Source organism: Papaver somniferum, chromosome 4 (assembly GCF_003573695.1).
Source record: "Papaver somniferum cultivar HN1 chromosome 4, ASM357369v1, whole genome shotgun sequence".
Classification (NCBI taxonomy): domain Eukaryota; kingdom Viridiplantae; phylum Streptophyta; class Magnoliopsida; order Ranunculales; family Papaveraceae; genus Papaver; species Papaver somniferum.
The window spans coordinates 46,778,779-46,850,867 of NC_039361.1; the positions used below are offsets into that span (position 1 = coordinate 46,778,779).

General features: G+C 36.5%; 4 protein-coding genes and 1 long non-coding RNA gene across 5 annotated transcripts; 2 read left to right on the top strand and 3 right to left on the bottom strand.

Annotated features, from left to right (window-relative positions):
- Positions 1 to 5,652: 5,652 nt before the first annotated feature.
- LOC113273831 lies at positions 5,653 to 6,693 on the bottom strand. The gene is made up of 3 exons (XR_003322630.1): positions 6,548 to 6,693; positions 6,147 to 6,197; positions 5,653 to 5,880 (listed from the first exon to the last, which is right to left on the bottom strand). It is a non-coding gene; the product is annotated as an uncharacterized LOC113273831 (long non-coding RNA).
- A 20,402-nt stretch (positions 6,694 to 27,095) lies between these two features.
- On the top strand, positions 27,096 to 27,767 carry LOC113272452 (germin-like protein subfamily T member 2). The gene has a single exon (XM_026522283.1). It carries the CDS (start codon positions 27,096 to 27,098, stop codon positions 27,765 to 27,767), a length of 672 nt encoding a protein of 223 aa, XP_026378068.1.
- A 424-nt stretch (positions 27,768 to 28,191) lies between these two features.
- LOC113273832 (berberine bridge enzyme-like 8) lies at positions 28,192 to 29,982 on the bottom strand. The gene has a single exon (XM_026523427.1). The coding sequence runs from the start codon at positions 29,980 to 29,982 to the stop codon at positions 28,360 to 28,362; it is 1,623 nt and encodes a 540-aa protein (XP_026379212.1). The 3' UTR covers positions 28,192 to 28,359.
- Positions 29,983 to 30,317: 335 nt separating this feature from the next.
- On the bottom strand, positions 30,318 to 37,092 carry LOC113275372. The gene is made up of 11 exons (XM_026524857.1): positions 36,713 to 37,092; positions 36,437 to 36,631; positions 36,069 to 36,117; positions 33,830 to 34,188; positions 33,672 to 33,720; positions 33,473 to 33,598; positions 33,132 to 33,239; positions 32,912 to 33,003; positions 32,494 to 32,647; positions 31,893 to 32,168; positions 30,318 to 30,797 (listed from the first exon to the last, which is right to left on the bottom strand). The coding sequence occupies exons 1-9, from the start codon at positions 36,871 to 36,873 to the stop codon at positions 32,497 to 32,499; spliced, it is 1,290 nt and encodes a 429-aa protein (XP_026380642.1). The 5' UTR covers positions 36,874 to 37,092; the 3' UTR covers positions 30,318 to 30,797; positions 31,893 to 32,168; positions 32,494 to 32,496.
- A 1,069-nt stretch (positions 37,093 to 38,161) lies between these two features.
- LOC113272453 (putative serine/threonine-protein kinase receptor) lies at positions 38,162 to 54,176 on the top strand. The gene is made up of 5 exons (XM_026522284.1): positions 38,162 to 38,345; positions 51,307 to 51,821; positions 52,540 to 52,600; positions 53,293 to 53,510; positions 53,889 to 54,176. The coding sequence occupies exons 1-5, from the start codon at positions 38,162 to 38,164 to the stop codon at positions 54,174 to 54,176; spliced, it is 1,266 nt and encodes a 421-aa protein (XP_026378069.1).
- The last annotated feature ends 17,913 nt before the right edge of the window (positions 54,177 to 72,089 follow it).

The following is a 72,089-nucleotide window of genomic DNA, read 5'->3' on the forward strand; positions in this document are numbered from 1 at the left end:
CTTTAAAACATACTTTGGTGGTCAGTTACAGGTTTGTTTGATTTCCTTAAAGATCAAAATGGTAATCTTTATTGTGAACGCTTATATATTATCCTAAATGCTAGTTTTGATATGGTGGAAGAAATGGTGAATATCGGAAGAAAAAAAATTATTTGACCCCATGTCATAAAAGCTCTGGCTCCGTTACTGACGACACCCATTACAGTTGTACCATGGATCCTAGATAGACTAACACAAAAAGTTAATCACACTACTATCTCAGAGTACAACTACATGATAATTTTCTTTTTTAGAAGACTCACAAGTTACATACGACCCTAAAAAGGGCTTATTAAAACCATTAATTTAAATATATCTAAGAAAGTATCATTTCTACCTGGTCAGCATACACAAATAACCTATCAGAAATAAGATCATCCAATAAATGGTACATACCTCGTGCTACTTTCACCAGAAAAATACATCTTCACCCAAAAAGACAAACTTAGAGAATTAGAAGCCTGAATTTCATCAGTGAAAGAGCGCACATAAAAATTGAAACACTTCATGAAACCTCTGGAACATCTTCTGAATACTCCATTTCATCGGGTATCTCATCATCATTATCATCATTGCCCTTATTTCCATCCTTGGCATCAGCAGCTTTAGCCTTCTGAGCATGTGACAGAGCTTCTCTCACATGCAACCTCCACCTATTAATTTGGAAACAACCACACAAAAAAAAAAAGAGATAATAAAGCTATATCAACAACACCTATATATTTGTTGGAGATATGCTTATGCACGAAAGAGAGTTCAGTTTTATACTTCATCAGATGCACAAAACGACGCTTGTTCAAAACCCGAAGATCTTTGCATATCCTCTTGATCTGGAAAGAAAAATGAAACAGAATGAGATGAAATGGCACCAAAAACACCGCATCACTACGGTGAAAATTGACATAACATTATGGACCAGATAATTAGCATTCACAGCATCCTTTACAGGAAATGAAATATCACATCAGACACCAATGCAGCTTTCAAATTCGGAATATCCAGCTCAAGACTGAGGTGATTTAATAAATCAAAAAAACAGTACCCTTTTGGTAGTTGAACTATGATCCTTTAAAGATAAGCAAGCGTCATCATGTGCAACAAATGGGATCGAGTGGTAGAGTTGTGCCAAAAAAGACTTGCTCTTTGAAAGAGTAAACTTCTTAGTAAAGCAGGTAAACTCACTTTGATTAAGAGTGTGCTAATGAGCATTCCCGTTTACTACTTCTCCTTATTCATGTGCCCCCATTCCATTATTCTTCAAATTGAGAAAGCCATTAGGAACTTTCTTTGGCATGACTCTAATAATAACAAAAAGCACCATTGGGTGGGATGGAAAAGAATTAGTAAGCCGCTTCAGTTTGGTGGTTTAGCTATTCGCAACTTAAAGAAGATGAATAAATGTCTCCTTATGAAGTGGTGGTGGAGATTGGGCAGAGAAAGAAATGCTATTTGGGCAAATATTGTTGAGGAGAAGTATGGGTTTGCTGATGGTGGCTGGAGAACAAAACAGTGTAATGCTGCCCATGGTGTTAGCATCTGGAAACAAATTGGAGCAGTTCAAGATGATTTCTTTGATAAAGTTCAGTTCAAAATTGGCAAAGGGAACAAGATTCGAGTTTGGGAGGATAAATGGTTTAATCAAGGATCTATGGCTGATCTTTGTCCTAATCTTTACAGAACTTCAATTGCGAAATTCAAGACTATTAGCGAGGCTTATTGTGCTAACTCTGACGGCTTTTATTGGGAGCTTGGTCTAACTCATCGCAGATTCAACGCGGTGGAAATTGGGGAACTGTCTCTAGCCTTCTCTATGTTCGACTCCATTGTTTTCTACCCCGATGAAGAAGACTCTTTGGTTTGGCTGGGAGACAACTCGGGTAATTTCTCTGTCAAATCAGCCTATTATCTATCTTCTTCAGATTCTACTTCTGCTTCTTTCCCTCATAAGCAGGTCTGGTCTAAGGCTTGGCCTCACAAGGTTAGTTTTTTCCTTTGGAAATGCGTGTTGGATAGACTACCAACCTTAGATAATCTTCCAAAAAGAGGTTCTGTTCTTGTTACTCCTAGTGGGAACCCTCGTATTAATGTTTGTTGTTTGTGCAAACAAGGTGCCGAGTCTAATGCTCACTTATTTTTAACTTGCTCTTTCACAACTCAAATGTGGAGATATTTCTACCTCGAGTCTGGTAGATCTGTCAATCTAACCGGCACCACCTTGGACATTACTAAGAATTGGTCAACAACTTGTTTATCTCTTCGTGGTAAGGAGGCGTGGATTCGCTTATATGCTGCTATCTTTTGGGTCACTTGGCTGGAAAGTAACAACCGTACTTTCAACTCTAAGGAAACAAAGGTTGAGGACGTCATTAATGACATTAAGTTAAAAGTCTTTCAATGGGCAAGTTATACCCCTTGTATGTCAGGTATTTCAACTACTGACGTGATTGTAAATTGGAGGGAGTTGTTCTTTAGACCTCCCTGATCCTTGTTTTTCTTTGTTTTTGGGTTTGTCCTTCCTGCTAGTCTTCTAGCTTTGTACCCTTGTTTTTTTATTTGGTGGTTAGCTGCTGTTTTTGGCTGCTAATCTTCTCAATATATCTTTTCTTTATCGAGCAAAAAAAAAAAAAAGCAAGCGTCATCAGCGAAGGAGAGTGAGCATGCTTTTTCAAGGACTTCAAGTGGAGTCTCGGACCACACAAAATCTGAAGCCAAAACAACCACTTTTTCTTCTTCTTCTTTAATAGAGAACAAATTTCTGGTAACGAGTAGACGGGGACTAATCTTTTCTGGGGCTTTATAATTTAAAGCCAGAATGTAGGTTTCTGCAGATGTGGAAGTCGGTTTCGTCACGACGACTCTGCAAAATAACTGTCAGCAGACAAGTGTAAGAATCAGATATGTCTATCACGTAAAGAAGGCAAAACTACAATCAATTAACTATGATACAGTTGTCTTTTTGGGGGAGACAAAGAGTGGTCGGGATGGGTTGTGGAAACACAACTAGGGGTCTGGATGAATTGTGAGTTCATCCACCGTTCCTTTTGCCTTTTAAAAGAAATCTTGATCGCTCTTTGAGTGGAATCCGTATTCAATTTAAGTTCAAACTGCCGGCGATTCAAATTTCTCTCATGTGTCGCAGCCTCCACCCTTTCCTCCCTTTTTCCCTACGTGTCTTTCATACAAATAGTTTTTAAAACTACCCAAACTGACCTGTTCCTTCGACAAGTAGATAACTCTTTCATTGATCATCGAAACTGTTTCACAAATCTACCTCTCGCTCTGTGTGGTAGTTCTTCATTACGGCTCCTGATTTTTTCAGGTATTATCTTCGTCTCTCCCTAGCATTGTATTTTGTTATATTATCTTCGTCTCTCCCTATCATTATATTTTGTTATTATAGATTCAGAAAATGATATAATAAAGTTGACGATGTTATGCAGAGTCAAGTTTCGACCAAATATCGTGTCAGTTCCTCTTAGAGTCTTGGTTGTTCACTGTAAATTTGAACGGTACATCTTTTTATTCTGTAGAGTTGGTGACGTCGCTGGAGTTGGGTATAACCTACCGGCAATCATTTACCGTTCTTTGGATCTTTTAGGAAAATCTTGATCGCTCCTTTCCGTCTCCCAAATTCAACAAACGTTGAAAACTACCGGCAATCATACGTGGTAGAACCTACACTTTTTTCTCCTTATTCTCCCTACATGTCTTTCATGCAAGTCGTTCTCATATCTACCCAAACTGACCTATTTTTTCCCAAGTAGTAGATTAGTATCACTTTTTCACAAATTGATGGTCTTGGGTTATCGGAACTGTTTCACAAATATCCCTCTCTCTCTCTCTCTCTCTCTCTCTCTCTTTCTCTCTCTAATTGTTCTTGCACTCCGCGACGACTTATCTTCGTCTCTGCATATCATTATATTATGTTCCTGTGGATTCAGAAAAATGAAAGAAAACAAAGTTGAGGATTTTCAAAATTGTTCTTGCAAGCAAAATTTTTGGGGTTTTGTTATGATGTTTTGTACAGCCAAAAACGTAAGGTGTCTTTTATACAAATTTGTTCCGCTAAGTTTCCCTATTTAATTTTTATTGTTGTTCTTTCCTTTTCAATCACTATTAGTTTGATCTACTTTGTGCATTTTATCGACTGGAATTGGTGCCCGAGTACTTCTTTTTAGTTTGATTATTTTCAAGACGCGAGAATGGACGAAAGCTTAATAGCATCAAATAAGCATGAAAGAGAGAGTGTATAACTATCATCCTTTGCAAAAGGTAAATCTCTATCTGTTTCGGTGTTGAGTATATTGTTATTCGCAATTTGAATTTTTAAGTTACATGTTTAGTTTTTTTTGTTCTGTGTTTGTATACTGTCAACTGCCTTACAAGTTTATATATTACCACTGTTTTCTTTGCATACCATATCTGTGCATACCGCTGTTGAAGATCCTTGGTTTCATGGATGGTTATAAAAGGCAAATAATATTGTGACGATTTTCTAAAAAAAAAAATTTGTTGCTTTCTTCCGTTGGTGTTTCATCACAATGAAGTAACTAATTAATATTTTTTGTTGTTGCAAATTTTGCATTTGAAGCCTTATATGGGGGCTTCCATGAATGGCAGATGGTTTATTTATTTTCACTTCAATCATCTTTTCTGCGTGTAACGAGTATTTTTCCGTTCTTCTTTCAAATTATGGTTCATTTGATAGTCACATTTAACATCCAAATTCTAGCAGAAAAGGATATGGAGTCAGAAAGAAAATGTTGTGTGCTGTAACTGGTGATGCTTGATAGATAATCACGCGGTAGCGAATTATTTTTCCAAGGATTGATTCATCTTAAAATTAGATTGTTGAAATTTTCTTTTTTTAGTTGTTCATAAGATTTAAAGAAATAAGCTATTGCATTGTTAACCAGGTGACAAAGATTGAAGAAGGGTCTTCAAAAACGCACAAGACAGTTCAAAGCTCAGCAATTTATTGTTCGAGTGTTGAGTCTTTTAGTTTCGACTCTTGAGCGTACTAGATCACAACATCGATTTAATTCTTTTGTTGTTGTATAATTTTTTTGGAGACAGAGAGCAAAATTTAGACAATTTTTAGAATGAGCAAATTTATTTAGCAATTTATTTACATAATTCAAAAATCTTATTAGGAACAATTGAAATGCTTAATTACGTGAGTGACCAAGCCTTCTCTATTTTGCTTTGAAGGTTGTTAATTAAATGTTTTTGCATTACATATTCTTTTGTGTTTGCAACCACATATTACTACGTACTTGGCAATTGGATTGTGTACGCACATTTAAAAATGCTAGAGTATTTGAATCCGCTGGCGATCGGTTGGGAGTCCCGGTTTGTGTATTCTTTTGCTTCTTACCCACTTCCTATCTTTAGAAAAGTTGTTTATGTATTCAACGAATGTGTATGGAAAACTTTAATGACTCTTTTGCTAAAACAAATGTGTAGGCAAAATTTCAAAGTTAGGAACTACCGTGAGTGAAATTGGTATTGTCTCTGCGAGGATCACCAAGTCGAACAAAAGAACAAAAGCAACACTGTGTTCCCTTTGATGGTTTACTAAAGAATATAAAGCATCAACAAGTTTTTGGGTACTTAAATTATGACTATCGAGATGGGAGAAAGACTGTTAACCTGGCATCCCATTTACCAACGCTAAGGAACTTCCTCGGACCAACCATTTGGCCGAACTGAGAATAATCGACCTTAGTTATTACCAAACGAATACAGTCTTTGGTTAATAAGTGTTCCCTTTGGCCACTATCACTTGCCACTTTAGCGCAGTTAATTCAGCCGCATTATAGTCCATTTGTAAGTGCTTTTCTGTTGAAATATGTAATGAAATTTAGCATACTAGGAATTCATTTAAACTCTACATTATAGTATACATCGCATAGAACCTATCTGCCAAAAGATCAATGTTATCTAGAATAATTCCAACCAAAAGGGTTCAGATATGTTGAAAACACAGCTAGATATTAAAGACCACCGCGCCGAAGACGCACGAGAGGTTGAGCCCAGGCCGAAGGCCTGGGTGATACCCTAGTACTAATAATAATAAGGTAAGGAGAAGGAAACAGAAGCCTAACCTGCTCAAGACAGTAGAGCATGGGATTGTAGTCTTCTGCTCCGTCGAACATCTATCATTCAGGACATCAAAACAAAGTAATCAATACTCATCATACATACATAGAAAATAGCAATCCAACAAAAAACCCATACATACACAGTTACGTGGGACTCTCAATACTTTTAGTATTATCAAAACAGCTTAATTACAAAGCTCTATAAGTAACCAGCATCATCAACACCCTAATTAATACATACACTCCGAGTCCGACGGATTGTTTGTATGACACTACTGATGATACAGAACAGAAAAACTTCTTGTTGGATACCACACAATCTTCCTTGGGACATTCATAAATTGATCACTCTTAACATAACAAAAATTCAGGCGTTGTATTGGAAAAAAGAAACTCATATTTACCTTGGTGACAAAAGTTCCATCGGATGATAAAAATTTAGTAGCGTGTTTAATTGATGTAGTAAGCAAAGATGCCTGATCCCAAGTAGTAGCGCGAGAATCAGAAGACAATCCACCACGCATTACAACATCAAAACCAGTAAAACCATTTTCAGTCATACGTTTCCTAATAGTATCTCTGCACACACGAGTAGTGATATCTTCTTGTATTGAAATTGCGCCTAGAATAGGTGTAATCGGATGGAGATCAACACCAAGAACAAAACCTCCTTTCGAAATTCTAGCAACAGCAAGTTGCATCCAACCACAGCCAGCACATAGGTCTAATACAGATTTAGTATCTTTACCTAGAAAACGGAATTCAGAATTTAAACTATTCAACGTCACTGCTGCTCTAGCTTTTTCCTCAATCGATTCATCTCGTCCTCGTTTACCCATTTCTCTCTTCTCTGTGCCGTCTAGGGTTTCTTTGAGAGATTTTCCGTTCTGAAAACCGATTGAAATTGATTTGTTCCGACTTATATTATATCCATATGAGGAAGTTACCCTCGTTACAATCAGCATGTCTTCCTTAGAGCAAGGGTTATGGAGTAAGTGTTCTCATTCAATATGAATGATTATCACTGAATTTGCTCAAATTAGGTGCTACTATGGAGTGAAAACACCCACTCATTCATGAATAATCACTGATACACTTATTGGGGCGAATGAGTGGGCAAAAGGGGAGACTAAGCGGCTAAAAATCAGCCGTTTGGAGAAAAAAAAAACATTGAGCGGCTGAAAATATGCCTCTCAAACCTATTTTTAGAGTTTTTATTAATTTAAAACTCTTAGATGTAGGACCCACAATTAGGATTTTATTATTAAAAAAAGAAAAAGTACGAGAGAAGGCAAATGTTAATTTTCTCTCCAAACGGATAAAGATCAGCCGTTTAGTGTCCTTTTTTAGGCTCCCACGGTCAAAAAAACACTCTTTCACTCAGTCTCTCACTCACTTTGGCAGTAAATGAGTGTTAAAAACACTCATTCCATAGCCTTTGCTCTTATAGTCCCGTGGTATATCATGTAATTCCTATAACAAAAAAGGGTATTTTTAGTCTTTCAGGTTTTTATTTCTCTTATAATCGCGACGCTAAATGTGACCAGTTCATATGGAGTTCATTTCTGGAATGAACTCTGTTTTTTAGGTTTTTATTTATAGGAATAAACTCTGTTTTTTTTAAGTTTTAAGGTTTTTACAATCACTACGCTACCAAAAGATATTTTTAAGGTTTTTATTTCTGGAATAAACACTGTTTTTTTTTTAGGTTTTTATATGGAGTTCATTTCTGGAATGAAATCCGGTTTTTTAGGTTTTTATATAGAGTTCATTTCTGGAATGAGCTTTGTTTTTTTTAGGTTTTTATATGGAGTTCATATCATAAACGAACTCTGTTTTTTTAGGTTTTTGTATGGAGTTCATTTCTGGAATGAACTCTGGTTTATATAGGTGATTTCTGAAAAAATAAGTAGAAATTAACAGGAGTTCATTTTGAAGAATGAATTGCTACAAAAAAAAAGTAGAAATTAACACGGAATGGTGTCCATTTAATATTTTTAAATAATTATGGACCAAACGGTAAAGGCGTTTTCCCAAATGACCAAACTGACTTGGGACCACCTAAATAAGACCAAACGATATTTTTCCCTTTTTCCTGTAGGAAATACCATATAGTCCTAGGAATAATATATTAGAGAGTCTAGTCCAGTTGACTCAGTCATATGTCTGTTTGGTCTTATTTGAGAAAATATATTATAGTTTGGTCTTAGAAATTATGGTTTGGTCCTAGGGTGATGTCATGGATGATGTAATTGTCATCTTGTAGTGGCAGAAATACTTTTATATTAGGACCATATATATAATCAAAAAGTAAGAGAGAAGATATCGTTCTCAGATTTACTTTCTCTCTCCTATATTTTCAGATCTAGAATTTCTCTCTCTTTTTTTCTTTTTATATTTCTTCCTGCTACTGCTTGAAGATGTAGACAATTTTTTTGAATATTTGATCTGCTGCTGCATCTTTTAAAGATGTTGAAGATGAACTCGTCGTTGTTGAAGATGAAGACGACGAAGACGATGTTTGTTTGAAGATTTTTTAGATCTGAACTCATGTTTGTTTGTTGTTGAAGATGAAGACGGCGTTCGAAGATGACGAATTCAAATCTGCTGATGAAGACGACGATGAACTTGTGTGCTGTTGAAGATGAACTCGTCAAATATGATTCTTTGCTGGTGTTTGTTGTTCAAGATGAACCCTAGAAATATGTTGATATTGAAGATGAACTCGTCAAACCCTAGAAATATGCTCCTGCTGTTTGAAGATGAAGATTTATGTATTTTGTTGTTGCTTCTTAAGATGAAATCGATGAAGATGATGAAGAAGATGAAGATTTATATGGAGTTCATTTCTGGAATGAACTCTGTTTTTTTAGGTTTTTATATGGAGTTCATTCCTGGAATGAACTCTGTTTTTTAGGTTTTTATATGGAGTTCATTCCTGGAATGAACTCAGTTTTTTTAGGTTTTTATATGGAGTTCATTCCTGGAATGAACTCTGCTTTTTTTAGGTTTTTATATGGAGTTCATTTCAGGAATGAACTCTGTTTAGGTTTTTATATGGAGTTCATTTCTGGAATGAACTCTGTTTTTTTAGATTTTTATATGGAGTTCATTTCTGGAATGAACTATGGTTTTCTTAGGTTTTTATATGGAGTTTATTTCTGGAATGAACTGTGGTTTATATGTTTTCTGAAAAAATAAGTAGAAATTAACAGGAGTTCATTTTGACGAATGAACTGCTACAAGAAAATAAGTAAAAATTAACATGGAAGAGTACTTTTGTCTGTTTTATATTTTTAAATAATTATGGACCAAACAGTAAAGGCGTTTTCCCAAAGGACTAAACAGACATGGGCCCACCTAAAAAATGACCAAACGATATTTTTCCCTTTTTTTTATGAAGCATATTTTGGAAAAATCATCATTTGGTCCCTTTTTTACCTTGCATATTTAGGGGCCACTTGAAAGGAATTAGGCCTATTCCTACTATGTACATGCCAAAAAAAATTGGTTTGGCATACCAGGCGGCATGGCAAACCAATTGTGCCACTATGGGAAAACCATTGAGCGATAGACTTTCTAGCGAGAAATATTTATAAAAACACCAGCGATAACGACTTTATTACCTGCGCTGCCAAGAATATCGCGTGTTATATATCACTCAAAAGTCTATCTCGCTTATCTATTTCTCGAAATATATGTTGGTAAGCTTTCGCTTTAACCAAGTTCATCTTTTATTCTTGATGAAAGTCAAAAGATGATCATGTGAAACAGTCATTTGATGTAAACTCGGAATGTTTCGTACTGATCATTCGATCAATTGAAAATTGCTTTGAAGCTAATAGTTTGTGTGAGACAGCTATTGTCGTCTTCCAAGAATGTTTCAATGGTTGAAATGAGGGTTTAGAACATGTAACCATTATTGGATATAAACATAGTGTGTATTCACATTTGTGTAAAGTCCAAAATCGGGAACCATGGTATGCATGCCGTACACGTACTGGTTGGTTGTTGGAAGTCCGGGAACTATGTATGCATACCCATACGCATACTGGCGGAAGTTCAAGTTCCGTGAATTTTTGTTGGAGTTTGGAGGAGTAAAATGGTATGCATACCCGTACGCGTACTGGCGTAACCAAACTCAGTCCGTCTACTTACGTATGCGTACCCGTTTGCATACTTAAGTAGGTTATGTTCTAAAATCGGTTTGTTCATGAACGAATACATTTATATAATAAGGAATGCAATATTTTGCAAACCTTGGCTATAATGTTCATGAAATGATTCGAGTGAATCAAAATCGATTTTGCTTCAACTGTGTCTTGTACACTTCTATGAGAATATAAACAATTGAACAACTCTCTAACTAGTTTCATTTGAGTCATTTGAACTAGTTATGCTAAAGATGAATAAGGTTGATATGAAATTGCTCATATGTCTAACCATTGGTTAACTATTGTTGAACCAACTAAGTGTACATGTTTAGGTATGGTTACCTTTATCTAAATGATGGTACATTTCATTTGTGTATAACAAGCTAAGTTCGATATAACGGTTGAAAGATATTAGCTTGAATCCAATCAGGTTTTCATCTAACGGTGAATGTTGAATGCTTTTTTAGAAAGGTAACATTGATTGTAAACCCTGATTTGAAGATTATACAAAGGAGAACTCTAGCAACTGGGAAACCTAATCCCTACACCTCTTGTGTGATACTAGTTGCGACTAGAGTCGATTATCCTTTAACCTTAGATTTTTCAAAAAACCTTGTAGGTTAATGACTTGAATACTTCATTGGGATTGTGAATCCAGACCCAACTATTTTCTCTGTAGTTGCGTGTTCTGATCTTGTTGTTTTCTATCATGTTGAGTACTATCTTCTTTAAGATTTGCTCGAGATTTATTCTCCGATAGGCAAGATTGAAAAGTAGTCACAAACATCTTCGTCTTATCGTTTGTGATTCTACAATATCTTGTTTCGTTAATCGATTAAGATTATTGTGAGGTGATTGATAATACTAGGATGTTCCTCGGGAATATAAGTTTGGTTTATCAATTGGTTCATATTCACCTTGATTTATCAAAAGACGGAACAAAAAGCATAGGTATATCTGTGGGAGACAGATTTATCTATTCAACAGACTTTTCTGTGTGAGATAGATTTGTTTATCAAGTCTTCGACTTTGGGTCGTAGTAACTCTTAGTTGTGGGTGAGATCAGCTAAGAGAATCAAGTGTGCAGAATCCGGCGTGGTTGGAACGCGACTGTACCTTGATTAGTGTCAGATTGATTAGGGCTCAACTACATTCCAGACCGAAGTTAGCTTGGTAGTAGGCTAATGTCTGTAACGGCTTAATACAGTGTGGTGTTCAAATCTGGACTAGGTCCCGGGGTTTTTCTGCATTTGCGGTTTCCTCGTTAACAAAATTTCTGTTGTCTGTGTTATTTCTTTTCCGCATTATATATGTTTTTATAATTGAAATATCACAGGTTGTGCGTTAAGATCAATCATTCTTGAATCCGGCCTTTGGGTTGTTGATTGAATTGATTGACACTTGGATATTGGTTTGTGATACCATCCAAGTTATTTCTTCTATTCAATCGGGCTCGCAAATTCCTATTTGTTTGATAGCGGATTGAATTGAGAACTTGAGATATAACTCTTTGATATATTTCTTGATTGAGCTCGCTTTATTAGTTGGTGCTCCCAAAATTATATTGGGATTAGTCCATACAGATTGCTAAGCGAAATATTGGGTGTGGTTGTTAGACCCCCACTTTTTCACCAATGTTCACCCCAATTAAGGCACCTGCAAAATAAAGCATAGCTCATAAGATGTTACTAACAATTACAGTCACAATACCCATATAAGTTACGCATATACATTTTAATTTGTGCGACTGATGTCAACAAATCAACATGCGAATTAGCTTTAACTCTTTGAAAGAAGCTAATCATCCATTCCTCTTGATACTAGTAATTGGCTCTTCGAGATCTCCCCAAAATATAATACAAATCCATGAATACATCCACCATAATTTAACTAGTCCATATGTTCAATACTAGCTAGGACATTTGGATCATACCAACACCGTAACACCACCAAAAAGCCTCTAGAGGTGTCTCCAATTCAGATCCAAAAGTTAATCTCTGGGTCCCCAACCATTATTCTGAAACTGAATTTATTGTACCACGAACAAAACTTAAAACATACAGTATCATTTCAGTCATTTTTTTTTAGAAAAAAACAAAATAATGCTATGAGTTTTTTTTTTCCTTCAAAACATGTACAATTCATATTCAACAACATCTCTCATTACAGGTTACATGTCATAGCAGCTATTTTAATTTGGACAAATTGATAACCTAAAAAGTTTCACAATATAAGAAATTCATCTGATCAAAAAAATAATAATAATAATAACAATAAATCAAGGTCTCTGGAATCTAGAGTCTAGACATCTGAATCCCCCCACATATCACATAACACGAAAACTACTATATTCTTCTAGCCATACGTCCCATAACGTTAACAAAGCAGAAACTCCTGTCCTACAAAAAAATACACATAAATCGAGGCAAAAACACCCATAAACAAAAAACAAAAATACACAAATAACTCACTTAAGAAATAGGGAGAAACCCTCAAGTTTGTTAGATAATGCATGAAAATGAAACCCATAGCAAAATAAGTTTAACCATTCAAACAGTAGAAGAAGAGGAGGAAATAGAAAAAGAAGATCATAATCTTACCATTATCAGCGGTAACAACTGCTGCCAGTACACATGTACATGAAAACAAGAAGTAAGCCCATAACAAGCTTCATTTTTTCTTCATTAGACAGAGTGGTGGTAACTGGTAGTGGAGTAGGAGGTGGTGAAGTGATAGAAAATAAATGTTGTTTGGTATGCCTCCATATATATTATTATACCCCCAAAAAATCACCATTGTGAATTTTGAAATCACGAAAGAACAAAGCACAAGTTTTTTTTTTTTCCTGAAACCTATTATAGGGCCGAATGAATTATTAGAGGGGCCGAACCTAATAAGACAAAAGGATCATTACATGGTAATTTTAAGTGTCCCTTATTCAAATTTTTTTTTAATAATGACTAACTGACCCTTACGTAGCCTAGTGTTGATAATGTAGTTTAGTGTTGATAATCTAGTTTAGTATTAATGATTAAGTTTCACTTATATTTACTCTAAATCAAAACAAAATCAGATTTTAAAGTATAAAAAAAAAGTTTAGAGGAGAAAAAAAAGGAAAAACTTTGTGATATTTGTGAAACCCTAGATTTTGATTCAGCCAACTAAAAAGAGTGATTCCAGTGACAAATTTGAGATGGGTGAATCTCTATATGATAGAGAAAACAAATACTACATACCTCTTGATGGAGATCCGGATATGGAGTATTTATTAGATGGCAGAGATGTTTTAACCCAAAGTGAAGGTCAATTTCAATCAATTGAAGAAATTAACCAACAAAGTGAACAACCGATGCTTGAAAATGACCAGGTATACTTCTAAATTAGTTCCAATTAGATTTTTGTTGCCCCAAATTATCTAAAGTACGTAAAAAATTCGAAAATTTACATTTTAGGAGCTAATTACTGTTGGAATTTTGCACGTAACCAACCGTAAATCTCAGTTACGGTTCGTAAAAGATGAACCACCAACCGTAACTAGATAAATTTGGGGAAAACCAAATCGTAAAACCGGTTACGGTTGGTAACGAAATACTCGAGATGAACCGTAATTAAGTAATGGCTGTTTATGTCGTTCATTCGTTACCAACCGTAACACATCATGTGCATGGCAGTATTTACTGCACTAAATTACAATTGGTAAGCTGAAAATCGTTACCAACTGTAACTCTTTTTACGGTTCATGTTTTATTTTAGTTTTGCACCGTAAATGAATCTGTATGTTTTCAAATGATTGCTACGGTTGGAAATGTTTAATTAAGATATGTTTGATGCATTTACCGTTGGTACGTTGAAAATCGAGACCAACCGTAGTTGATTTGCGGTTCTTTTGGCCGTTTTCATTACCAACCGTATGTACTTTACGGTTCGTCTCGAGTATTTGGTTACCAACCGTAACTGTATATATTGTCATTTTGTTGCCTCCTTTACACTAATGTGAGTATATTTTTGTCCCGGTCGTGGATGTATCTCCCCTAATGGATGAACAACCTTTAGAAAATGAAGTTCTCACCAAAGATTCTACCTTTCACTATTTAACTGAGGAGACATGGAAGGAGAAATATGATGCAAAGAAGTGGGCTAGAGAACGAAGCAAGTTAATTATGTGTATCGTAGTTTGTAATGGTTTCACTAATGACAGCAGCTTTCAAATGGTTTGCGAGTGTAGTAGACAAAATAAAAGTCACGAAAAAAAAGGTATCGTGCATGAAGCAAAGACAAAGAGGAAGAATACTACTTTCTCTAAGAAGACCCGATGTGCCCCTTCAAGCTTCAATTTAGAAGGAACGCGGAAAAAATGTGGTTTTTGGAAAGAGTTGTATGCGGTAGTCATAACCACCTTATACCGGAGAGTTTGCTAACACACCCTTATGCTGGAAACCTTACTGAAGAACAAGATATGATCGTAGATTCAATGACCCAAAATCATATGAAGCCCATTGATATCCTCGCTCACTTAAAACAAAGAAACCCACAAAATGCTTCTACTTTGGCTAACATATACAATGCAAGAACAAAATTGAAGAATAAGAAATGAGAACAAAGGAACGAAATGCAACAATTAAGGCATTTGGGGGAGAAGCATAATTACTCGGTTTTCCACGATGAAGATGAGAAAGGACAAATAAAACATCTTTTATTGTCACATCCTGAGTTTGTAAAGTTGGCATGGTGCTCTCATCAAGTGCTTCTAATGGATTGACATACAAAACCAACAAGTTTGAGATGCCGTTGTTGAACATTGTCGGGTAAACTTCTACCAATGCTCCTTTTAGTGTTGGTTTTTGCTTCTTGAAAAATGAGCTCGAAGAGAGCTATGTGTGGGAACTAAAACAAGTGAAGTTATTCTACGTAGAGGGATATACTCCAAAGGTGATTATTACCAACAAGGAACATGCTTTGTTGAATGCAATAAAAAGGGTTTCTCGGAAGCTCATCACCTTCTTTGCACGTTCCACTTGTGGAATAATATTGAAACTAAGTGAATACGCATTGTCCGTCCAACCAAAAAAAAAACGAAATAAAGAGAATAAAGAGACTAACGGTTGATCAACAAAAGAAAGCCAAAGAGAAATTTAAGAAGGATGACAAGTTGGCGGAACTAAAATGGGATATTTTCAAATCAGAGTGGGGAGCCTTGACAAATTCTATCACCGTGGATGAATATGAGGATAGAACTCGTATGTTAGTGGCTCATTGGAAAAGAAGTTATCCAAGTGTTGTGAAGTATTTGTTGGATGATTGGTTGGATCCGCACAAAGAGAAGTTTGTAGCGGCATTCACTAACCAATATAGGCACTTTGACAACCAAGATACAAGTACAGCGGAGTCATTTCACAATCGGTTGAAGAAGAAACCTTATAGTTCTAATGATGAGTTAGTTACGGTATTCGAAGCCATGGATGCGTATTTCCGCCGTGATCACGATAGAGTTACGGAGTCTTTTGAAAAAAACCGAAGTAAAAAACACACCAAATGGTTAGACAAATCGTGGCTAAGGGGAATTACATTAACAGTTTCGCACCATGCAATTGATAAGATAATGTATGAAGTACAAGATTTTTGATTTGGGGGATTATGAAGAAGAGTGTGTTTGTCCAAACATGACAAGTTTGGAACTCCCATTTCGGCATGTTATAGCCATATACCAATACAAAGTGATCTCGATTCAAGATGTTGATCCCTTTTGGAAATAAATATCATTCCATAAAACAATAGTTGGTCAAAATTTTGGAGGAACGTTTTCCGATACCGAGATTGGAAAAGCACTAGCCGAGAAATATGATACACTAAGTCGAGGACAAAGGAAAATATGGTTGAGTAACTTGAGTAATTTCGTATATCCACAAACTAGGTATGATATTAAGGAAAAACCAAAGGGGAAGAGTAAGGGGAGGCCTCCTACGAAAAAAATAGGTACGTAGGAAATAAAAAAGCAAGGGAATTGGCGGAAGAATCAAAGAAAAGAGATCCTTCGGGTTATGAATGGTTAAGAAAGGAATATGAAGTGGAGGATGAGATAGAAGAGGATGTTCAAGGTAGAAACAAACGAAAAATAAGTCAAGCAGATAAAGGAGAACCAAGCCATCGAAATGTACAAGAAAAATGTATCGAGCTTCCTACTCAAGAAAGTGAAACAAACAATATTGATGTTAAAGGAAAAGGTCCGGTATTTCGCTCCAAAAAACCACAAAGAAGCAAAGTTGTTTCTAAAAGAAATGGTTGCAAAGAAAGTGGAAAAAAAGATGATGGATTTAAAGGTAAAGGTTCCTATATCGGTTCTGAGGTTTCCTCCCAAGATAGTTCAATAAAAAGACTTGTTGGTAAAGTTGGTGTTAAACAATTAGCAAGGAACAATGGAAAGAGTCTGATGGTTGAAAAAACTCCGTCAAGTGGTGATAAGGAGAAGGAGACGATTCGTATAAAAGAAGTGCCTAAACCACCACTTAGAGATGAGAATGGTCGATATATCCGGAACTATTATATTCTTCTATGAATATTACCTTCTTTTTTTCCCCGACTTTATTCGTGATTATATCAAGGCCACGGATGATGTTCATAGTGATGGAAATTGTGGTTACCACGTCTTCGTGGATCAACTTGGATCCTTTGAAGACGTGAAAGAGTGGGATTGTGACCAAGTTACTTATGTAAGACAAAAATGCTTAATGGAACTACGTGGTCACCCCGACTTCTATAAACCAGTGATGAGAGTTGAAAGAGACGAAACTGATGCGGTGTTAAACGAGAGCTTTGCAGAATGGGAAAGTCGGTTAAACGGCAATAAATGTTTGACAAGCGAATATTGGATATGCATGCCAATACGTGGCCAACTACTCTCCAACGCATTCAATTGCGTCATTCATTTAATCTCCAGAGATATGATTTTTATATTTGCACCAACAAGAATACCGTTTGACGAAGATTTGTCAACAACAAAAACAGTTATCATTTGGTACGTGCTAGGAGACCATTATATCGGCCTCCGATTGAAAGAAGGAAGCCCATTACCTCCATTGAGGATGGAATTTGTTTGTAACGGTGAACTTCCCAAGACTTGATGCAATCGATTTGAGGAAAGAATTGAAATATGGAAGGCCATACTGTTGTCGAGGCCAACCCAATTCATAGTTATGACTAATGATGAGGATGCGTAAATGTTGTGAAGGGTGGTGAAATACATTTTGTATTTTGTATTTTGTATTTTAACTAAATGTGATGTGATTAAAAGTGACAATATCATATCTATTTGATTCACGTTATGAATGAAGTATTTTGTTCAATTTATATTGTTATATTGTTCTTAACAAAAAATACAAGTAGCTTGAGATAATTTGATAACCAATTTCAGCTCTCAGGATTATTTACGGTTGGTAATGTTCATTCCATTACGAACTGTAACTAACATTAAAAACTTATGGTTATTTACGGTTGGTAACTATTATCTAGTTACGAACCGTAACTAACACTAAAAACTTATTTCATCTTCCAGGGTCAGTTACGGTTGGTAATTATTATCTTGTTATGAACCGTAACTAGAACTAAAAACTAAGAAATTGAGTTTACAACTATTAAACCATCTTCATTACTAAACCATCTTCAATACTAAACCAATATTACAACCATTAAACCAATGACAATACAAAGTATTCATGCGACTTAAAAGATACTAATATTCAGGTTTACGAGTGCGATAAAAGTCTTTAAGGATGTCGGAATGAGGTAAGTATTGAAAATTCGACAATTTCCATCGTCTCCATTCTTGAATAGAGCTCTCTAAAACTTCAGTGTCAGTTTCACCCCTTAATCGTATTTGACCCATAATACGAACTAATGCCATAAATTCTTTAACTTTATCCCGAATAGATCCATATCGAACATACAACATAATTCTATCGCGGTTATAAGGGTTACCTGTTTCGGAACAAAAAATTTCATAAATGGTTTTCAAATTACTTGTACTCGCAAAAACCATATCGACGTCGTTCTTCTCCTTTTTTTGGATAACATAGAACATAGTTGCGGCAAATACATGAATCTTCTTCCAAAGTAAAATCAGTAACTTGAGCCATAATTTAGTTTAAGGTAGTTTAGTAGGAGATGATTCATGTGGAGGTGTAACTTCTAAGTAAGGTGGATAAGCATATATATATATAATATTTTTACTATGTAACGGATCTATTTTTGAAAGTAAAGTTGTTGAAGATTTCAACGGCTATATTTTCAAATCAAGCAAGGACATGTTAGTACAAAATATTTTTTTTTTGAAAATAACTAGTTACGGTTGGTAACTAAAACATCGATACGAACCGTACCTCTGGAATTGAATTTTCTATAGAATTACTGTTGGTATAAAGTTACAAGATACAAATCGGAACTCTGTAGAAAATTTATTTCCAGAGTCACGGTTCATTAATCGGATAATGTTACAAACTGTAACTATGCATAGTAATTTTACCTCAGAGTTACGGTTGATTAACTAATTTCCATATCAGCCGTAATTGTGACCTCTCTAAATCTCTGATTTCTAGAGTTATTTACGGTTGGTCATTCAAAATCGATACCAACCGTAACAGTATATATACATGAATATGAGGGTTCCTTGAGGAGTTACGGTTGGTAACTGAAAATCGAGACCAACCATAACATCTGATATAATGAACATATTGGTTCCTTGAGGAGTTACGGTGGGTAATTGAAAATCAAGACCAACCTTAATAGGTGAGCTATCTCAATTTATTCATTCAACCAGTGACTAACCACAAAATTTATAAGATGTTAATTCATTCTTAGTAATCCATAAGCTAAAATCCATAACCACACAGCCATTAGTTCGTGATAATATCCATAAGCTAAAAACTAACCACACAACCATTAGTTCTTGATAATATCCATAAGTTAAAATCCATAACTAAATAATCACACAAAGAAAAGAAATAAAAGGGGTGTTCTCCTATCGAATGTCACACAATCATAATTAACCACGACGACCACGACCTCTTTTGTTGGTGGTACCACCACCACGAGTGCGAAGACCATCACGACGACCAACGTGACCACGACCGCCTCTTTGGATAGTACCCATATCGTGCACATCCTCTTCGAAATATGTCTCTTCGCTGCTAGATGACGGTTTACTATGGCTAGTACTCACACCTCCAAAAGAGTTTCTGCTCCTCTTTAAGCCTCTTTCTTCCGTGACCAACCCATCATACAATTCTTTCTTGGTTGGATCATGCATGTTCCTTATTTTCTCTTGTAAGTTCCTTTGTTGAGGATCTTTAATCACACCATTACCGCTGATGCATGAAGTCATATTATTTTCCAAAGCTTGTCCTCGGTCTTTCTATTAACATATAAAAAGGAGAATTAAGAGATTATTCCATAATATAAATTAATTTTAAATTCCAAGTCATGAGGATAACAAAGTTACGTACTTACATGAAATATAGTTGCTTCCAAGTCATACCAAATAGATCCTTTTTCTCTTTGGTCTCCTCGACAACCTTCCTTTTTTCTTGAGCCTTTTGAATAAGTGGCTCGGCCTCCGGATCATTATTAATCACATGTGGATGACCAAAATGATAATACCAATCTATGTAATCATCATCGGCTTCTTTCGTATTGTTACAAGTCGTTGCCTCTCCCGCTGCGAGTTGGTATCTTTTGTCATGGTGGTTGTTCCAAGCATCAATCGTGAGAGTTGGGCGGAAGTTGAGGACAATGGTTGGGCCTTTTGTCTCGGATATTATTCCTTGGATATTTGAAGTTTTCCTTAATGAACTTTTCTTGAATATGAGCAATCTGGCGTAGAGTTCGACGAGGATTGGTCATAACATAACTTGTGGGATGGTACAATGGTCCGTTGTAGCCTGCGATCTGTGCGAATTGACGAACATCAACTCCATTTTGAAATCCTCAAATAAAGGTCAAAGATAACATCTTCAACAGTGAAATCATCTATTTCCTGCCTCACTTGAATGAGCCTCTCTTCTTTGTTCCTTTTTTGTCTACCAGTGAACTTGAACTTCTTTCCTGTAGGGCCATGATCATCTTCTTCCCATTCAGTAGAAGGTCTCAGGATTGAAAATTGGTCATACGCCCATGCCTAAAAAATTTAAAAAACTGGCACATGACGAAAAATGATAAATATAACAAACTATCATATAAAAAAATTGTAAAATGTAACCAAACTTACCATTAGAAGCGCAACACTCCCAACAATTTCAGTAGCTCCAACCCTCGAGGCCTTTCTTAGGATGTCAAGTAAATATGTGAGGGTGGCAGTGCCCTGCGAATACTCTATGGTATTGTTCAAATCCTTCAATTGTAAGTAATGAACATTCACCCTATTTCCCAACTTATCGGTCATGAATAGGGTCACGAGATAATACAACAAATACGTTGTGGATGTACGCCTAGCTCTTGCTTCATCTATTACCTCACCTGCCAATTCCTTTTTTAGCGTGTCTCCAAACTTTGTTTTCAAATTATTTAACAATAGCTTTTTAATCTTAGGAACCTTGTGTAGTTCTTTTGGGGCATAACCAGCAGCAAACATATACTTCATCTCGGTTTCGTTTTTCTCTCACCCAAGTGTTTCTTCAACAAGGATGTAAAGATCAGTCCAAGACATGTTGTTGTCGAAACCTTCTGCCACAGATTTTCCTTCAACTTCCAAGTCAAGAATTTGCTTCACATCTTCCGGAGATGAAACGTATCGGTTTCAATCCAATATCGTTCCCTGGAGGCAGAGACCACAACACTATCATACTCTGCTTGGGTATACAAAATTCTAGGCCCTAATCCTGAATGAACCACTAGAGTACGAACATAAGAACATTCTTCACCTAATGGCCAATATTTATCCCTTTGACGCTTGAGAAATTTGTTCACCCTTGCATGATCCTAAAAAAATACAAACATATTTTATTAAACTGAGATAAATGAAATATACAAAAATACAAAGAAAATGAATCGAAATAAGTTATAACAATGTTTAAAGAAAAATCATACCCTAGTCTCACAAACTTTTGCGGTCCAAGAACTGGTGTAACCAAATAAGATTGAGGACTTATCTGGGGCCTCGCCCCAAGGTATTTTATTCTTTTTCTGTGGCAAAAACAACTCTTTTCCTTTAGGAATATGCATCCCTTTTGGTCTAGGTTCCTTTCTCGGCTTCTTTTCTTTAACTTGTTTAACTGGAGTTGTATCTACAATAATTTCTTTCCCTTGTTTTTTTCTCCCTCTTCATCATTTGCTTCCTCTTCCTCCTTTTCATCATTTACTTCCTCTCCCTCATATTCATCATTTGCTTCCTGTCTCTCCTCTTCCTCCTCTTCTTCATCATCAGATTCACTAGAATTTTCTTCCTCTTCTTCATCATTAGATTCTTCCTCTACAATTTGTTTTTTTTTTTGCCTTCACAGTTAATTTCGACTCTCACCTCTTCAGTTTCTTGATCATTAGGTTCCGCTTCTTCTAAATTAACCCCAGATTCAGCTACAGGTGGTTCTCTCAACCTGATTTCAAATTGACTCTTCTTCTTCTCATTCTTGTGGATACCTCTATAATCTACCCCTAAATACTTGTCACCGCGAGGGGTGGGCGTATGATCAATCAGAGTTAAGTTATTCCCTCTCTTATTCTTTACCCTATCAGGATTCCTACACAAGCAATACAATTGATTGATTTCCTAAGGGTTGAACAAACAAAATAGAAATAAATAAACCAAAAAAATTGTGACCAAAAATATCTACGATTTGAAAAGTGACAATCAAGACAAACCGTAAAAAGATACGGTTCGTAAGTTGAGGGTAGAGACTAACGGTAACATGTTACGGCTCGTGAGTTGCGGATCGAGACCAACCGTAACAATGTTTGATACTTAAGTTTTCAGACACAGGATGATTTACGGTTGAAAAGGTTGATAACAATACATAACTTAACTAAATTAAGGTTGGTAAATCAACTAAAGTTTTGAACCGTAAAATATATTTGAATTCAGATACACGATTATTTATGGTTGATAAATGATATACAAATACATACCGTAAAAAAATTACGGTTGGTAAGGTTAATACAAATACAAACCGTAGAACAACTTGGAGACATGCAGAATGGATTACGGTTGGTAAGTTTGGTTTCGACATCAACCGTAACTGAACAAAATTCTCAGATTTATAAATCTACGGTTGGTAATTGAATGTAATTGAAGTGTTACAAATCGTAACAACATCAAAATATTCAGTTACGGTTCGTAATTTATTTAAAACCAACCGTAACTCACATCAACTCAGAATTAGAAATTTCGATTTTCATCGAAAATCCTAATTCTGATAGAAATTTAACTTAAATCGAATATAATAAACTAAACCCTAACTGGGTTTTTCAAAACATACCTCATGTAAGTCATTCCAATTAATTTATCTGGTTTAGGGGTTTGAAATTGAAATTGTTGTTCTTCACCTATTGGAGGATTTTCTTGATTAGAATCACTACAATCTTCGTCAACTTTCTTGTTCTTTGTCATCTCTAATGTAGACTTCAATCAACGATTATTAATTTTCGAATCGGCCATTAATCGAAGATGATGAAGTTTTCGGTTTTAACGGGGGTTACGGTTCATGGAAGATAAGAGAAGATGAAGAAAACTGATTTTGATTTTTTTTTTCCTCTTCTTATTAGGTTTAAATATAATGGAGGACAATTCGGTCTTTTTAACTAAAAAAAGGAGGTAAATTAGTCAATTTAAAGTTAAAAGGGTAATCTAGACAATTTACAGCCCCTATAGGACATCCCCTAACCAACTAGAGGGACATTATTATCATGGTTCAACCCCTCTAATAAAACCCTCACCCCCTACAACAAGTTGCTTCTTTTTAGAGATTATGTCAATTAATGAACTAAAAAAACTTGATCCACAACCATGATTATGGTTCAAGGGACCACTTTCATTATATCCAAGATTACACACAATACAGAAAAAAGATACCTTAATAATTTATGATTTCCTTCTCTGTTTGTATATGTCCATTCCCAGAAGCAAGTGTAAGGTCGGTTTTTATGGATGTGACAAATCAATAAATTTGCCAGTTTTGCAGCCATCTATGGAGTTGTCAAACAAGCAAACTGGCCTGGCTAAGTGGAAAATTTACCACTTAGCCAGGCCAGGTCAAGTTTCTACCGAGCGGTCGAGACTCGACCGCTCGGTGTACAAAAAACTGGTAGGTGTAGTTTCGACCGCTTATATCATCTCATCTGACGGTCATCATTTCATCATCCTATAAATACAATATCAAAATTCATTTCAGCTCACACCATTTCTTCAATATCCATTCTCTCACTCCACAAATCTAACATGTCAGGTCGCATAAGCTGAAGATGAATCCATTTGCAGGAATTATGTTTTTGTTATACAAGATATGGTCGATGAAGGACAACAACATCCCATTACTGTATGGAGTCGCATATTTCATAGATTTCAAGAAGAAACATTGAACCTCAATAATCGAGATGTACATGGGTTGTGTCATCGCTTCCGAATAATCAACAAGGATGTGAAGTTGTTTGTTGCTGCACTTACTGAAGGTTATCGAAACCGACAAAATAGCCAAAACGCATTTGATGTGGAGCAAATGTGTCGGCTTGAATGGCGCAACAGAGTGGGAAAAGATCTTCAATTTGATGATTATTCTCTTATCATGAGGGTGTTGCCCATATATGATGAGTTTAGATTAGCCCAAATATGATGCATCTTTCATTTGTATGATGCATCTTTCATTTGTATCAAATTTTAATTTTAAGATATTATTAATATAAAACTAGTGCATCTTTCATTAAAAGTTTGGAATTTTAATTTACATTAGTACCTCTTTCATCTATAATACAAAACAGAATGGGTTTTTGAGCTTGGACGGACGAATAACATTTTGGGAGACAAACGCTGCATCCAACCATCCCAGTCTCATCTCAACCAAAGACACCTGACGGATGTAAGAGTTGTAACCTCTTTTCATCATGAATATACTTTGAGTGGGTTCCCTCATAATTAGGTTCATAAATAAAAATTAAATATATTTTCTTAAAACCATTAGCTTTAACTGTCCCATGTAACAAATAAATAAATATTTCAATAAATTAATAGATAAAACACCAAGAAATCTTCAAAATCAAGAGTCACAAATTTCAATTGAATCCACAAAATTAAATGAAAACTAAGTTATTCTCCAGTCATTGAAGAATTGTACATGAAAACACCAATTATAGAGAAAATCCATAATAATCAATTGTCTTTTTATTTAAATCATGCATCAGAATAAAATTAAATTAAATAAAAAATATATATAAGCAATTTATAAAGAACAAAATCTTATAGTATTCCCAGATGAGAAATAAATCAAAGCACAAAATCGTTGATATGAAGATGTTTAGTGAAAGAATCGCAACCACCATTTTCGTTTCTATGAATTTTCCCCTTTAATTGATAAACATGTGCAAAGAATCACAATTACATAATGAGTTGCACATGTCTCCTCAGCCACGTCTGATACATAAAATCCTTGAATGGCTTTCTCCAAAATTTTCGTTGACATGAGATGGAAAATCAAGAGTGGGTTAAAAACCCATTCGGTTGATATATAATCTACATCACATGGAAATTTGAACGGTTTCATTAACTTATGTGAAGTAAAAATCAAAGTTGTAGTGGGGATCTACGAAATTTGAGGGAAGTTGTTAGCTTCGAAAAAATGAGTAACTTTTGGGGAAGCGAAATAAAGGCTCACGCAAAATTTGGACTAAAATATCATCAGAATATTCATTTATTTTAATAGCTTCTACGCAGGACAAATGCCGACCTTTTTTCATTCTAATTTTTTATATTTTGATTTTGGAATAATAGAGAAGAAGATGTACGAATAATATCATACTATCTGTATTAATCCTAAAAAAATTACTTAGAACTAATAAAAAGTATGTTGGACTCGACCTAACCAGAAGATACATTAGAGGCCAACTATGTTGCTTCTAGAGGCAACAGTTAAATACCACGTTACCCCTTTTCCTTTTTTTTTAATAAATATTATTAGAACACGATATTATAGGTGATTTAGGTTGCGTTCAAGATTCACCATGTTAGTAGATAATGTTGCAATATGTGCCGTTATGACATGGGTTATCTCTAGAATTTTGGTGATGTATATGGATAATTTTATTACATTTGCGTAGACATTATTTTTGTTGGAAACAAAATAGAGAACTCTCTCATAATTGAATGATTAAAAGGCTGGAAAAAATTACATCAGCCATAAACAGTGTCGTTATGGCATATGGTTTCGTTCAGCATAATGATCTGAATACAACACAAAACAATATCAAAGACCACCAATCTTTGGGGATCGACTAAAAAACTTATTATTTTAGAGAAAAGTAAAATAATTTACCTGGCATATTTATCAAAAATTATTACTTTAATCAATTACAAGGGTAACCGAATTTGTAATTATTTGGATGGTAAATATCTTAGATTTTCATAGATACAAATTCTCAAGGGATCAAATAATTCTACCATACTTTGTAGTATTTATTTAAATTATTATGTCCAAAAATTATTCCGACTCATATTGTGCCGTTACGACACGGGTTATTTCTAGTTCATCTAGATAATGACATAACTTACAATAAAGACTTTAAAAGTAAAAATTTGGGACAATGTTCTTCATCTTGTTTATCTTCTTCATTTCACCAAACTTAAAATTAATGCGCTCGTGAACAGAGTTTTCTTTGTTTATCTTCTTCTTTGCCTTCAAATTTTCCTTCCCTTGAACTTTTCTTTGTCTTTTCTTAGTTGGAGGTTTGATTTGGTTGATATCCAAAACTTGTAGACTTCTTTGGTTTTTACCTATTTTTTTATAACCTTCACATATCTTACTGACGGCGGCTTCAAGCACCACTCCGGAAAAATCAAGTTGGGTTGCCAAGTCAAGTTGGGATTCAAACTTTGCCATTTTGAAGATAAGATAGATAAAGATAGAAAAGTTTTGTTTAAAAAATTTGGTGTAATTTCTGAGTGTGAATATCACATTTTTATAGCGGTGGAGAAAGAGCCATTGGAGGTTTAAAATCAACGGAACGGTGGAGACTACACCGCTGGCGGTCGAAGAGAGTTGATCGCTTAACATTTTTACCATAATAGCGCGGCCAGTTTGCCAGACCAGTTAGCATGGGTTAGTCATTCCCCGTAGGAACCGGCCTAAGGGGGTATACTTTTTGTGTATCTGAGAATCAACTTCTCAACCCTTCACTTTCACCGACTGTGGGCAATAGTCACAGTGCCTGGTAAGTACACGACCCAACTTTAATAATAAATATTGTATGTATAGTTACACCAATCTACGAAGGTTGATGACACACGGTCATCCTTATTGACATCCCGTTGTTCTATTCATGATTTGATTTGAGTTTAGATATGCTGCAACTGACAAAGTTTACGAATCTAGGCCGGCCGGCCGGCATCTAAAATATGGGAACTACATTACTAATAAGCCAAATGGCAATAAGTTTTCACTTTAATGTCCTGATCTTTCTGTTCCTTCTTGTCTTCACGCTCCGATCAGTATGCATGACTCCTATCTTGCTATTGAGTAAAATCCTTTAGTATAAGATCCAACATGATCCTCCTTGCATTTACAACACAAAAACACATCTCAACCACCTAGTTCAGACTTAAAGAAAGAAAGCCATGACTACTAAAACCAATTCACCCGCAATCTTTTTCGTTATTTTCTCTCTGGTGGTGCTATTATTCACCATTTCGCCGTGCTTTTCTGACCCTGATGCGCTACAAGACTTTTGTGTTGCTAATCTAAATGCTGCGACGTCCATAAATGGGTTCCCATGTAAACTTGAAGCGGATGTATCATCAAGTGACTTCTTCTTTAGTGGTTTGATGAATGAAGCGGACACCGACGGTATTTTTGGCATTGGCACATCAACAGGTAATGTTCGTTCCTTCCCTGGGTTAAACACCCTTGGACTTTCAACGAGTCGAGTCGACTTTGCACCTAATGGAAGTATCCCACTTCATACACATCCTCGAGCATCCGAAACTGGATTCGTCCTAAAGGGAGAAGTACTCGTTGGCTTCATAAGCACTAAAAGTGTTCTTTACTCCAAAGTTCTGAAAGCTGGAGAGATGTTTGTGGTACCTAAGGGACTTGTCCACTTTCAGAAAAACGTCGGGCTGGGGAAGGCCACTACTCTGAATACTTTCAATAGCCATCTGGCTGGGACTGTCATCCTTAGCACTATCTTCATTTCTAGCCCTGGCATTCCTAATGGTATTTTGGCTCAGAACTTCCAAGTTGATGAAACAGTTGTCGCTAGCATCAAATCCAAACTTGGTGCTCTCTAAGATGCTCTTACATTATATGTCTCTAAACTATAATTGTTTCTGTTATTGTAATGTTTAATCTATTTATATATTGTTGGTTCTGTTATGGTATTTTAGTCCCCGCCGCGTTACCACAGATAACAACTACATGAAATGAAAATGGCAAAATCTTACTAACAATTCTCAAAATACAAACAACTTTTACACCCATCCGACCATAACAACACTCTAATGAACTCAAAAAGGCAACATGAAGAAAAAGGAAAAGAAAAACTAGCTAGTATCATATATCCCCAAGCAAAACATGAAACTACTATTGGGAGCAACAAAAACATGCACATTACCTACTACCCTGAAACATTGAAATTTGTTCTGAATATCACTGACTAGATTCTGTTTCCACCTTAACTAGGTAAATATCACATTAGTAGGTAGATTTAGGTGCTAACTCTTGTTTTCTAGTGCTAAGTAAGATTCCTCAAGACTTAAACCATACCAAAAGATAGATAGAGAGCATAAAAATGGTTTGGAACAGGAGGCGAGCTTAGTTGAACATGATTTTGCTCCTGTCGGTTCCATATGGAGATGATTGACCCATGAGCCCCTGGATCACTCATATGTAATCAACCGCAGCTTCTCTGGTGTGTGGTTGTGGCAGTGCGACAGTTGGAATACTTTGTTCATTTCTAAAGAAGTTATACGGATCATACTTGCTTTTAACGTACACTAATCTTTCATAGTTGTTCTTGAAGTACTTTGTTCCCCAAGCTCTACCTCTTAAGTAATTTGTTGTTCCATTTTTGCTTCGGCCTAAATCAAGGTCTCTATAGTTGACATATGCTTGTCTCGGATTCTTGGAAACATATGGAGCCATGTAACTGTATAGTTCTCTAATCCAACTCAATTGTTTTGCGAACCGTGGTGCTTCTTTCCAAGACACTTTGTACATGATCTGATAAAATGTGCCATTTCTATGTGGAAATGGAATTTCGTATTCTGAAATCTCATTCATTCTTCCACCATAAGGAGTGAATGTCAGCGATGAGTCTTCTTGTAGTAATAGTCTTTTCCATATCCCTTGTAATCCAATTTGTGGAATGGGTTCTTTCACATAATCAGATTTTCCCTTGGAGAACTCTTTAGCTTGAGTCATATTCAGTAAAATATCTGGAGTTGCTTCGACTTGATAATTTGCAAAGTAGAGCGTCGAACGAATCCAACTCGTTTCGATACAATCTTTCCTCCTCAAACCGAGCTCAGGAAATCGATCTTTCATCAAAATCAAAAGCTTCTCTGCATCTCCAAGAAATAAAGAGTTGAATGAAGCTTGGACTGTTTTCTCCATTTTCTTAGTAGAGTTTAATGGTTTTATGAGAACTCTAATGAAGAGTTCATTTGGGAGTTTATGTGCAATTTCTTGCCATTTATGGACAATTGAAGTTGCACCTTGTTCCAAGATTTTGCTGATGGTAAAAACAGTTACAATTGGTGGCACATCAACCAATTTGATCTTCCACGAAATAATGATTCCGAAGCTCCCTCCACCGCCTCCACGAATAGCCCAAAACAAGTCTTCGCCCATGGACTCTCTGCTGAGAATTCTTCCCCGGACATCTACTAATTGGGCATCAATAACATTATCAGCTGCAAGGCCATATTTCCTTAGCATAGCACCGTACCCGCCTCCACTGAAGTATCCACCTGCACCTACAGTAGGACAAACTCCTGCAGGAAAACCAAGAACATGACTTTGTTCTGCAATTCTGTAATAAAGTTCACCCAGCAATGCACCAGACTGGACCCATGCAGTACGATCCTCAACGTCAACAGTAATGGATCTAAGATTGAACATATCAACGATAAGGAACGGTACATCGGATACATAAGACAGGCCTTCATAGTCATGACCTCCACTTCGAACTTTGATCTGAATTCCATGTCTTCTAGAACAAACTACAATTGCTTGAACATGGGATTGGTGCAAAGGTGCAATGATGAGATGGGGTTTTGGGGTAGTGGATGATAAGAACTTGAGGTTTTGTATAGTGGATTTCAAGATAGACAAATAATTAGAATTGTTTGGGGTATAGACTGGTATAGAACTTTGAGAACTTTGGTCAAGGCAATGAAGAAAGTTGCAATGAATTGAACTTGGCATTCCCAGAGAAACTGAGAACACAAAAGAAGTAAACAGAAGCAAAACCATTATAGAGAAAAAGTTTGATAGAGTACCCATATTTGCTCTACAGGTTTCCTAGGAAAAGAAGTCTGTACAAAACTACAAATATATGCATGCTTGTGGTTTAACTTGGATGATATTTGGCATAATAAAGAAACTACAGGACAAAAAGAAAAATATGCTGGGCAGAGGTGGGTGGGTTAGCTTTACAGTATTCTACCTAGAATACTGTTAACACTTCAATTTCAGTAGTTTTCTGAAATTACTCTTAAAATATTTACTTCCCAATTTTCTAGCTAGTGAGAAATTTACTTTTACATTCTTAAAGTTAAAAGTTCAGACATGCACTTCTGGGAGACCTAAATCAAGATCTTTGAAGTTGAGATATGCACTTCTGGGAAACCCTTTTTTTCAAGATAAGATATATTAATAACAGGAGTACCCTAATTATCTGGAGCAGACTCTGTCGTAAGTCCACTTCTAACGGGATCTTTTAGGTTAACTGATTCCAGATAATTTGAGATGCCGGGAGGATTACAAAGCAGGAGCACTACGAGGTACATTTATAAAAGTTTTACTTAGATCTAAAGTTAGAACAGGAATAAGAAACAAAGGTGCCTGATCACCCCAAAAAGATGTGTTGCCATTTCTTCTCCCCTTCTTTACCAAAATATCTGCTGCTCCATTTGCTTTATTATTATTATTATTTCTTCCCTGAACATGGTAAATAGTACACCTGCAATCTCCTTCAATGACCAAGTTCTCCATTTTCCTTTATTCGGCCCATTCAACCAATTCTAACAGACTCATAACTTCTGCTTCTTCAGCAGAGGCAGCTTGGATTGTCCCTGATTTTGCTCCTCTGAATGTTCCTGCAGCATTTCAACAGATTAAAATGGTCTGAGATATAGTTAGCAGAGAGCAAAGGAGCATCACAATTCAGTTTATTGGTATCAATTGTGGGCGCTATCCAAGTTTTGCAAAATAGTTTAGGTTTAACAGTGCTAATGATGGTATGAGTTGTTTCGGGATTCCAATACCTTAACTGTCTTTGTATTGCTGACCTGCAAAGGAGTAGAGACTTACAAAGACATACAGAGTCGTAAATTTGTAGAACTTTCTAACCATATCTATGTATCTTTTGATTCTTTCTCATCTTGCAAGTTAGCTATGTATGTAATACTGTATTTATCCCCATAAGTTTCCATTGTTATTACCTACACCAGAGATAGCACTTTCTAACCCTTCTAAGCACATGGCATTTACCAGAAAATCCAATATATGCAACCTACTTTCTTCTAGTTCAATCTCATGTGCCTCGTCATGTGATTACGCTCAAATTTTGTTACTCAAAACCATTCAAGTTCAGATTTGAATACGTAATTAGATAGGTAAATCGAACTGCTCTACTGATCTAATTTTTTTATTCTAAAAATAAATAAGTGACATGACTTCACACGAGAAGATACAAATACGAGATTAGAGAACAAATCAGATGAGAGAAAGATGATACTTGCACAAGCATTATGTACAAGCTCAGATCTCGACCATAGGTTTGAGCAAGGAGTACTGAGTACATGCTCCAATCCCATGAGAGTACTGAGCTGGCACATTAGAATCACTCGGAAAATAATAGATTTAAACATATAAACAGGAGAAATTGGAACACATCTAATCACATTGATCATTAGATAATTATATGTAAGCAGCTTAGTCCAATGTACGATTTCAGATTCTTTCAGGAACAAGCAAAACAATGATTTTGAACATCAAACAACAATTACAAAAGTTGAGTAGGGATCAACTTATGACCTGCCAAGTGCTGATTATGGTGTGATCATTTATCATGATGCATGGACACCCTAACTGGACACAGTGACTAAGACATGACAATATTAAGTAAAAGCTGAATTTACACTACAGAGAAGGGAATTATCACTTTAAGTACTTAAAGGATGGAGATCAACCTCATTTCAAAGCTCCAGCTTGATCTGCGAGTTAGATGTAGTGCTCTTGTCCCCCATGAGCTTTTTCGGAAGATTACTCAATACAATGTTTCCTCCTTTAAGGCCATTCATGAGCAACTTCCCAATCTTATTCCTCCACTCTGAACCATCCCTCTCATTACTTTTGTCATGAACAACTCTGTCGCAATAGTTAAGCATTGATCCCAACCCGCTATCTGGTATCCAACCATATTCCTCAAGTACTCGTGCTTCTCCCTCTGATAAATCTTTGCCAACCTGATATCAACCAACATGGCCATGAACATAAATGGTAAAATTCAGATTTCAAATACATGGACACCACATTCTAAGATTGGAAAATTTGTAGAGCAAAAGAAGCATATGAACAGAACGACAATAACAAAGATGGAACGGCCAAAGGATGTCAGCCACATGCATTTGGAAGCAAGTACATCAGTCTTGGACTGCATGGAAACACCATTCACTGGTCCATCAAGATGGAAGGACTCTATAAACTGGTCCAATTCTCATCAATAAAAAAAACTAATAAAGAAGTGATTCAACAAAAGTCATGCAGAAAAGATTTTCTCAAATGTATTACCAATTATGATCTGTTCTCGATGATGGTGGCTCTGCTACAGCGGGTAAGCTTCATTGTCATCACCAGGCGTTTTATTTGCCATTCGACTGGTAAAGCATTCACTAGCTCAAAGAAGTATGTTGCATACCCATATTCTGGACGCTCCAGAACAATTCTACATTTCAGCAAAAATTATCAAGTCATTATCCATGCAGTAATTACTATAAAGTACAGTAGCAATTAGTACATCAGGAATCTAAGATCGGTTTTCTTAGTACTTCGTCTCTTCTTAATAAGTAGTATAACAAACATCAACTTGTCACAAATTCTCATTAGCAAAAAAAAAAGATGTTTAAAATTAGACAAAGTAAAAACTAAAGGTACGCCAGAAATGACGATATGGATGAGATAAACCAGATTGTTGTTCATAGCACCACACCTGTTATGTCTTTCAAACACAAATATAAAGGACTGGAGGTCTCGACACCATCCCCATTCAACAGGCCACTTCATGAACTGAAGATAGCGCGCCTGTAACATACAAGCAAACTTGATAATAAGGAACTTATTAATTAAAATCAAAAGCTGAAAGATTGGATAACAGTCAAATATTGATGTTTCCTAACTAGAGCAGCAAGATCTTTAAATGAGTGTCTTACCTGCTCAACTAGTGAAATTAAACAAGATAAGCAGTAATTGGCAGCTTTTGATCCCTTTCCACCTTGTAGTGGGGCGAACTTAAATAAAGTTTCACGCTGAGCAAAAAGCTGAAAAGGTGCAAGTTAAACTGATATGAATATAAATGCCTAATGGAAAAAATCAAGGACAGGTCGGAGGACCTTGATAGTAAGAAACTGTGCAACCTTATCCTAATTCTCTTATAACAAATTAATAAAACAATTATTCAAGAGGCAAGAACATGTAAAGACATATAGAAAGAGCAGAGGGGACAAAATATGATGCCCCAAACCAGACACCAAAGTAATCTATTCATGCAAACCTTTGAAATTACAAACTGAAGATCTTCAAAGCTATTCTCATCGAAGGAGCTATCCAGAGCATCTTCACTTTCTATGCCACCATATAACTTAATTTCATCTAGAAGTATCCCTTTATCAACAAGAACCTGCCAGATAAACTATAATTAAATATGGCTCACAATACTATTCCATCAGTTAAACATCATGGAAAATGAATACCTTTAGAAGTCCAGGAGCATCCTCTTCTAGAGCTGTTTCTGCACAATTCCTGCGATTAATTTCATGAAAAAAAATAATAAAGAGATTGGTCGAATATAATTTATATGACAACAAAAAGATGTTATGGGAATAAGATAGCACAGACGAAAGAAAGTTACGTTGCAGTCTTTTTTCGCTTCCGTGGGCGAGTTTTGACTTCAGATTTAGCATTCTCTGAGGATGTAGGTTTACACTTTTCCACCGATGGCACAGATTTTTGCGAACATTCTGAAGGCCCGGAGTCTTCCGTATCAGAAACCTTCTTTGCAGTCAACAACCTCAACCTTTCTCGAAGTGACATATGGTCTAGCTCATCTTCATCGGATATCCAAGAAATTCCCATTTCAGTCTTGATCCCTAGCATCTTGTCGACTAATGAGATACCAGGCTCATTTCTGTGTGGACTCGCCAGGCCATTCTCCAATGTCTCGACTTTCACATTGACAAGAGGGGCAAATGACGTTTCCACATAAACTCCCTGTCAAAATGTTATAAACAGCACCAACAATTAGTACAGCAAATGTACAAAACAACAACCAAGGGTTATGGAAAGTGGAGATTAATCACAATGTTTAGGGACCTGTAGTAAAATCTAACTGATAGTCCAGTCATTCTCATGAAGTAACAATAGAAAACAGTAAACAATATCCAACAAGCACGGTTTTAAAGAACATTGAAGCGAGTCAACGGCCTTTCCTTCCGCAAGGTGAAGTGATGGATCAAGGTGGACTCGAGGCGTTATATTCAAACATTATTACTAATGTATATACACATTTAGCATACATAGGGAATTTTCTTATCTTAGTTAAATTACCGAGTCACCTTTTATCTATGTATAATTATTAACTGAAAATCTAAATTAACAATGTCTACCACTTCGATTCCTCCCCTTCATTTTTGTTATTTCTTCTTTCACTCGGACCTCGCGCCTCGGGTTAGGGTATCTAAATGCCTCAAGCCTCAGATTTGATATGTCAAGCCCAAAATGCAGAAGTATCAAACGGAGCCTAAGATTCATATGTATCAAGGCACCAAATTTTGGGGCACAAAAAGGTCTGCCATGATGCAAGCCTCAAAACTATTTACAAAACCTTGTAGCAAGTAGAAAAATGAAATTTTAGCAAAACAAAAGGAGCAAAATGAAAGATCTCAAACATTTTCAAGGTCAAGCAAACAAAGAAATGTGAAGCGCAAAGAGAAACTAAAATCCTGTGCGGAGATCCAAATCAGCAACTGGCTTATGTTTGTTGCTTCAAATTGAGAAACAGGTCTCCCAGAAAACTCTCCTAATCGCATGATATGCTTTATATCTAAGAAAACTACACTTTTGTTACACTAAATAAAAACTTCCTAGTTCTACTAAGAATCAGACGTTGTCACATTGATAAGGATGCCTTCCTCACCAGCGGCAGTGTATCTGGTGTACACATAACATGTGTACTGTTATGTGTACAACTTGAGAGAGTTGTAAATAATACCAACCTTATTGTTGTTTTAGTCCCTTCCACAAGCTTGTTTAAAAATAGACTTTTATATGTAAAGTTGTAAGCAGAATTAAGTTACAAAAGGCAGTAATAAAGACAACTAGAGTTTATCATATATTTTTGATTCTAAATATTTAGCTCGATTAACCAATTTCTTATGTGTTCCATGAAGAACAGAGTTTAGAAGCAGCCACATAAGTATCTTAAACAAAAATAACATTTCTTCACAACCAGATACTTCGACCTGCCGGATTCGAACCAGCAACCTAGAGGATTCGTCCTCTGCTCTGCCTGCTGAGCTTAGGTCGACTATGACGAACTAAGAATTGTCGAATTTGATGCTATTGTAAAGGATCTAAAGAAACTCGTGACATTACCTTTGAATTATTTATTTTCAGGGTCAAAAATAAGAAGGAATCCATTGGAGTGTTGGCAACAAAGAGATTATATGATTATGGAAGTTATGTATTACACTGAAGATTATTTACATTCTACAGATATATAAGCTAGCATCACCAACTAAAAAAACGGATCATTAGTTGATTCTTCATCTACTGATATAATACTGCTGTCAGAATTTTCCATAATACCAGAGATTGTGATGCACTTGAGACAACACTGCGGAACATAATATATACCTGGGTTCAAAAATTCGTAATACTTCATGCAAGTTCTAGGTTACACTGAAGTTGGCCCTAGCCCCTAAGTTAAACCCAAAATATATTCCCAAACTGACACCTTCTCAGTTGTCTAAGTTTTGGAATAGTTAGGAAGATATTTACGCATTCCTTAACAAAACACTTAAGTTTACCGCGAGTTCAATCATAGATTAGCAAAAATAGAGAATAAAATGAATCTGGTGACTGTGACTTACCTCCATGTTACCAGCATCATGCTGGTGAGACACTGTTTCCATTGACTGCCTGGAAGATAAGATATATGTATACGGTTCAGCTGTTTAATGAAAAGGTGAATCATCCAAAGAAAAAATGGCATATAGACAGTACTTTCCCTTAATCCTAGGAGTGAGCATGTAAATAACAAAATTTATAAACCACGAGACGCGTTTTCAGGTTCTAATTAGGATAGGGTCATCTCAAATAAGTCTCAACAAAGCATTTTTGATAGGGTCAAGGACTTTAGACTTCATCTTCTTAGTGGTAAAGGTATTCCAGTGTTTTAGGTTGAACATTAATATTGAATAATTTACAATAGAATTCACAAAAACTGAAGCAATCTCACCTTGATATTAACATCCTCCGACGTTCACTTAGCGGGATATGGTCAAGCTCATCTGTTCCAGAATCATCATCGATTTCAGTCTTGACCTTCTCCAGAGCAACAACTGCGAACTGACTGCCTGAACTCATCATGTTGTCATCAGCACGTTCAACCTTCACTTGAATACTAAGTTCAGGAAAACTTAGACCCTGAGATCTACAAAAACAAAAGAACAATTCACACTTCTGTCGGATTAACTTCAAATAGATATCAAAAAACAGGAAACTAAAAACTTACATTTTTAGCCTTTTATTCGAGATATTACATCCTTTTGGCTGGAGATTGTTGATTCGTAGTTGTAATGGAGTATCATCATCGCTATCACTCTCAGAATCAATCTTCTTCACATCAACATTCAAATCATAAGTAATTGATTCCATGATTGAAGATTTACTCATTTTCCTTCTATAACCTAAAACATCAAAATAGGTGAGGGTTCTGAATGGGCGAGAGCTCCATTTGATTTGGGTTTCGGGATATAAGTTCGCTGAACGAAAAAGGATTAGAAGAAGGAAGAACGTGTAGAAGTAAAAGAGGGGAAAACGCGGTGAGGATTGTTTTATTAGGGTTTTAATTTTGTTTCCCGCTCTAGTCTAGAGAGTTGGAGACACTGGGAAATCTGTTTTGGCCTTTGGATGAGGTACGAGTCACGCCTTGTAACTACCGACGTATTACGGCAATCGTGATCCCTTCTGCTTGGGCACCTAGAATTTTATTTTCATTTTTTCTGAAAAGGGCACCTGGAATTAGCATGAGCGATTAAACGGGTTTTCATTGTTTTTGGTGATTTTGTTTAAAGTGAAAACTATTGTAAACCCCTTACTACATGGGTTCAACGTTTAGAAACCCCACAAAATGGATCATTCAATGTCAATTCTCTATTTTTAGCTTTTGATATTTCTAGGCCCAATTCTTTAAATTTTAAGGCTTCATTTTAAAAATTTCTCATTGGATAAGGTCACCTGATTTATTTAATACCAATAACCAATCAGGATATAATGTGAGTAATAGAAGCTTCCGTTCCAGAGCTCCGGAGACTGAAGCTAAGAAAAAACTGAAGAGAAACATCAACATTAACGAATCGAAAAGTAAGTTCAATCTTTCTATATGCTTTTTAGTTCGATTTCGAGTAGATTTCAAAGTTTCTGAGGTTTGATTTTATAGGAATTTGAAGAAAAAAATATGAAAATTAATCTCGATTTTCTTTATCTGATCCCTGAAACAGAGTTTAGATCTTCAATCATGAGAAATATGAGCATGATTATGTAGATGAGTATGACCTTCTCTTATTTAGAGATTTTAGCTAATTGATTTCAGAAAAAAAATTCAGAAAAGGATTTTAGGGATTTCAAAACCTAAATTTCTGTATTCTTTTCAATTAACTTTATCCTGACCGAAAGGGAAGCATAGATATACGATCGTCTACCTACTCTGGTTGTTTCTATTTAGATTTTTTAAAGAATTTTGAACAAAAATTCCAAATCTGTTCTTCGTCAAAATCGTCGTAAATCTTATTATATAGATACGATGTAAAAACGAATTTTTGAGATTCAATATCAACGAATTATCGTCTCTATTACCCATAGATTTGATTTGAATTTCGTTCACTCTTAATTTTTGATTCCATGTAAACTGGTCTGGTGGGTAGTGGTGCAAGTGCAGGTTCTATAGGAGGATAAGGAGGCGATGGTGGTATATGGGCAGGTTTGGAGGAGGATTTTGAAGTCAGTGATGGTGTTTTTCAGAATTGATAAATTGAAGGAGATTGTAAGATTTACAAAAGAATTCATGCTTTGGCGATATGCGGGGAAACTTGGAAATGTTGTTGTCGTGGGTGGTGGTGAAAATAGGGATATGCCAATGGTTTCAGGTAATCCTTATGAACAAATAATCATGTGTAGACAATTTCAAAATTATTACTCTTGTTGAATTTGAACTTGATTTGAATTATTGTGTTGCTATTACAGTTATGGCTTCCAATATCCTGATAAAAGTGTGTTCAGCTAACTTTATTGCATGGTAGATATTTTGATCAGTTTCTAGTTGTATATTAGATACAATAAAATGTAGTATTAGTTTGTGGCGGACGTATATCATGAGAAATAGAAGTATCATATGCTGCAAAATCAAGTTCCAAGAGGTAATATCTAGGTATTGGTTAGAGGCTTGGGAAGCATCCATTGTTATTCTCTAGTTGCCAATTGGTTGTTACTTTAGAACTTAAGGCTGAACTAGACTAGGCTCGGGTGACTCGGTAATGCAGACATCCACAAATTAAAGCATCAGTGGACCTATCAGGTCATAGGATTTTTTGTAAACTGCATTTGCATTATGCATCGTAAACTATTTAAATTATTGCCTTGGTTTAGTTCATGTACAATGTTTACTGTCTAAAATTTTTTTTTCGTATCCTTTCGGGATATAGAAATTTTGTTGTCTGTCAAGGTAGGTTGTGGACCATGTAGTATTGTACTAACACTAATTTTCTGTAAATTGATTTTATTGTGTTGCTTTCTACCATATATTTTGTTTTATTGTATCTATGATTGGTGTAAGTCGACGAGTAGCATATACCTAGAAAACATTGATATGTTGTTTTATGCATTGACCCTATTTGGTCATTTTCTGCGTATATTTTAGCTTGTTACTCATACCTGGATGCAGAATGAGGGCTCTGACTCAAGATACATTCACTTGCTTTCAAGTTTCTTTATTGTGTTGTGAAGAAACTGGTTTCTTTGCTAAACTGGTCACTTTCAAGTTTCAAGATTTTTGTTGTTTAATTTTGTTTTTCAGGTAATTTTTCATCCTCAAATTGGTACAACAAATAGGAAAGCAAGGTATTAGGTTCAAGATACTGCAGCACAACTATGGGAGGTAAAAACTAAACTCCAAGAACTTTGATTCTCTTCTCAATTCTCAACATTCTGTGAGCATCTGTAACTCTTAGTTACATTAGGAAAATGCATGTGTAACTTTTAGTTACACTTGGAAAATGCATCTGTAACTCTTAGTTACACTAGGAAAGTGCATGTGTAACTACCAATTACACTAGGAAGATGTTAATGATTTTGCTAGATTCAGTGTGAACTCTAATGAAACTGTGGTAAAAAAGGAAAAAGAAGTAGAAGTAGAACCAGAACTAGGAGTAGTGGTTGTTTTTGGTGTTGAATTCCTTCCATCTATGTCTTCTTTCCTTGCTTTTAGGTTCAGATAATGATTTTGGTTTTCACTTTGAAAATTTTCGGGTTCTTGTATTATCTGGTACTGACTACTGTGTTGCAATTTTCAGCGTAATGCATTGTTTCATAAGAAGCACGAGATTCATATTTCTGGGAATAGTGTGTCGTCGCCACTTCAGAGTTAAAATCTCAACCCTGTTGACTTAATCATTTGTCTATATGAGATAAAAATTCTTGAAAACTATATTCTGGATCTCAATTACATGCCTCAGACAAGGTATAATAATGATAATTCCTTGAGATTTTCTCGGATTTGTATATATGAATAAATGGTTTGATGAATTATTAGTTTGATTATTTCAGGATCAAGTGAAAAAACATCATCCATTGGATGTCAGTACTCGGAAAGTTCATGCGGATTCGGTTAAAACTTGTGTGCTTCTCATCTGATTGTAGAAATTTAGATACATGTGCGAATTCATGCTAAGTTTGGTCTGTTTTTAGTGTTTTTGATTTTATCACACCAATCTGCAGATATTTATAATGCTAGAATATGTTTGAATGATCTATGTAGTTTTTACAGCGAAAGCATGCTTGTTGAAATAGATATATATGAGTTCAAGTTCACTATGCTCATACGATTGAGTTGTGTCAACTGGAGAAGGAATTTGCAGTCTTTGGTTGCACAAACCATGAATAGATCCCATGGGCTGAGACTGGAGATGGGTACTTGTAGATTCAACTAGAGTGTTCACTGACAAGGACAAAGTTGCTGCTCATTTCAAGGTTTGATATTATCCCATACTCTTTAATTTCAAACCTAAGTTCTTTTTCAGTTTTGAAGTTGAAAAAGGCATGGATGTGTAACTGCGGCATACACATCTATATGGATGTGCAACTTCTCATTACACATGCATATTGTATGTGTAACTTTGGCAAACACATCTATATGGATGTGTAACTGATGATTACACATGCACATTGTATGTGTAACAATTAGTAGCTTTGAGTGTCTTCATATTATAGAATGGTTGGACATGTAGTACTTTGAGTGTCTCCAGATTATAGAATGGTTGGACATGTAGTAGCTTTTGAGTGTCTCCAGTGTCTCTAAGATCTGTGTTGATCCTATGTCACCTTCATGTGAGCCTATTTGTTGTTTTAATAGCAAACCACCATTTTGTAGAAAGAATTTCTCTCTGAGTTGTTTTTCTGCTTGCGTTAATCCCCTCCCATGTATATCTTTGTAGTTCATCACATGTAAGGTAGGATAATACTGGTTATGTAATAATGATATGTGGATGATCTGCAGACAAAGTGAAAATATAGGGCTTGGAATCAAGTAAGTTAGTTATTAAGATTGATTGTAACTTTTAATTTGAGATAATATTATTTTATATAGGCTTCTTACATTCAGTTAGTTATTAAGATTGATTTCATTATCTTATGGATCTGTTTTTTATATATCTTGTGGATGTGTAGATACTAGTTACACATGTTAATTCTTATAGATACTATTTTACTAGACTGATCAGATACATGTGTAACTCTTAATTACACAAGTTAGATGCATGTGTAATTATTAGTTACACATGCTAATTAGATGTGTAGCTACCGGTTACACATGCTAATTAGATGTGTAGTTTCTAATTACACTTGCTAATTGATGGGATATAAAGGTTATGAATGTATAACTCTCATTGTACCAGTCAGATGCATGTGTAAATCCTGTTAGAGCATTTCTCAGTCGAACTCCCATGCGTTTATATCTCAAGCATGTTTGTCAAGTTTAGTTGTCAAAATTATATGTCTTGATTTCTAGACTACTTATAACTAAGTCTCGGACTAGGACAATTAAGTGTAGTTGAGCTCCAGACTCCACGGTGATCATCTTACAAAGACGAAGAACTACTCAAGGAAATGGTGGAACTTCATCCGACTAAAAGGTATGTGGATACTTGAACTTATCTATCACTCAAAAGTCTACCTATCTATCTCCTATTATTGAGACAAAGTCGTATAAGTATGATAGTTTTCATACATACACATTTGCTATTTCGAGCCAAGTTCACTCGCCTATCTTTTTCTCGAAATATCTTTTTCTCGCCTACTTTTCATCTTAACCCGTGACGAAAGTCATGCTGATGTTTCAATCTTGAAAATATCTTTGGTGACGATAGTTGTGAATAACGACTGTTATAACATTATAGAAGAATGTTTCAATGATTGAAATGTAGAGTTGAGGTTACATAACCAACTATGAATATAAGCATATATAGTGTGTTCGCATATTAGTGTATAAATCCATGTGCCGGAAACCAAGTGTGTGCATATGTGTGCATACGGTATTGGTGAAGGAGACAGGTTGGGTACGCGTACCAGCGGAAGTTTTCGAACCGAAAATTTCTGCTGAGTTTGTAAGTTTGCAAACTGTTAAACCAGTCACCTTAGGTACGCGTACCCACGGAAGTTTTCGACCGAAATTTTTTGCTGAGTTTGTAAACTCAAATCCGATAGCTATGGTAAACGTACCCGTACGCGTACCCAAGCTGGTTATATTTCTCAAATCGGAAGTTCATGAACTTAAACAATAAATCAATAAGGAATGAAATCTTCGCAAAATGTGGCTCTATTGTTCATGAAGTGATTCAAGTGAATCAAACCGATTTTGTTTCAATTGTGTCTATTCATAAAGACCTAAGCAATTGAACAACTCTTCAACTAGTTCTATTGAAGTCATTTGAACTAGTTGTGAAGAAGATGAATACGGATAATATGAAAGTGCTCATATGGCTGACCATTGGTTAACTATCTGTGAACCAACTAAGTGTACACGTTTAGGTACGTTACTCAAACATAAATGAAATACATTTCATTTATGTGTGACAAGCTAAGTTTTGATCTAACGGTTGAAAGATATTAGCTTGGTTAAATCAGGTTTTTCATCTAACGGTGAATATCGAATGCTTTGTTAACAAGGTAACTTAGATTGCAAATCCTGATTTGAAAACTATATAAAGCTGACATCTAGAAACTTGAAAAACTAATCCCCACACCTCCTGTGTGATACTGGTTGGTTTTTTTAGAGTCGGTTCTTCTTTAACCTTAGGTTTCTTCTCGAGACCCTGTAGGTTAACGACTCAAAGACTTCATTGGGATTATGAAGCCAGACGAAACTACTTCTCTTGTAGTTGAGCGATTTGATCTTGCCATTTTTTATCGTACGAGTTCAATTGAATAATTGACTTGAGATTATATCTCCGATAGGGAAAGATAAAAAGAAATCACAAACATCTTCGTCTCATCGTTTGTGATTCCGCAATATCTAGTTTCGCTACCATACGATTTAGATTATTGTGAGGTGATTGATAATTCTAGGTTGTTCTTCGGGAATATAAGTCCGGGTTATCGATTGGTTCCTGTTCACCTTGATTTTATCAAAGGACGTGACAAAACTCTTAGATTTATATGTGGGAGACATATTTATCTATTATCGTAGACTTTTCTGTGTGATACAGATTCGTTTATTAAATCTTCGACTTTGGGTCGTAGCAACTCTTGGTTGTGGGTGAGATCAGCTACGGGAATCAAGTGCATAGCATCCTGCTGGGATCAGAGACGTAAGGAGCGCAACTGTACCTTGAATCAGTGTGAGATTGATTAGGGTTCAACTACAGTTCAGACCGAAGTTAGTTTGTAGTAGGCTAGTGTCTGTAGCAGCTTAATACAGTGTGATGTTCAATCTGGACTAGGTCCCGGGGGTTTTCTGTATTTGCGGTTTCCTCGTTAACAAATTTTCTGGTGTTTATGTTATTTCTATTCCGCATTATATTTTGTTATATAATTAAAATATCACAGGTTGTGTGTTATTCGATTAGAATATCCAACCTTTAGTTGTTGATTTAAATTGATTTGACACTTGGATATTGGTCTTTGGTACCATCCAAGTTTATCTCTCTAGTATTTGATAAAGACTCGCAGATTTCCATTTGCTTGAGTAAAGATCAAATCGAGAGATTAAGATATTAACTCTTTGATATACTTTTATCTAGATTGAGTCTGACTGTCTAGTTGATTCTCTAAAAAGTATATTGGAGTTAGTCCATACATATTTCTAATCGAAATATTGGGTGAGGTTGTTAGACCCCCGCTTTTTCAACTCCTAGTTACACTAATGAGACACATGTGTAACTCCAAGTTACACTAGTCATATGCATGTATAACTCCTAATTACACAGGCTTAGATAAGTTATCAAGTTTCTTTTTGTGATATTTGTTACTCTCCTTGTAGTTGTTCTATAATATTATTTCATTATTTTGGTTCATCCAATCTAATCCCATGGATGTTTATTTTGTTGCAGATATGAAAGCATTTTGTAATGAGGAAGACAAGAAGGGAAGGAACAATCTCGATTAGAGGATTTAGTGGCTCATTTCTAGGATTTTGTTTTACATATTTAGTGTTACAACTCGTTTATTGTATCCAGTAACAGCCAATTAATAGATAAATAAAGAATTATTATAAATTAATATTAAAACAATACATGTATTTTTTGTATATTTTTTTTCCTGATGTGCAACTGTTGATTACACATGACATATGCATGTGTAACTTGTGGATATACATGTCATATGTATGTGTAACTTCTTATTACAATGCCATATGGATGTGTAACTTATATGCATGTGTAATTTTTGCGATACACATGCCATATGCATGTGTAACTTCTCGTTACACATTCTGAATACACAACACGAATGTGTAAATTTTATGCATGTGTAACTTCCAGATACACTTGCAATATGCATGTGGTCGGAGGTGGTGGTCGGTGGTAGTGGTGGTCGATGGCGGTCGGCGGTGGTGGTTAATGGAGGTGGTAGTCGGTGGTGGTGGTGGTGGTGGTTGATGGCGGTGGTGGTTGGTGGTGGTCGGAGGCGGTTGGTGGCGATGGTGGTTGGTGGTGGTTGTGGTAGTCGGAGGTAGTGGGAATATCATCACACTAAACTTTATTATTTTTGGGTTTAAATTTTATTTAATTATGGGCTTGATAATATGCATATGGTCATCAATATCTTTTAATATATTGGGGCCTAGATTTAAACTTCCTTTAATTAAGGGCTTCATATTATATCTTTTAATATATTAACCCTAATGGATTTTAATATATTTAGGCTTCAACAAAGCCTATTATGGGGCTCCAACCAAATGGTTCCGAGAGCTTATATGGATTCAAATGTCTTAAACAAAGATAAAGTGTGATCTAATCTATCATAAAAGTTCAAAAATACTCTTTGATGATCAGCCTAAATCACATAATCCTAAATTTAATCTAATTCTAATTGATCTCCTACTCTTCATTATTTTTTTTTTCTTATCTTCTTCTTGTCCATCAATGATGAATGTGTTAGATGCGATCAAATTATGAACTTGAAAATTAGTCTAGAAAACCCGCCATTTTCCATCATAGTGATTTCATTCACATAAGAATAAGAAAAACCAACTCTTTTTTGTTGATCTTGATTGTATAAATAGAATAGATTTAATCAAATTAAGAATTTAAAAATTAATTTTAGAACAACATACGTTGGGGAAACAAAATTAGGCTTTTTTTTATATACGTACTCTTTTGAAGACAGTCTTATTTGACATGCTTATTTGATTGTTAGGTTATTAAAAAATGCTTTCACGTTTACTTAGAATTTCGTCTATTATTGCATAATAAAATTGAGATGTCATGTAAACACTCTCGATAAAGAATGTAAACACATTCAAATTTTATTTTATTTTAAAGAAACTAATTGGTCAGATCTTCGGGTGATATCTTAGGAGAACAAACATAATTAATTGGACGTTTTGGTATAGTCAATGTTATTATCTAGTCAAAAATTCAATTGATTATGAAGATATACATTATGGAAGACAATAATTTCTTTGATAGAACACGACAAAGAAATTGTGGAAAGTATATATACCAAGAAAGAATAACCTTGCAGGAGTAATATTTAGAAGTTCCATTATTGTTGCAAAGAAATAAAGTAGAGTCATTTTATTCCCTTCTGGACAAAGTGAATGACAAATTGGCTAACTGGAAATATAAATTTCTTAGCCCCTCTCGATAAAACTATTCCTACTCAAATTTTCCTAAGTGTTATGGATACTCATCATATGTTAGTATTTCATATGCCAAGGAAAATTACTAACAAACTTGATAGTATATGAAGAGAATTTTGGGTAAACAAAAAAAAGGTGGGGAAGGTTTTCTTTAAAAAATAGAACGATATATCTAAGTCTAAGCAAGCTGGAGGGTTCAACATTAGAAGACTCGGATTTTTAATCAAGCTCTACTTGCTAAGTTAAAGTAAAGGATGTTACATGATCCTACATCTTTATCGGTCAATATTCTCAAATGTAAATAATGTATTTCTAAAATAGAATATGAATCTTGTGATTGGTTCTACTAGTAGACAAGGATCTTGGATCTGGAGAAAGAACAACTGAGGTTTAGACAAGGTCAAAAAGAATTATTGTTGCGAGGTGGGAGATGGAAACAACAGCTCTATTTGGAAAGACAACCAGTTATGTACTCTATAATGTCATTAATACTAGAGAAAATTGGTGCAGAAAGAAGAAAAACAAAACTCGAAGTACGTGACAAGGCATCAGCTGCAACATTTTCCTTACCTTGACGGAAAATGATCTCATAATCATATCATAATAGCTTAGGTAACCATTTCTGTTGTTCCATTGAAGATAATTTTTGATCTAAAAAATATTTGAGACTACGATGGTCTGTATATATCTTGAAATGTCTCCCAAGTAAATAATAGGGCGTCATTTTTAAACTGTAGAAACAATAGCAAGCATCTCTTTATCATAGATAGGGAGATTTAAATTCTTTCCAGATAAAGGCTTACTAAAATATGCAATTGGACTCTCTGATTGCATAAGAACAACACCCAATCCATTGCCAGAAGCATCACATTCTCTAGCATAAATTCTTTTGAAAAATCTGGAAGTACTAAGACCGGTGTGGTTGCAAGAGCTTGTTGGAGTAATTTGAAAGCAACAGTAGCTTTGTCAGTCCAGACAAAAGCATCTTTCTTAAGTAATTGAGTTAATGGGGCACTAATTATTTTACCAAAATCTTTCACAAACTTACGGTAATATCCAGCTAACCCCAAAAAACCTCTTAACTATTTAATTGTAGTAGGAATTTTCCAAGATGATATACATTGTATCTTTTCATTATCAACCGAAACTCCTTAAGAAGAAATGACATGGCCAAGATATCCAATAGATTTCTGTGCAAAAGTGCATTTTGATTCTTTGACGAAGAGCTTACGCAGACGTAAAACTTCAAACACTGTAGATAAATGTTTGATATGTCAGCAAGACTTCTACTAGAAATTAAAATATCATCAAAGAAAACAAGCACAAACCTGGGCAAATAAGGTCTGAAAATATGATTCATGAAGCTTTGAAAAGTAGCTGGTGCATTCGATAAACCAAAAGGCATAACCAAAAACCCATAGTGACCATCATGAGTGTGAAATGATGTCTTTGGAATGTCTGGTTTATGTACTCTTAATTGATGATACCCAGAACGAAAATCTATCTTAGATAATATTATTGGATCATGCAACTCATCCAATAATTCATCCACCATGGGAATAGGAAATCTATATTTTATTTTCAACTTATTTAAAGCACGATAATCCACACACATCCGCCATGAGCCATCCTTTTTACGTACCATTAAGATATGAGAAGAATAAGGACTTGAGCTAGGTCGAATAAAACCAGCTTGTTGTAATTCATAGACAATTTTCACTAGATCATATTTCTGAAAATGTGGATAACGACAAGGTCGTACATTAACTGGAGCAGAACCTGGTAGCAAAGGAATACGGTGGTCATGCATACATTCAGGAGGCAGAATAGATTTTGAAAACATCAGCAAAATTGGAGAGTAATTGTTGAATCTCAGGTGGTAAAACTGTAGTAGCATTAACTTCAGTGTTTAACGTTGATAAATGAAGAACAACACCATAATTCTCTCTGCATAATAAAAGATGCATGGGAGTTGTATCCATAATCATTACAGATGATGAGTTGTCTCTAAACAATACAACATCTTCATCATTAAATCTGAAATGCATTTTTAGTTTGTTGAATCCCATGTGATTGGTCCCAAAATGCGGAGCCACTGAACACCCAAAACTGCCTCACAACCACTAATATCCAAAAGATGAAAATCAACTGTAAAAATATAATTTCGCAGCTCAATTGGTACATTGAAACAAGAGTCTTGAGTGGATAATTGACCTCCATCACCAATTCTTACACTGAGAGAAGAATTCTTGGACTCAATTGCATAACCACACTGTTTAACAAAATTTGAGTGAATGAGTAGCACTTAAATCAACTAAGATGGTAAGAGGTTGAGCTTTTGTATGTCCTGAGATACGCATTGTATTGGGAAAAGTAGGACCCATTAATGAGTTAAACGAAATATGAAGATCTTTTTCTTGTTGAACATCAGTACCACCACTAGTAACACGTACATTATCTTCCTCAAAAAGATTAGTAATATATTCATCAGCAATATTTGGAGCGACATCTAGAATTAATAATCTAGGTTTTGCATACAATGAAGAGGCTTGTAGTACTCATCACAATTAAAACAAAGACTTTTTTCTCTTTTCTCCTTTTGTTCTTCCTATATTAATCTCTTAGCTCCATGAGGTAATGTACTCTTCCTAGGCTGTGAGTTTGCATTAGCAGATGGTTTGAACTGATTTGTACGATGAAAAGGTTTCTAAATAGAAGAAGCTGCAACTATAGTATCCTCTTGCTGGATAGATTTCTTGAAAGTCTCAGATAATGTTTTTGGTTCAAACAAACTTACACCAGTACCAATATCAACTCGTAAAGCAGCAATAAAGAAGATCAATGAGATATTGGGCAGGAAGGTTATGCAAAAAATTAAGTACTTTCTCAAACTCGGAAATTAGTTATCGAACCATACATGTTTGAGTCAACTTGGTCAAGGCAATGTGAGGATTTATAAACTTATGGTCTGCAAATCGGTTACGAAGCAAAATACAAAATTATCCCCAAGTTGGCGTAGTAAGAGACTTCTTAATCCATTGATACCAAGATTTGGCATCACCTTTAAGATGAGCGACATCTACTGGTATTTTAAAAGCTTTAGTTACCGCGTGTAAGCTGAAATATTGATCATCTTGAAAATTTTAACCTTCAGGATGAACACCTTCAAAAGTTGGAAACTTGAGGTTGATGGGTCTTGTACGAATAGTGGTAATAGTTTCAGCACCACCTTACCATTATTAATGTGTTGATGATGAAAAGCATGGATAACAATATGGCGTTGTTTTCCTGTTCCTAGTGTCTCTGTAATAGCTTATCTAATAGTTGTTTTCAAAGCATCCATGTCTTCTTTACGATTAGATCTGACAATTCCCTCTTGAATATGAGCATTTTCAATATCTTCCGGGCGCTGCTTTGTTAGAGCGTCGACAAAATCTTTTATCTCATCCTTTAAACCCTTAACTTCGCTAGTTAATTACACAATCGTCATCTTAAAAAAGTTTACTGAAAATTTATGAGTAGAACAAACCTTGCTCTGAACCAGGTGTTAGGGTTCTAAACCAAAACACTGCAATAGAACACAAAATCGATAGAACCCTAAGATAAGAAAAAATTTATGGGGATTAGCCACCTCTGCTGTGAAAACAATAATAGAACTAAATTTGTATTGATTTAATGAATGGTTACAACTCAAGAAAATACGTATTTTTAAAACTGACTAAAACTTGTTCTTCAAATAATATCAACTTTAAGAAGTTATCTAAATAAAGAAGTTAACTAGGCTATAAATAAAGTTTAAATAAATATGGAAACTAGTTTATTGAGGTGTTGGCACAGCAATAGAGATTGTCGGAGTACATCATTACTAAAGATGTATCATGACGCACGGAGAGTAATTTCTTCTTGTACGAGTTTCCTTGACTATGTATTTGATGCAAAGACCAACTACTTCAGCACTCATCTGAGTTCGATTTTGACTTCATTTTGGGATTCTTGGGTGGCGGTGAATTGTTGAGATGGAGTAGAAGTGGTGGAGAAGGGAAGTGATGTTGTAACTTGAGTATTTGTTCTGTTTAATTGCTAATTTTATTATTGGGTGTAAATAAAATGTCATACAAACGGTATTTAGGATATACTATATGAAAATATATATGGGTAGGAGTATTGGGGATGAGAATTTATGTGGATGGGAAATAAGGAAAGTGGTGATGGGAGTTTGAGAAAACCAACCAAAAAGAGAGTAATTTTAGTTATTATTAGAGGAGGACTAATTAGGTAGCTTTATACACATTATAGACTCCAATTAGCCCACTATTACATACCCAATATGGCTTCTTCTTTTTTTTAATAGGAAAGGAGATTTTTTTCTTCGGTAACTTGGAATAGGATCGTCCTGCTACCTGGTAGCGTAGCCACCAAACGAGCCTACTCCCCTGAACAGACCCATCTCATTTCCCATAATAAAGTTATAAATATATATTCTCCCTGTCCCACTAATTCAATTTGCACACAGTTCTTAAGGCAAAGAAGTGAAAATAGTATTTTAAATATTTTTTACAACTATACCATTATGGATGATAACTAGTAAAATTTAGAAATGATTTATCTCTCAAACTATACCGTGGATGTTCACAAATTTTGTACCATTGAGAAGCATTTTAAAATACCTATGTAACGAATATAAACACGCCTATCAAATTATGCATATTTCTTATACTAACAATAATCAATTAAAAGGATAATTCTAGAAATATCTCATTGTTTAGTGATATAGGTCATCCATTATGGGAGAAAATAATCTAAAAATAAATACGTCAACTAATAGTGAGACGGAGGGAGTACATAAAAGAAATATTTCATAAGATGTTCAAACTCTTGAGTGGAGACTTGATTCTACGCGAGAATAAGTCTCCAAATCAATTGGGCTAACCCTGATGGTTGAGCCGGTCATTCTCATGCAAATAATGAATTACACAATGGTTGAGTGTTCCTCCATGTAAGCAGAGGAAAGCCATGAGTAATTGGGCAACCTTGTCTACAACTCTTTCTCTTGGTTGCTTGCTTGGCCAAATTAACCATGACTAATTTTCTTCTCTTTCCAGACCGCGGGGATCGTTCAAGTCATGTCTAGTCTTTCACTCAACATTATTTTTCGGAACAAAAACTAGCCCCTTAATTTGGTTGAAGTGGGTGATATTAGTTTGTTTTTACCTATTGCATTGGAATTCCACGGTAATTAACTTCCATTGACGAAGTCCAAATATTAAAACATTGTAATTATTCATTTATATACAAGTTTTGATCTCATGACATAAACGAGCAATGGGGTTCTTTATTAAACACCGCATTATCTTTATTTTGATGTTAATATCGGCTTACCAATATCAAACATTACCTGCACAAGCTCAAGAACGCACTCCAAATTATTTAGCTTGGAAATTCTGCTTAGGTGGGAATCACACAGCCAACAGTACATATCGAACCAATCTCAATCTCTTACTCTCATCTCTCTCAACTACATTCACAAACAACAACAGAATCCCCCGGTACAGTTACCGTAACATTACCATCGGAGCAAAGCCGGAGACTATTTACGGATCGTTACACTGTCGAGAGGATATCGCACCGGCTATTTGCTCAGCTTGTGTTCAGCTTGCAAACCGATGAAGTTATGAAAGACTCCGGGTGTCCAAATAAAAAAACTGCTATTATGTTCTACAATGGATGTGTTTTAAGGTATTCAGATGAGAATTACTTCTCAATCTTGAATGATGAACCATCCATTGAATTAACGGGTAAAGACAATGGAGTCGCAAACCAAGTTCAATTTATAGACACAGCAACTAGATTACTAGATGATTTAGTGATTGAAGCTGTTACTAATACTTCTATCAGTCCTTCTTTATATGCTACTCGTTCAGCAAATTACACAAGATTTAATCAAGTTTATGTAATGGTTCAGTGTACACCAGATTTGACACCGATTCTCTGTAATAGATGTCTTAGATCAGCTCTTGGGAAATTATCTACATGTTGTTCCGATGCACAAGGGGTGAGAATTCTTTTTCCAAGTTCTACTTTTAGATTTGAGTATAACCTTTCTACGGGAATTATATGTATACAACACAACAAGCATCACCTCCAACTCTTCAACCGCCGTCAAATATAACTAATTGTAAGTAAAACTAGCTTCTAGTTAGATATTATTAGCTTGTTTTCCAACTGAAAGAAAAAATTTTAAATTGGCGATTTACTTCATAATTGGGTAGTGAATCAGACGGGTTCACCAAAGCTTGTTATAATTAGCATCGCAGTTCCATTGGTAATTGCAGTAGTGCTGTCCATAAGACAAAGAAAAACAACCATTTTGGTAAGTACCACCCTACGAGATGGTTAATTTATAATCTCTCACTTTATAGTACTCCCTACATTTAAAAAAAAAAATATATTTTCACGTTCAAATTTAGCTTCCAAATCTAAAAAATAAAAAAAAAATTCTTTATATAAAACGAAGATAGTATCCGTTAATAAAGTCTTTTACTACCATGATGTAGCGGTACCAAATACAGATCCAGATATTCACGGGATAAAATCATATTATTCGACTTTAATGTTATAAGTGCTCCAACAAATAACTTCTCCGAGGATAATAAATTGGGACAAGGTGGATTTGGTCCTGTTTATAAAGTTCACATTTATATTCACACTAATACTTGCAGAGATTTCAAAGTTTATATTAAGAGCACAATTCTAATTGTTGGCATCTTCAGGGTACATTATCAAATGGACAAGAAATAGCTGTGAAAAGACTTTCTAGAAACTCAAGTCAAGGTGATAGGAGTTTAAAAATGAAGTATTGTGATTAGCTAAACTTCAACATAGGAATCTTGTAAGGTTATTAGATTTTTGTTTACATGGACAAGAGAAACTACTCATCTACGAGTTGATGAAGGCCAGTCTTGATCATTTCATATTTGGTACGTATGCATATTTTTTTCTGCTAAAAATTTACATATGCATGTTTTCAGTAATTATTAATGAGGAGGATTCATGGGACAATCCTATATGGACACTATTTTATAAGATTTAATCTAATTTTTATTAGAATCCAAACGACGATGAATTTGACGTCAATACTTTGGTCATATATTCTTTTTATGAAACTCGATAATCCTACAAAAAGAAAAAGAGAGCATAAACCGAGACGTATAACACCACTATTTACCACTTTGAAAATCAATCGTTGAAAATTAACGGTCTAAATTAAAATCAGTAGATGGTGAGGCTTGTCATCTTGAATTATGTTCTTTCTTTTTTTTTGTAGGAATCTAGAGTTTAATAAAATGAACATATTAGCTTTAAATGTATTGTCGTTTGGACTCAAAAAAAAAAAAAAAATTGATACAAATTTTCTAAAGTGGTGTTTATATAAGATTGTCTATGTATCCTCCCTCGTTATTAATTTGTTAGTAAGTGGTCTATGTTGACAAACTAACTCATTTGTTCAATACAAATGTTTGTAGATACTGTGAGACGGACGCATTTAGATTGGGGAAAGCGATACAAGATTGTTGGAGGAATTGTTAGAGGTCTTCTTTATTTTCACGAGGATTCTCGGCTCAGGATAATTCATCGAGATCTCAAAGCTAGTAATATATTATTAGCCGAAGACATGATTCCCAAAATTTCAGATTTTGGAATGGCGAGGCTTTTTAAGGTAGATCAAGTCAAGCTAGTACAAGTAAAATTGCAGAAACCCTGTAAGTACAAATTGAGATTTTTCAAATCATAGACAAATTCATATTTCTTAACGATGGTGAAACCTGGACTATCAGACTATTAATATTTATTCATTGCATGAAACTGAAAATTACAGCGGATATATGGCTCAGGAGTATGTACGTCATGGACATTTCTCTGTAAAATCAGACGTTTTTAGCTTTAGTGTCCTAGTTCTCGAGATTCTTAGTGGAAAGAAGATCACCAGTCGTTATGTACCGGCCACAGGGGGTTCTCAAGATCTTCTTACTTACGCGAGAATGCTATTTTTTATTTAAAATTATTCAAGTTTAAGAAAAAAACATTAAAAACAAATTAAATGACAAATGTATCATTACAGACATGGAGGCATTGGCAGAATGGAACAACTTTAGAACTATTGGATTTAAGTTTCAAAGAGACTTGTTCGAGAAGTGAAGCAATGAGATGTATCCACATTGCCCTTTTATGTGTTCAAGACAGTATTGTTGATAGACCTACCATGGCCTTCGCCATCTTAATGCTTAGTAGCAGCTCCATGACTTTCCCATTACCTAAACAACCTGCATATTTTGTATCCCATCAAGCTGTACTGGAAGAGGTATGGAGAGTAAATGAGGCATCTGTTACTGAACTGGATCCTCGTTAATTATATATATATTTGACAAAGTAAAGGCAAATTTCATTAATATCGGTGCATGCTTTATAATGTGTATGTAGAATACATGTTTATTGCCTTCTTTTTCATCTTCTTTTACACAATGGCGCATGTTAAGAATTTCACCATCTCATTTTGCTTTACACACTGAACGTGTCAAGAGTTTATAGTTTTGATGACGTTTGATGAAATCCTTTCACAGTAAATCAATTGCAGTTTTTTAAAAAATAAATAAATATTAGTCGACTCAAATTAAAGAAACTGTTAAATGATTAAAAACTCATCAAAGGTTGACTTAAATACTCCAATAAGCTTCCAAAAGAAATATACACCAACTTCAAAAGAAATATACAAGGCCAAACATTATGGGTGAGGACATCCCTTCCCTATCCCTCTCAGATAAAGGTAATGGATATGAATCAGAAGATAAAGGGAATGGATATGGATCAGAAGGCAGCCTCATTGTGGTGTGCTTTTATTCCTTCTTCACATAATAATATGAAAATTCAATTTTTGTATGAATAGTGCTAAACGGATGTTGAGTATCCGTTTCAATCAACTAGTTGACTTTCCGTTTCATAGGCATAAGTATTCAGGAACACGACGGATTTCCCATTACACCTTCTTTTCCATTTTCTCCTTCTCTCAAAATCCTCTAAACCTCTTTTATCCCCTTTTGATTTTCATGGTGATTCATTGTGATTCCTTGGCTTAAATTAAAGGGTTTTGATCGTTACTACAAGGTGAAACAAATTCATTCTTCAATTTCGGTTTCCATCCACAAAATCATGAAAGGTGAGCGATTCTAATTTTAGGGATTAAAATTAATTTTATTTTGATTTTGGTTGATATTAGGTTCGTTGGATATGTAGAATGCAATTCAATAATATGATTAAGACATTGATTTAGTGAAAATGCATGATTATGTCTTGTTGTGTGATGCATCTCTTGATTTGTTGAATGAAATATTTGTAAACTGCCATTGTATTGATGTATCACATTGATTGACTTGTATTTATGTATGGTATCGACAAATTGATACTATGTTTGTTGTTTGCAAAAGGTACAAAATGAGTCTGATGCATGCTTACGCGAGAGTTAAATACGGAATATATTTGGATACTTCTAGTGATAAAGAAGGAAAATCTTTGCTAATGTTTACAAAATTGTGTTTGGATGAACGACTGTGTATCATTTGACAACTGATACCTAGGAAGGTGCATACACGTAGTGTAATTACCCGAGATCGAGTGTGGCATGATGCGAAAATGGTGAATGATTATTTTACACCTGGAACTGGTTATACCTCAAGACAATTCAAACAACTTCTAGACATGGGGGAATATTTATTCGAGAAATTGTTAGGAAAATTGCTTGAAGTGGATCTAAAATGGCATCAACGTCCGGATGCAACTGATACTATGAGGCCAGTTGCCGTGATGAAATGTTTGTGTAAAAGTACGGTAGATGATAGTGTTGATGATTACACTCGTATGGGTGTCACGACAATATATTATTATCTAAAAACATTTTTCCACAACGTTTGCATGACTTTTGGAGAGAGATATTTGCGTCAACCCATACCTGAAGATGTTCAGAGGTTGTTAGCTGAGATTGCCGAACGAGGATTTCCATGGTCTATCTACATTTTAGGAAATTCATACGCTCCATCGATGGAGCAAAAAGTGGAGTCTTGGTCAGAGCAAGCCGTCCTATTCTATTACCATACATAATTGGGAGAAGCTCATCCAAAAATAGAGCTAGAAATGCTTCATTTCCTTTCATTCCTCTTCTCCATTTCCTTCTTCTCAAATCCAAGGGTGACTTGTTATTCTCCGCATATGAAATTAGTTGTCGTGATGAATTTTTTTTGTAAAAGTACGACAGCTGATAGTGTTTATGATTACACTCGTATGGGTGCCGCTTATCTAAAAACATTTTGTCACATTGTTTGCATGACTTTTGGAGAAAGTTATTTGCGTCAACCCACTCCTGAAGATTTTCAGAGGTTGTTAGTTGAGATTGCGGAACGAGGATTTCCAGGAATGCTTGGTATTGTTGATTGTATGCAGTGGCCATGGAAGAATTGTCTGATAGCTTGGTAAGGAACTTACCGGGGTAAAGAGAAACATAGTTCTACGGTATTATAGGCGGTGGCATCATATGATTTATAGTTTTGGCATGCTTTTTTTGGAATACTCTGATCAAACGACGATTTGAATGTGTTGGCACACTCACCCCTTTTTGATAACATGCTAAAGGGTGTAGCACCTCCATGTAATTATGTCATCAACGACCACGAATACCATATGGGTTATTTCTTAGCCGATAATATCTATCCAAAGTTGACTACAATTGTACAAGCTTTCAGTTAGACATTGGGCTTTCCAGAGTATGTGAGATTCAACAAGTATCAAATGGCTAAAATAAAGGATGTTGAGCGTGCTTTTGGAGTGCTTCAATCTATATTCAGAATTTTTGGATCACCGTGAACCTAATTATGAAATGTTGTCTTATTTTACATAACATGATTATTGAGCATGAACATCGGGATCCAGACTGGGGAAGAGTTGTTCCTGTTTCGATTCCAAAACCTTCCGATGATGGTCGTGTTTTTATGTCAACTCTGAAAAACCTAGAAATACACCTACAACTAAGAATGGATCTTGTCAAGCAAATTGTTGCACGTCCGGGTAGGGGTAGGGAACTTGTCTAGTTTGGAGAGTTCAGATATGGAATACATGGTACTTCCATCATCAGATGGAGAATATGATGATACAACTTTAGAAGAAGAAAATTGTTCTCATTCAAAACGAGGATGGTGCATTTGATTATTATGGAGATTACAATGGACAAATCCCAGATGATTTTTAACATGCAGAAGAACATGTTTATAGAGACATACATGTAGAAGATGAATATGAACATGATGGAGATGATGATGATGATGATGATGATGATAACGATGACGATGATGAGGATGATGACGATGGTGATGAGGAGGTTGGGTACAATGATGATGATGATTTTGAGGAAGAGGATGAATGATAACCCTTTCACTTTTTTGTTTAAAAGTTTTAATGCTACATGCATATGTAAGATGGACTTTAAATTATTTTTTAGGCTTGAATTATATATCACAATGAATACGTTTTTATTTTATGGCCATGTGGTTTACAATTATGATAGTTGCTTATTTTAGTATAATAGTATATTACTTAACATACAATCTCTTTGTACAATATTTGGATATGTATATTTTTTACAATTGAAATCAGTGAAATCTCTTTGTACAATATTTGGATATGTATACTTATCCGTGGAATCTCTTTGTACAGTATTTGGATATGTACACTTATCCGTGTAATTTCTTTGTACGGTATTTGGATATGTATACTTCGAAGTGAAATCTCTTTGTACAGTAAGTGCAATCTCTTTGCACAGTATTTGAATATGCGTACTTACCATGTATAAATAGATCACCTATGGTTTACCAATAAACACATTAGTTTGAACAACTTTCTTCTGCATCTACAAAAATAAACACTTCTGTTGTCCAAATTATTATTTACAAAACAACACCTTTCTTTCGTAATTATGGTGGGTTATAATCCAACAAAAGATGAAGTGATTGTTAGTTCATGGATTGAAGTTTATCTACAGAATAAAGAAGGAGTTAACACAAACATTTGGGAGCAGTTGCTGCAAAAGTTTACTATAAATACTGGGAATCCAAATGAATGATCGAGTAGTTATCTAAATATAATATTAAACATCATCACTTCTGAAGTGACAAAATATGTAACGATATAAAAAATATTATACCTTCTTAGGGCTCCAGTATCTTACTAGATCGTAAGTCATATTAACCAGTTACCTACTAAGTATGTGTAGTTATTAATGTTGAATAATTTAATTGTAATTGATATTATTTTCTTTGGTTGTAAGATACAGAGGCTATGACAATTTATTCAAAAATGTACGAAAAACCTTTCCGATTTTATAACTGTTATTTGATGCTGAAAAAAACATCGCAAAATATAACCCTGAACCGGCAGAAGATTCATCCTCTGAAGATTCAGATGAAGAGTAAACAACTTAAATAATGATAGGTTTTGTAGGTATATCGCTCTGTAAACCCTCACGAGACACAACTCGTCCAATAGAATCGCCTATTGGTTTAAATGCTTGTTGCACGTGATCAATTATTGTAAAAGCACATTACATCATATTCATCAAAATTTAAACGCTTAAAATAAGAAAAACTACATTTTTACTAATTATAAAGTACATTACATCAGTTCATATTCAAACTCTTGATTAACCATATGTTTTGTTTGCACTAGACCGGTGCATTTCCATAGAAAAATTACAACCCTGAGCTTCACATGGAATCCACTTGGTGCATTCAAACTCCACCTTTCCTTTAAGTTTGAAGTTCTTGCAGAGTTCGTCAACTTTTTCTTGTTTGATTGCATCTTTCATTGCATCCCATAACCATTGTGCTTCTCCATGACAGTTAGCATACTCACGTTCCAAATACCTTATCTTCTTTGGTATTGACTCCTTCACCTTCCTAATGCCGGTGCAACCTCGTTGTGGACGTTTTTTATATATCCATGGGCATTGAAGCAGACTATGGTTATCCATGATACAACATGGACAAACCTCTGCTGTTTCCACACATACTATCTGTTTTTCTTTTCTATTCGAAATGTTTGAATACATGATTGAGGTTTATATTTGATAATGATTTGAGTTTGCTTTTGGTAAGACAAAGTGATTTTCTTTAGTCTAGTTTATAGGAAAATATATAGCCGTCGGGCGCCAGTTCAAAGCAATATATTCGTTGGGCGCGAGTTCTAAGAAATATAGTCATTGTGCGCGAGTCCAAAGAAATATAGCCGTTTGGCGCGAGTCCTAAAAAATATAGTCGTTGGGTTCACCTTTTAGAGGTATGGTTTTTTTCTATCTATATAAGGAAGATAACCCAATATTTTGTACAGAGGAAATCATTGATCTGAAAAATCAGAGTTAAAAAACTTTTCAATGGCAAGTCCATCATCAACTAGTAATTCGATTGAACACATACTTAGAAGATGCAAGCGAACAACCAAATCAATTACTGTAATGGAAGATGAGATACACAAAAGAAGAGAACAAGCAACTAAGAACTCAAGTATGTCTTCATCACCTTCCAAATATATTAATAATGTAATGGAAGAAGTGTTAAGAAAACAAATAACTACAGAAGAAACCGTATCTTCGTCATCGGCTGCGACAAAAGAAGAAGAAAGACTCAGGGCAAAGAAACGAGGTGAAGAACAATTCCAACTGAGGGAAAGATTACGGATGTATAGGAAGATACCAAATGGGTTAGAAATTATTACACTGTTAAGGATCTTCCTGGGAAAAAAAATGAGAGTATATTTTGGATTCAATTTTCTTCGGGTCCTTTCGTTAAAAAGGTGAGCGAGTACAAGAGACCACGCCATCAGTATGAACCAGACTACGTTTGTAGAAGGAAAATTCATGTTAAGAATTTGTGCGTCAAGTATAATGAGTTTCTCGCTAGACGCAGAGGGTACAGGTATGCGGCACAGGCTGCATATACCAAATGTAGAAGAGAACCGTTTTATCATTTCGAAGCGGCATTGATAATTGAATCTCGCACCGGGAAAAATAATATCATGTGATGTGTTCATCTTAACCGTGTAATAAGTTAACAAGTCTGGGTAGCGCATTACACACTTTAATTGAATGATCAGTTGTAATTTCAATTTTTAGTTATTAATGAACAATGGTTTAATCCAAACTTTTATTATAAAACTGCTAGTATTATATAAAACTAGAACATTACATTGGTGATAAAAATTTTAATATAACAAATACCGAATCATATTAACTGCAGGGATTTCGATACCAAAAATTTCATTTGCCTCCATATGGATGAATGGGTACCCTCTTATTTGGATAAATTTATTCATCGCGCCCTCTTTGTCGTTATTGTCATTTTGTAGACATCTCCTAAATGTATTGCAGTTGTTTATAATTTTATGTGCTCATCCTCGAAACTCGGATACATTATCCCATTGTTATTACCATTAAAACGCAACACGAACATTTTCCAAACATGTGACCAAAAAAGATCCCCAGTTTCTACTGAGGTTGTTTGACGAATCCTCATAACTCTACAAAGACTACGTACCAAATTGGTGTCCTCCTTTAGTGTGTATGGTGGGTTTCGTGGATGCATTGTTAGATTTTGAGAACGAAGGAGGATATATAATTATGATTTATTTTGTGTTTTGTGGATAATGAATACAAAGGTTTTACATAGACAAAAAATGTAACGACTCTATCATTTAAAAATTTAACCGTTGGTTACTCGAAATTCAAACTTTTCATTAATTCAAACAAGAAATAAATTAATTTAGTCAATTAATGAGAAAACAATTAGAGATGGATTACATCATCATCTTCCAAATCTTCAACGTTGATTATATTCATCCTCTTCAAAATATCCTTTTGCATGCCTCGATAATATTTTTTTTCTTTAGGAGCTAACTTAATTAGAACGATACCCATTATTGCATTATCTCTGTCTACATGTATTTGTTGTTGATGCATTTGATAAGCTTGTTGTTGGAGGTTTTTCAAATTCAGTTGTTCTTCCATTTGATAACTCGATTGTTGAGTAGACGCCCAAATTATTTGGTATTAGGATTCTTGTTCCGCTTTCATTACTTCCTTCCTTGATCGTGTTTCCTTAAGATACTCCAAAATATTTGCACTATGCTGATAGATCTTATCTTCTTCCATCTTAATTGAAAAACTCTCCTCATCACCTTATCTGAATGTACCTTGCTTCCGATCCTTCTTCTTACTTGCTTGCATTTTGGCTTTTTTGGTTCCTATAGGACGAGCATTATACTTGTAATTCCAAGGAGTCTCCCTGTTAGGAAAAACTTCTATACCATCTTTGACTGGTACAAAGTTACGATGACGATCAAACAACTGACTATTTTCGGCAACAATGAATTCATAATTAAATCCAGGGACCCTTTCTCTAAATAATTCATATATGCATCATACTTGAATGGTTGGTCTTTTTTTAATGAAAACCTCCCTACCCTCTCGTGTCTGAAATATTGTGTAAGAAAATTTTAGTTAATTACTATTAGGGCACCAAACATAAATAATTTAATAAACGTAGAAAACATACCAAATCTTCATGTGACGCAACACTTTTGGTTTGCCTATATATAGCGTTAAGAATAGAGACAAATTCTCTGACATCTTTTTTTATTACTTTCATATTTGTTTTTAAGGTACCCCAATCTCTTCCATTAGTATTGTCATTGCGTTGGACAATACTTGATGAAAACGTACCCAAAATGACACTGTTTTTTGTTGCGCACCCAAAATTTCATCACAACTCACATAAATATAGGCAGCAATAACATCAATCTCTTCACGTTGTACAAATTATTAACCATTTCGAATCTAACTAAAAAATATAAGACCCTAGGTAGTAGAAAATAAAGATAGAAATCAAAGAAGTATAGTAAGAAGAAGGGAAATAAGAAATCAATTGGAAGAGAGATAAGAAATAAATTGATTTAGAGTGATTTGTATTGAGAATTAGAGTTTTATTCATAGAGGATTTTGAAAATTTGACCGTTGGGGTCTGACGGTGGAGAAAATAGAGTCATTATGCATGATGGATGGTTGGGATCAGGTGTGAGAGAGGTGTTAAAAAAAGTCAAACAAATAAAATTATGGAAACAAAAATTCAGTTACCATGTAAAATGTCACGGAAACTGAGTATCCGTTTCAACTGCCAAACGGATACTCAGTTTCCGTAAAGCAGAATTTTACAATTCCCTACTACTCGGATCAGATCTGATCCACTTTGACTAGTAGGGAAGGGATATCCCTACACATGTAGGGAAATGGGAGACCATAGTACTTTTCGTTTGAGATTTTTCCCTACATATGAGGGATAAGGAAGGGGCACCATAGTGCTTGGCCTAAGAAGTAAATGTAAAGACTTCGAAAAAAATTGGACATTCATCGGTTGCCTCATTAAAACCTTGACTAAGGAAAAATTCATTGTCGTTGTTGATACATGAAAAATATTACCCCTTTAGCCAGGCCAGTGTAACCCCGAAGGGGAGGCAAGCCCGACAGGAGACGTGGGGACTAAAGCCCAAGTCCACCAAGAAGATGCCTATTAAATGGAAAGGACGAGAGGGGAATTAATGAGAAAGAAGAAGGTTTTATTAGAGAAGGAATGGCATCAATAGTAATTAAAGGAGTTTAGGACACATGGCATGATGTCATAAAAGGAATGGGCTTTTGGAAAGTCTATAAAAAGAAAGACAAGGTACAATGAAAAGGATGACTCTCTCTCTTACTATTATTAGCAAAGGTGAGGTCATTTGGCTAGCTAGGACGGGTAGAACCTAACGAGAATTTGGGTGTCAACATTTTGCGACCACACCCGGAGGCTCGTGCCTAGCCCACCATGACACACCTAGAAGGCGCTATCTCGGGAGCGACAGGAAATCAAGTGGCCAATCAACCTCCTAACCTTGACGAAGTGACGATAGAGGATAATGACACCGAGGAAGAAACGCCAATCCTGGGCGTTATAAAGCAATCGATAAATCAGGGATCCCAAAATAAAGAGGTGACAACATCATAGAAGAATAAGGAGAAAGTATCCCGGATAGCGAAACCCCTATCATACACTCTGCAAAACATGCAGGAAGAATTGGAAGAGCGCGCACAAAGAAGACGAGAGATTGAAAACTGGCAGGACAACGTATGCCTGAAGAAGCAATAGAGAGCGCACAACACAAAGGTGACAAGATGACAGTAACATCGCAAAAAGAAATAGCCAAGTACCTAGAGCAAAACTATCACGTGGTAAAACAAGATAATCATTGCCGCGTGAATAGCCCATATCCTGCGCACATCCGGGAATATACATACCCCGAAGATTACACATCTCCGAAGTTCAAAATTTATGAAAGACAAGGAAATGAGCGAGAGCACCTCAGTCGATTCCTATCAGCAATGAACGACAAGGCTACTGATAGAAAACTGTTCCTAAAATAATTTCCTAAGTCGCTCATGGGAACGGCGTTTACTTGGTATGACAACCTAAAGGAGGAAAGCGTGGACTCCTGGCAAACTCTGTCTGCGCTCTTTCTCGGGAAGTTTTATTCAGCTAAAAGGAAGATCATGGCGATAGATCTGATCAAGAGCGGGCAACGAATAGGTGAGGAAGTAGGAAAATACATTTCATGGTTCCGGCGCTTGACATTGGACTTCCATGAAGAGATCAAACGAGGAGGCGCTTGTTGAAATCTGCGTACAAGGTATGACCCCAGATTTTAGAGGGATTTTAATCAATTTCAGATTCCAGACGTTCGTAGAGTTATAAGAAGAAGCTGAGAGGATCGTCGATTGCATAGAAGAGGCACCCACAGATTCTGTTTGGCGCACTACGGTCAGTACCGCGTCAGGAACCCCACGCAATGTAAGACCTAATATTAGTAAGGAAAATAGAGACCAACCCCAGATCGATGGCAGAAGCCGAGGGAGAAACGGAGGAAGTAGACGCGATTATAAAACACCACCTTCTCTTCCTTGCGGAAAAAAACGCGCAATTAGATTCTTGAATCAATGGATCGCCGAAGGAGAAAATTCATCTACCCCCGACCACAGTGGATATCAACAAAATGGATAAAAACTCAGCCAAATACTGCCACTATCACTGAAGGATGGGGCACCCAACAAAGGAATGTTTTGCCATTCAGAGCATATTTGAATGCAAGCGGGAAGCTAGAGAACTCGAGACAACAAGATAAACGATTACATACGACCCGTTCCCTCGCACTAACCCTAAAAAGGAAAAAAGAAAAAAGAGAGAAGATGCGGAATATGAGCCCGCAAGTTGTAAACACTTCTGTTTGGTAAGAAAATTTTCTTTCTCAAATTCCAATGAGCAAATATATCAAAAGGTCCCAAGAATGCCAAAGGCACCTGGTTGACTGACAAAAGGTCTCGGAAAGCCAAAGGCACCCGATTGACTGACAAATTCACAAAAGGTCCTGGAATGCCAAGGGCGCCTGGTTGACTAAAAAAAAGGTCTCAGAAATCCAAAGGCAGCCGATCGAATGACAAATTCACAAAAGGTCCTGGGAATGCCAAAGGCGCCTGGTTGACTGACAAAAGGTCTCGGAAGCCAAAGGCGCCCGATCGACTGACAAACTCACAAAAGGTCCTGGGAATGCCAAAGGCGCCTGGTTGACTGACAAAAAGTCTCTGAAAGCCAAAGGCACCCAATCGACTGACAAATTCATAAAAGGTCCTGGGAATGCCAAAGACACCTGGTTGACTGACAAAAGGTCTCGGAAAGCCAAAAGCGCCCGATCGACTGACAAATTCACAAAAGGTCACGGGAATACAAAAGGCGCCTGGTTGACTGACAAGAGGTCTCGGAAAGCCAAAGGCACCCGATTGACTGACAAATTCACAAAAGGTCCTGGGAGTGCCAAAGACGCCTGGTTGACTGACAAAAGGTCTCGGAAAGCCAAAGGCGCCCGATCAACTGATGAATTCACATAAAGTCACAAGGATGCCGAGAGCGCCTAGCTGACCGACAAAAGGTCTCAAGGTAGTCATAGGCGCCTGATTGACTGACAAACCCACATAAGTCTCTGGAATGCCAAAGGTGCCTAGTCGACAGGCGCTCCACAAAGGAACCAAGAGAAGTGGAAGGCGTTCGTACGTTTTCTCAAACACCCACTCAACCCAATACCATCTTGAACTAAAATAAAAGAATAGGTACGGCTTGTCCTCGCCCGTCCTGTAAAAAGCGACTGATCGACCAGTGGATATACAAGGTCCCTGGCCATGCCAAAGGCGCCTGGTCGACTACCAAACTGGAAGCATCCCTTGAAAATGCTGAAGATGGTTAATCGGCTGACAAAGCGCACCCGGATCCCATGGACTCTAGGGGTGTAAATTCGGGCAGGCTGGGCCGCCCGACCCAAAAACTAAGACGGGCCGGGCAGGCCAGGCTTAATATTTGTGAGCCCGTAAAAAAATTCAGGCCGGATAGGCCGGACACAAGTAGATAATTTGCTACCCAAAGACCGCCCAAAGCCCGCTTTTTATACGGGCAGGCCAGATCGGGCCGGACATGCCACTATTTTGATTATTTTTTTTTTTTAAGTTTAAATTTTCAAATGAACGGTATTAAATACAACATCCTTTCCTTTCCAACATCGCATATCGTAAGTGATAGTATTATTTTATATTTAAATTACACTGGCAAATTTTTAATTTTAGCCTATAATAAATAATTAACTAGAGTACAATAAACTTTCTAATAAGAAAATATATTACCATTAATGTTTTGAAAAGTTTAATTATAAGTAAAAAAATAATTATATATTTTATTTTTCTTGACACAAAATTGACAATTATAAAATTGTAACTTTTAAGTCTTTTTAAGAGGATATTAAATGATTAATGGCACATAGAAGACTTTCAGGCCGAGCATCAGGCCGGGTATCAGGCCGGGCATCATAATTAATCGCAAAGCCCGAGACCGCCCAATAAATTAATCCAGGACAGGCCGGGTGGTCCATGACGGGCCATAACAGGCTTTGGGCTACTTCGGGTACAGGCGGGCTCGGGCGGATACAGGCGGGCTGAGTATTTTCGGGTGGGCGCGTTTTACCGAATAAACAGGCGCGTACCATCCTTACCTGCTACGAGCAATAGCCCCGCAGAGTAAATTGGCGTGAATTAGGTGCAATTGACAATGTTTGGTTTACCCGGCTAAATATATATAAGATACTAATAATAAATATGATCATGAAGGGAAGGAGTATAATCATCTGACAATCGGCATACCCAATGAATATGATAATGAAATACTAGTAACAGAGACAGTCAAATACCACAACATCCCACAACATAAAGACAAACAAACAACAATCACGGCGCTTTAAGAGCAAGCCCAACAAAGGAAAACAAAAAGAACTGGCACAGGGGCAGAGCGCTTCAAGCTGATTAGAGTCGCTCCAGCTTATGACGTTTCTCCTTAAGCGCAGCTCGAACAGTTGCCTCAGCGGATTCTGCCCGCAACACCTCATCAGTAGCCACTCCAACATCAACAAGCAATAAATCCAATGCCTCCTTATTGCTAGAAGTCGTCCCCGAGCACTTCTTCAACTCCTCCTACAACTGAGAAATTTGACTCGAGAGCCGACTACGAGGATCATTCCAGCCCTTCACCTTCACCAGCAGATCCTCTAACTACTGCACCGGGAACTTAACATTAAGCGCAGATTGCACAGCAGTCTCCCAGCCACGTAAAGTTGCTGCGTCAATACGATCATCTCCCACACAAGTAAGGCAGTCTGCGACCTCCAAGAGGTTTCTAGTCATATAACACAAAAAAGGAACAGCCAAGAGACCCTCTTTCGCCATATGACCGCCACCATGCTCAATAATATCCCTATAGGCGGAAGCATAAACTGTCGGCACCCAGAAGCTGTGAACCAGAGTATGGGTAGCTGGGTCTACCCCAGCCTCGACAGCGCTCACTACCAAAGGGAAACGAAACCGTACATCCTCGGAATCTTCTGTTACCGTAGGAGCATTGGCCTGCTTCTCCGAATGAATGGCCTTGGAATCCACTTTAGTCCGCTTAGAGGATCCTTCACCGCCTGGGACCACGCGCCTGGTACCATCCATATCGGGCCTCGTGGTTTCTTTTTCGTTTCTTACCCATATCCTAATACCAGGGACAGCATGTCAAAAAAAAGGGAGGGGGAGGAGGAAAAACGAAAAAAAGGGAAGAGAAAACTAACCTCGGGAATCGACGAACCCAGCGGAGTATCAGCATCCTTAGGACGAGATGCAGAAGAACTAGAAGACGATTCAGAGTTACCAGTGGATCCTGACAAACGAGAAATGAGCACCATTGCAAATACAACTTAAATTTATAAGAAAGGAAATGAGAGAAAGGCAAAGAGAGAGGAATAACAAAAAAAACACGTATTAAATAGGGAAATACATGCTGGATCATCAACGGTTAACGCCACGTGGGATAAGGACCCACCAAAAACTGACCGACTAGACCCAAAAGGGCTCATCGATTACAGCACGACACTAGGAGATACTGGAGGTTTCCCCATCCCACGAACGGTTTCATCCCTAAGGGGGTGAACTGATGTTACATGAAGGCGCGACGACACCCAAACGGACCCCGAGGGAAGGCTAACCCCTAGGCTCCTCAACTGATTCATGAATGAAGGAGTCGGACTGACACTCATATCCCTCGGAGGTTGCGACGCACCCCTCCAACGGTTTTGACGAGGCTGCAAGGGCGCGGAGTTAGCAGAGGAACAAGGGCGCGGGGAAGGCGATTGGTTTGCCTCCAGCCTAGATTTCTTTTTTAGACTACTTTCAGTCCAATCACACTCAGACATGTTCAAGTATTCCTCTATCACATAAGAAAAGGGATTCCACCCTAGGCGACTGGCAGGGGGAGTCTCCTAGGGAAGTGATTGTCGCCGCCCAACTCATCAAAATAAAATAAAGGAGGAACGAAGTGATAAATAACAACAATACAAGGCAAAGGGAATGGAAAATACCTGGGATGCTAAGGGACCTACGGGAGGCTTCACATTTAGCCGCGGAGGCTTGCGATCAAAAAACGACCCCTTCTTTGGCTTCACGGGCTCATGACCCTCGGATAGGGCCCAAGAAGTCACCACGGGATCTGAGCGACCTTTTTTAGCTAGAACTAGGTGATGCTCGGCAGCTACGACATCATCGAGTTTGATTTGGCCAGAAGCGTGGAGGTCCCGAAGATCTTGGACGTTCAAGTCACGAGGAGGAGATGATTCACGTAAAATTAAGTTCAAAGCGCGGCGTCGAATGAAGTCATGATACTTGTGGTCCCCTTCAGTAACCGCCAAAGGCCGCGCATAAATAGGCTGTTTGAACGAAAAATTGACCCCGCGATCAGAGAGACGGGTCGCCTCTTTGAAGACGTAACGATTAAAGATAGCGACAATGTCTTCGATTCTAAAATTTTCTGGAGGGGGAACCTATGAGGAACCCCTTGGTCGAACCCCACTTGCCGAGCCGCACGATCAGGATTGTAAGACACGGCAACGAACTTGCCAGCATAGAAACCAGGAAGATAACCAGGCAACACCGCCATCACTGAATCAAAATCTGCCTCTGACAAGAGCTTTGTCGAGTCCAATTCCACGTCAAAAGAGGCAACGAAATCATAATGTGCCGGACCTGATCGACCGTCTTGATAGGGGGATGGATCGAAATCCTTGGCCACATCTAAATGTTTACCAAGTTCGCCCTGGGGTACTTTCCCCTTCAAATTCCAAAGGGACATCCGCGGGTAGCCGTAAGTAACGGGTAGCTTCTTGACCGAACCATCATCCTGCTCTACATCTTCTTCACGGTGAACTGCGAATTCGTTAGGCTCAGGCGTGCACGGAGGAACATGTTAACAATACCAAGCCTGCATAAAAGAATCCGAGATATATGTCTCGATTTTGTTTGATGAACCCACCGTCTGAAGATCCTGACAAAACAGATCGAGATGGCGGTACAGACCACCCAAGAACATCGGCATTAGTGGAAAAGAGACGCCGCGAGACAATAACATTGCCAGTGAAACGAGCTCACCCTTGATAGTATCCTGGGGACTGTATTCAAATATGTCATGGCAAAGAAAAAACAAGATGAAGGAGGATAGCTCCGCACGGGGATTCATCTCCTTGCGCTTAGGAGGGAGCACTTTCCCATCCACTATCTGAGGAGCCCAATATTTCAACCAAAGAGAAAAAGAAGCGTGACGGTTAACTTTAACAGACCATTCGGGACCAGCTTCTGTCAGATTCGACGGACCATGAATTGTCTCATAAGCACGGATGGATCTAGATAGCAGGCGCTCACCAGAGGGGCGCTTAGGAGGAGCCTTCCTCTCCACCCACTTGCTTTTTCCTTTCGAGGCGGACGAAGATGCCCCCTTCTTACCTGTGCCCGTGGTCGCTCTGTCTCCGCTTTGTCCCAACAGTGCTTGGCTCTTCTGCACTAGTTCTCGACGGGAGTCATCTTTGCATTTTAGCAAATAGGTACACAGTTCTTTATCCTCGTCATTCAGCGCTCCGGAGACAGCCGCCTCATCATACGAATGACTGTCGAGAATCGGTAATCCTGTAAGAGCGACGACATCTTCTAAAACGATGGTGGTTTCCCCCCATATGCCGTGAGGATAGTATGCATGGGAGGAGCCTAACGGCAGAAAAGTCGTGTTATATCACGAATGCACCTATGTACTTCCCGCTTAAGAGACGAATCTATGGCTTCATTGATGCCTGCCTTGCGGAGAGTAACCACATGACTGGGATTGGAGCGTATGTGAGAGGCCCAATGCGGCCACACCGAGTGAGTTTTCGATTTAGATCGAATGTTGATGGCAGGAAAATCATAGTCTCCCCGATGGATGGCCATCCGCGGCATGGTTTTACATGCGAATGCGTCCATGGTCTCCGACTCGGGACGCAAAAGCCATCCGGGAGCGGAAGGGTAAGGAATTACATGCGGGTTCAGAAGGCCATAGGCTAGGATGTCATCTAGAGGGAAAACGCGCTTACCATCCTGGAATTCTCTAAGCCTCGGGGCGCGCTTTAAGGGAGGACCACTCGTAAATTCAGCAATCGTGTATGACTTACCGTCCGCCGGGGCGGGTAAGGTGATCTCGTCCCTATCGGAATACTCGTTTTCGTCAGGATCCTCGTTCCTGGGCTGGTCGGATTCACTAGACTCCTCGGACGAAGAACTACTGGAAGAGCTGCTAGGCATGGACAGTGTATGGGGGTGTTGGAAGAAAAGCTAAGATTGAAAAGAAAACAAATTGGAAGTTCTATATATAGAGGGTCCTGGGGTTTAGACGTGGCAGTTATGCATGGGAATGGTAACCGTCAGAAAGTGGAAAGAGGAAACCTAGCACGAAGAAGGAGTTGGAACGTCACCCACGACCGCCAACCTGACAAAAGGAAAAAATCCACCACATCTATGGATCGTGGGGAAGGGTGCTCAAAATGGGTTCTTTGACTATCGGGTTATTTAGCAATTTACCCAATCGTCAGGGGACTAATGTTGATAATGAAAATATTACCCCTTTATCCAGGCCAGTGTACCCTCGAAGGGGAAGCAAGCCCTACAGGAGACGTGTGGACTTGGGGACTAAAGCCCAAGTCCACCAAGAAGATGCCTATTAAATGGAAAGGACAAGAGGGGAATTAATGGGAAATAAGAAGGTTTTATTAGAGAACGAATGGAATCAATAGTAATTAAAGGAGTTTAGGACACATGGCATGATGTCATAAAAGTAAGGGGCTTTTGGAAAGTTTATAAAAAGAAGGACAATGTACAATGGAAAGGAGGACTATCTCTCTTACTATTATTAGCAAAGGTGAAGTCATTTGGATAGATAGGACGGGTGGAACCTAACGAGAATTTGGGTATCAACAGTCGTAAAACTCCGACTAAGGAAAGAGCACAATACAATATTTCCTAAAATAACAAGATTAAAACTACCTAAAAAAATAAAATTACACTCATAATTCTTCAGGATCATAGAAATTCTTCGTTCTCCATCGGTACCCAATGAGTTGTCTTCTAATGCTGGCAGTATGCAAGTCGCTACAGAAAAATTGTGGAAGATGATCCCTTTTATAATGAGATATTTTGTAAAATGGTTGTATGTTTATAATCTAATTAGTATCTGGTCCGTAGAATATGCGGTTGCGGCATTTGGGTCATAGACTAACCAAAGAACGTTAGAAAATAGTTAGCTGACTTTTTTTATTTTGCATAAAAACCTACTAGCAAATTTGAAAAGCGTTGACCTTTCATATATGTGAAAGCATATATCTCTCTTTTCCTTTCCGTCATCTTCTATTCCTATGCTCCAAATCGACATCTCAAATTTGATTCAGAACTACACTTGATGATTTCAAAAAATATTGATAAAAACCGTTGTCATCGTTTTCAAATCACTACTTGAGCAGTATAAGAATCCTTCCCTAACAATTACATATTTCTTCACTCTCAACTTTGTTTTCTCCTTCACTTTGTCTCCGTTCTACCACTAACAAAACCAGGGTGTTACTACATTTGCATAATGGCAACCACTTCTATATATGAATTCTCGCTTTTTCTTTGTGGGTTTTCTGAAAGATTATGTATTTTTCGTTTTTTATTTGTATTCTCTCGGGGTTTGGATCAACAATGCTCATGTAGGCTTAGTGGAGGCTCTGTCACTTTCTCTTGGTTCTTCATAAAAAACACCTTCTGTTTTCGATTGAACAACATGGTTAATCACTTTTTGTATTACTCTCTGTTAATGGGTAAAAACTGTTTCTGCTGTTTTTGGTAAATTTGGGTGTATGGATGAAAACAAATCTAAACCTAAAACAAATGTACTGCACGGGAGTACTTTAGATTCGAGAGATCAATTTGTACAATCCTGGCCTAAACCAAGAAATGGTCGTTCCAGTCTTGCTTCGGTCATAAAGTGAAGGAGAAGGGTTGGTCATAGGGAGGGAAGCGAAGAAGGTGTTGAGACCAGAATGGTTAATTCTGAAGGTGTGACTATTTTATGACTTGTATCAGAATTTGGAACTGGCTTGCGGAATGTAAGCTATCAGTTCTTTGGTGTTTTTCTGGATACTATGTTGTTGTTCTGACCAAAACTTGTTGTTTGGTGGAAATAGGTGAAACCCATTTATACAAGTCATAATTGAACGCTTCCTGGTCTCGTAGTAAGTGGGAGTG

Coding starts and splice junctions, on each gene's coding strand:
- LOC113272452 (XM_026522283.1), top strand. CDS start 27,096: ATGACTACTAAAACCAATTCACCCGCAATCTTTTTCGTTATTTTCTCT.
- LOC113273832 (XM_026523427.1), bottom strand. CDS start 29,982: ATGGGTACTCTATCAAACTTTTTCTCTATAATGGTTTTGCTTCTGTTT.
- LOC113275372 (XM_026524857.1), bottom strand. CDS start 36,873: ATGAGTAAATCTTCAATCATGGAATCAATTACTTATGATTTGAATGTT. Junction 36,632..36,712: donor TCGAATAAAAGGCTAAAAAT/GTAAGTTTTTAG, acceptor TTGTTTTTGTAG/ATCTCAGGGTCTAAGTTTTC. Junction 33,599..33,671: donor ATGCTCCTGGACTTCTAAAG/GTATTCATTTTC, acceptor TTTATCTGGCAG/GTTCTTGTTGATAAAGGGAT.
- LOC113272453 (XM_026522284.1), top strand. CDS start 38,162: ATGGTGGTATATGGGCAGGTTTGGAGGAGGATTTTGAAGTCAGTGATG. Junction 38,346..51,306: donor GGATATGCCAATGGTTTCAG/GTAATCCTTATG, acceptor AAACAACAACAG/AATCCCCCGGTACAGTTACC. Junction 53,511..53,888: donor ATCAAGTCAAGCTAGTACAA/GTAAAATTGCAG, acceptor GTATCATTACAG/ACATGGAGGCATTGGCAGAA.